At 37.5% G+C, this 72,089-nt stretch overlaps 1 protein-coding gene across 1 annotated transcript; it reads right to left on the bottom strand.

Annotated features, from left to right (window-relative positions):
- Positions 1-30,431: 30,431 nt before the first annotated feature.
- VGLL3 (vestigial like family member 3) lies at positions 30,432-53,768 on the bottom strand. Its single transcript, XM_047100458.1, has 3 exons — positions 53,643-53,768; positions 39,810-40,095; positions 30,432-31,045 (listed from the first exon to the last, which is right to left on the bottom strand). The coding sequence occupies exons 1-3, from the start codon at positions 53,766-53,768 to the stop codon at positions 30,432-30,434; spliced, it is 1,026 nt and encodes a 341-aa protein (XP_046956414.1).
- Positions 53,769-72,089: the final 18,321 nt, after the last annotated feature.

Below are 72,089 nucleotides of genomic sequence, written 5' to 3'. Positions count from 1 at the left end.
TCAGAATAGCCTGATCCTGGCTCACTCCAGAAGATAAAATTCAGTGGGGCTAGGGCAGGAGAGATCTATTATAAGCAACCAAAGAAGTCAAAACAGGTAAAAACTTCTGGGAAGTGCAATAAAGATCAACATCAGAGAATTTGAATTCTATTGACAAATCTAAGGGGATCATCATGGAGCCAGGAAACATAGACAAGTTCAGAAGCCTCACAGGCCTAGACATACAGCAGAGAGTAAGCAGCAGTGGTTGCATCTAAGAATGTGTCCACGAAAAAGCTGGTTTTAAAACTAGTTTTTTCTTTTAATATTTATTTATTTTGAGAGAGAGTGAGCAAGTGGGCGAGGGTCAGAGGGAGAGGGAGAGAGGGAATCCCAAGCAGGCTCCATGTTGTCAGTGCAGAGCCTGATGTGAGGCTCGATCCCATGAACCATGAGATCATGTCCCCAGCCAAAACCAAGAGTCAGACACTTAATTGACTGAGGCACTCAGGTGCCCCAAGACTTGTTTTTATGAATGGGCACTGCCTAATAGGAAGGTAATTGGCCTATTTCAAATAGTCAATACAGACACTATATCTACTATCAACTATCTAGGTTAAGAGATTTAACATCCATATGACTTCAGACAAGGGCTCCCAGGAATTGAAATCATTACTTCACTTTACTTGTATGAATATTATTAGCATATTTAGTTGACCCTGTAGAAAAAGTAAATGAAGAAAAAAATATGTTACATACACATACACATACACATACACACATTAAGTTCTAGGGTTCCAGGAGTGGAAAGATTTCTACTACTCCATTTTCATAGGATTTCATAGGATTTGTAGAAAGAAGTTGGCTAAGAAATTATTAAAATATGCTCACAGCAAATGCATTCATAGATGTGACAATAGCAAAAACCTTAGAAGGTAGTGTGATGGTGTAAGATTCTTTTTTTCTTTTTTGGTTAAATCTGAGTTTGAGGGGCACCTGGGTGGCTCAGTCGGTTAAGCATCTGACTTCACCTCAGGTCATGATCTCATGGTTTGTGGATTCAAGCCCCATGTTGGGGTCTGTGCTGACAGCTCAGAGCTCGGAGCTGTTTGGATTCTGTCTCTCCCTCTGTCTCATAAGTAAATAAACATTACAAAAAAAAAAAATTAATCCAGGTTTGAATCCTCACTCTGTCACTTGAAGTCAAGTGCTCTTGGGCTGTCTTAACTGATTTCCTAAATTCCTAAGTTTAGGAATTACTAAAAAATTACTAAATTTACTAAATTACTAAAAAATAAGCTTAATAAAAAGAAAAGCCATAGTATTTACTTAGTGGTAAATGATTTATAGACTTTATTTAATTCCTTTAACAATTCTATGAAGTAGTTACTTTGCATATCTTCATTTTACAGACGAATACACTCAGACTTAAAGGGGTTAAGGAAATTGTCCAAGGACATCAGCTTCTGAGTTGCATCACTAAACATTAAATCCTGTTTTTTTATATTGCAAACTTCCTCTCAAATAATACTCTCTACATACTGCTATTTGTGATATTTCCTTAACATAAATTCATGTAATGTTCATGGTATATGGAAGAGTTTTAATAAATATCAGTTCCTCTTTGTATCTGTGCAGTACTTTTACTTTTCTCAAAGCAGTTTACATTTATTTCATCTGATCTTTACATTACTGGTAAGGAAACTGACCAAATGCTATCAACAAATTACCAGTAGAACTGCTCCGAGGACCCAGGGTTTCTCATTTCATATTTGTCATCTTCTCATCTCCATCCTGTTAAAATGATGTATTACGAGAAGAGACCTTCATTTTTAACTTTTCTTGGGTCCTCCCTTCCACTTTTAGGCTGAGGCAGAAAGCCGTATGTGCTTATTTTCATAAATGAATGAGTGCCTTGATTTTACGGAAACTGATAGCACACATTTAAAATGATTACTCTGTGTTCTTTAGGATCATCATAGGAAGGCCAGTCTCAACCAGACATTCCCTCTCCTTGCAAGGACAAGCCTTAATGGAATCTGGTCTGCAGAGTGTCTGGGCTGTGTGCAAGGCTGGTGTCAGAGCAAGTGCAAGCAAGTTCATGGAGCTCAGCCTTTACAACATCCTGTAACTCAAACAGTCCTTCAAGGCACCACCCACCTTTTCCAGGGGGAATCTGTTGAAATGATTCTCTTGGAAGCAGCATGGAAATGGGGGTGGGGGGTGGTGTTAAGTATGTGTTTTTGTACGTGGATGGGTGAGTGGGTGGAGACAGGGGTAGGACGGTGAGGGAGATGAGAAGCTAAGATGGAAAAAACAACCATCACTGCCACCAAAATATTCTGCTCAAGGATGAGGGAGTACATACACCCTACAGCTGTTAGCACTGTTCAGCATATTTTGCATATTTACATATACCAAGTATTTCCAAACAGCCTTGTGTTTGTTTTAAAATCCCACACGAAGATGTCTGGTAAAGCTGTCACTGGAAAGCTTATTTTCTTGGTGATGTTTGCAAAACTGTTTTTAAAATTCTGTATATACATCATAAACCAAGCAGAAGAGTTAACTGTCATTACCAACATTATAATCTAGACTAGTCAGACGACATTCGGAGCAAAACACCCATGTTCTAAGGCCTTTAAAGAAAGCACCTGTTGGTTGAAGCCGATTTAAAAAAGAATTTTTTTTTGGTTCAATGCAAAATGAAACACAGAACATCACCCAGTGATACATAGTTAGTATTGAAACTAGCAAAGTGTGATTTTCTTAATTGCTGTTGACTCTCTTCTTTGATTTAGAAACATTTTCGGTTTTGTTTGTTTGTTTGTTTGTTTTGGCAAGGAACATGATTAATACTGGATGGATTTCGCATACAGCCATTTTCTTTAGGAAACATAAAACACAAAACCACACATAGCCCATTTGAAAAAATGTAGGAAACTTTCAGCAGAAGGAATGGGGTAGTTTAGAGCTATATTTTCCTTTTAGCAAGATCCACAAGAAAAGGATAGAGTATCGTGTTTAAAGGGGAACAGATTTTGTATTTTTTGGCAAGATAATAAATCCTCTGTTGCTATATTTGGCTCCCTGCAAATAGTCTCTTTTACAAGTGAGAAGCAAAGATCAATGCTGGTGTTCTTCATTCAGCCACAGCCAAACTTGGTGTGGAAAGTAAAACAGTTGTGTTTGAGCGTTGTTTCTAAGACAGTCTAGCTCATTTATTGATCAACAGCATTCCAAAGCACAGGAACCTACTTTACACATTAAATGTATCAAAATATGTTTGCTTTCCATAACAGTTTTTCCACTGCTTAACTGATAACAGATGTAATGATTCAATCTGGACAAAAATGTAAAAGCTTTACCATGTCAATGTGGTCATATATAGATATTTTGTCAAATGTGTATAAGCAGGTCAAATGAGATGCTTGGAGACTTAGGACACCACAGGATGATCATGTTCCCAAAAAAAGGAAGCAAAACAATTAAATGGTAGTTGATTGTCCCCAGAGAAAACACACTTCAGCTAGGAAGAATCTGCACCAGATGTCCTTCTCTCCACCCCCCCCACCCCCTGAGTGTTTGTCTGACATAAATACCACATAGCCCTTTAGATTCCAAGGCACTATAATAACCACGTGAAATGTTTGAAATAAGAACAGAAATTCCCTTTGTATGCAATTATTTAAGTGAATGAAGACGAATCCTACACAAACGACCATTGCGAACATGGAACAAGCCTTGCTAGTTTCAGTGATGTATTAAATACTCCCAGATTATAAGGCTGGTAAAAAAAAATAAATAAATAAACTTAAATCTAATAATAATTGTGGTAGTAGAATAGTGCCCCCCCCCAAAATACTCACATCCTAATCCTTAGAACCTGTGAATATGTTACCTTATATTTAAGGACTTTACAGATGTTAATTAAATTAAGAACTCTGAGTTGAGGAGATTATCATGGTAGAGCCAATGTAACTACAAATGTCTTTAAACATGTAAGAGAGAGGTGAAAGAGAGGGTCAGAATGATGCCTTGTGAGAAGGACTTGATGGCTAATGGCTTACAAGATGAAGAAGGGGGCCTTTAGTCAAGGACTCTAGAAACTTGGAACAGCAAAGAGATTCTCCCTTAGGGCATCCAGAAGGAATGCAGCTGACACTGATTTTAGCCTGAGAGCAGTGCCAAATGTCTGACCTACCAAGTGGTTAAGATAATAAATTTGTTTGAAGATGTTAAGATTGTGGTAATTTTTACAGCAGCCATAGAAAACTCATAACACTAGTCTAGTCTAAATATAGCAACAATTAAGAATGCCAAATTATTTCACCTATAATGTTGGAGGGTCTACTGATTTAAACACTCATTTCTAGACTTTTGCACTTCCACATTAAAAATTCATTTAATAAGAAAGTAGACGCCATTGTAGGAAAACTCTAACTTCCTTCAAAAATACAGTCTCGTAATTTTCCTTTCTAGGTGTAGTTCTTCACTGTCAATGAATTGTAAGTTTTTGGTCGTGTGTGTGTGTGTGTGTGTGTGTGTGTGTGTGTGATTTTCCATACTACTTACAGCAAGTTCTGTATCAATAAGAGTAAAAACAAAACAACAAAATGTACTTTGTGTAAAGAGTCAATTGATAGCTTTAGAAGCATTGTATTAAAAAATTCACGGTGTGCCTGGGTGGCTCAGTTGGTTGTGTCCAAATCTTGATCCTGGCGCAGGTCATGATTTCACGGTTGGTTTGGTTGGTTCATGGGATCAAGCCCTGCCTTGGGTTCCAGGCTAGCAGCGTAGAGCCTGCTTGGCATTCTCTCTCTCTCCCTCTCTCTCTTTCTCTCCCAAATAAACAAACATTGAAAAAACTTCAGAAGCTTCCTGTTGTTATGTAATTTAATACATTTCACTTGTTTTTCCATTATGAACACTTGTTTTATAACCCACTCTTCACTATTAACAACTTGGCCTTAGAAATTAACTTGGCCTTAGAAATTAACTTCATAAAAAAGACTCACTAATATTTAGCTTTAGTTTTCAAAGATATTTATAAACTCCTTAACTGGAGAAGAAGAAAACAGTGAGCTTGAGTTCATTTTCAAGAAAGGCAGACCAAACGAAAATGCTACATTAAAATATAAACATTAAATTCACATTAAATTATTTATTGAACAAATTGAAGGTGACAGTTTTTACTACAAAGTCCTCCATCATCTTATATCACTGACACATAGTTATGTGACCTGCATTTGAAGAGTGAATAGAAATATGAAAATGTCTCTTTCCACAATCCCAAGAAAAACAAACAAAAATTATGATTTCATAATGCGCTTGTAAACCCAAAAGTTTTATGAATTAAAGACTGACAACTAGGTAAGTTTAGTTAATTTGTCTTTCTGGAAATGTAAAATTAAGATAGCATAAAATTGCTCATAAAACTCACAAGTCTGGAATTTCATTGTATTTCAATGTTGTAAGATAATATTTCTATTATTATTTTCAGTTTACCTAACCAAGTGACAAATATAGTTTCTACACTATTTTTTTATAAAAGTATTTCACCTTACCTAGATGTATATGATAAAAACAAATTAATCCACGTTTTCTCTTTCAATATATGCACTTTAAAATGAACAAAGAATTCACATGAAAACTCTTCCCTATATTGTACATCCAGAAAAATGAATGGAATAGTATTTTAAAATCATATATAATATCCAAGATTGTAAATATCCTAAGAAATTAAATCATGTGTGTAAATAATTATTCATTTTTGCCCTAGCCACAGCATAGAAAAAAAAAATGTACATCTCTACTAGTATAAAGAGATATCATTAGAAAAGTTCACATCTTATGCATACACCAAAAAAAAAAAAACCCTAAAGAATCTTATATTCTAAAAGAGTTATTCTTAAGTCAAAATTTAGTAGTCCAGAAATTGTTAAAAAGGAAGCTACTTGATGGTGACTGTCCCTTTTCTAGAAGGTATCATTGTTTACTTACATAATTACACTTAATTCAATAGTATGCCTTGGACCTTTAAAAGGACATTTACATATTATCGGATCAAGTTAATTTGCAATTTTGACTGAACATTAGTTTGATTAATTATTTGAAACTATAAAAATTTTTCAAACAAAAAAGCATAATGGACAATAAAGGAAATAAGAAAATCAAGATATTTTAATAATAATGGCTATTTCCATACTTTGGGAAAGTATATAGGAGTAAATTCCAAGAGAGCACTAAAGAGAAAAGCCTGAAAGTCTGTTCTGTGACCAATGTCCATGACCAAGTTACTAAGGTAATTAAAGCTATTGAGACCAAGGTTTCCTGGAAGGGCCCACCCATACCCCAATCTTCAATCATCCATTTTTGTGTAGTTTATGTATTTATTTTCAACATACATCACTGAACTAAAACTATAACCTGATTTTTCTAAAATGACTTTAATAATACTTTTCGTACTTTAAAAATAAGAGATTTAAAGGGCTCTTAGGCCATGTTTTTAGAGAATAAAAGTAAATTTCTCAAAGAAGCCTTAAATTTTCTGAAAGATGTGTCTTTCATCCTGGAGGAAGGAAAAAACAAAACAAAACAAAACAAAATGAAACTGGATCCTTAGGATCCTGTACGTTAAAATCAGCAGGCTGATTTCAGTGGTCTCATACAGTTTCTGCTTTTCTGCTGTCCTTATGTCTGCTGTGAAGGTGATCCATCACAGGGATTCTAACTGCCATCAATACCCCTTTGTAACTGCAATGGCTCAAGCGAACTCTTTCCATCTTCAATAACTGACACAGTGTCAACATCTGCTTCCAATAAAATTGTTTCTTTTTTTCTCAAGCAGAGTAAATCTGCTGAGATCGTAAAGGGTTTTCTTTTCCCTCCCCTTTTCATGCAAACGATCTTTTTCCACCATATTCTGCAATTTTTCCTCCAAGGCAAGTAAAAGAGAAAAAAATGGATAACTTCAAAAGAGATGTTTTTATTCCAGGTGCTAAGGAAGCCCAAAATATAATTGAAAAATATAAACTTTGGTGATTTAATAAAGATGTTGCCTCGATTTGGGATCCTGGATGAATAAAACTTTGGAATATGTAAGAAAACTCACAGCTGGGGCTACATACCACTAAAAGGTTATTTTCTTTCATAAATGACACACTAAAGTAACAGAAATAATTAAGAAATTTACATTTTATCTTCAACAAATAGTAGTGGGCAAAGATTCTCTTGCAACAATTTGTCATGAAAAAGTAGTCATATATCTATTGGATTGCTGCAGAAATAGATATGGAAAGTATAGAGAAGGGACATTTGGGAGCTCAGTTTTATGACCTACTTACAAAATTGATAGACATTTGTGGTGCCTGTCATTTATTAAATAGCTATAATGAGACAGATATGATTGATCATATATATATATATATATATATATGTATATATATATATATATATCATATAGATATGATTTCCACACTTCACAGCCTGCCAGTTAGGTATTATTATCTCACTTTCTTCATAAGATAAACCCCAAATCACACATATCTAACTGTGGCCAAGGCAGAATTCAGAGAATGACCTAATATACAAACCAATGATCTTTTCCATTAATTCATTCTACTTCTCTATTCATCCCCCAGTCAAAACTCCAGCATGTATACTTTCCTTTACCACCACTTAATGCCTCATTGACTTAATTTGGCAAATACAGTGTAACAAAGGGAGGGACACCCAGTAAGAAATAGAATTTAGTTTCTTAAAATATAGTTTCTGACTGCAACTTTAAATGACACATGTAACACTAAACCACAGAACGAATGCAAAAACTAGATAGATCCAGTCCTATTCTGCAAGACTTAGAACAGGAATAGGAAATATGGTTTGCAAAATGAATAATGAGCTCTTCAAGGGCATGTTTTACACCAGTGCCTAGAATTTGTTTTTTTTGTTTTGTTTTGTTTTTTTTAGGTTTGTTATAAAGTTCAAAGAACTAATTCCTCAATTATTTGCAAACCACTGGTTCTTATTTGCAACATTTGGAGCAACCCATTTTTGCTTAAATGACAATGTAAATAATTTTAAGAAGAAAGAGAAAGAAGAAAAATTACAGATGAAAGTTAGGAAGGGGATGATTAACCTTCTTAAGAAACATTGATTTTTAAAATATTTAGAGGCTTGGGGCGCCTGGGTGGTGCAGTCGGTTAAGCGTCCGACTTCAGCCAGGTCACGATCTCGCGGTCCGTGAGTTCGAGCCCCGCGTCAGGCTCTGGGCTGATGGCTCAGAGCCTGGAGCCTGTTTCCGATTCTGTGTCTCCCTCTCTCTCTGCCCCTCCCCCGTTCATGCTCTGTCTCTCTCTGTCCCAAAAAATAAATAAATGTTGAAAAAAAAATTTTTTAAATATTTAGAGGCTCTTTCAAATAAACGATGAGGGACAAAGTAGCCTGTTGAGATCCAACTCATGAGTTGTTCATTAACTTATGATAGTGTAGTGGCCAAAGCCTGGACTAGACGTCAAATAAATGAGATGATTTTATATGGTTTAGCTCACATCTTCCAAAACCTTGAATAAAGTCTAATTTTTAAAATAGTCAAAGGTGGAGTGGTTTCAAATGATTTAGGGAGGAAGCTGGTAGCCTCTTTAAAGCAGGTTAGAAGCCTATAAGTTCAACAGCATCGTTTGATGTGAGGAAAGCAGAACCAGAGAGTGATAGCATTTTAAACTTAAGGTCAGAATATCATGCTAAATTACAACCCATTCTCTTTTATAACTTCCGGTGGTAAAGGTAAAATGATCATAACAAGGGGATGCCAGGCAATTATAGAGACATGCACTCTCTTTTTATTTAGACTTTGATCTATTCCTTATCTTGCAAGGATCTAATCCTTGCAATATGTCAATGATGTCTTTTCTCAACAAGAGACCTCACTTGCAAATCTTTCCTAGATACAGCAGAATTCAGGTCCCCAACTTTTCTTGGGCCCCAGAGCCAAGGAATGTTTCATCCTACATTCTACTGTGCACAATGTACCATCCTACAGTGGCACAGAACACAGTCCAAATTCAGGGTGAAGCTATCCAATTGTCTGCTCTTCTTTTGAATTCAATTCAATGGAGAAGAAGGAACGGAGCAGAGAGTTAATACTTTTCTTCTCCCTTAATTGGGAAAATCCAATTGCATGATCTGAATGAGTTGGAGTACAACACTGTTCTAAGAGAAACTGCAAAGGAAGTTAATAGGTTCCAAAGGAAGAGGAAGGAAATAAATAAACCCCAATGAGTCATCCCATGGGAACTGCTGAATACTTGTCTTTGAAAACTCAGGAGGACACAAGAGGAAACCAATTTTATAGATTCAATCAACTTCATGCTCCACAGATTGGACAAAGTACATACAACCATAACAAATCAAATTATAGATCAAAATATAGATAATTTAACCAAGCCACTCCCTAGAACTCAAAGTTCATGTCATTAGTAAGTGAAAAATTCCTTAAGTTTCAACCTCACATTAGGTAAAAATATGCATATTGTGTTGAGAGTCTAGGTAAGAAGAAGCAATTTATGGAGTGATAAGAATACAAGAGAGTGTATAGATTTATAACTCACAGGAGTCACCAGGAAAGACAACCAATGTAAAAAACAGAGATAAGGGAACTACTTTAAAATTATCTGTAAGAACCCTGCCTAGCTGAGCAAAGGTTGTGTTGTTCTTATAGCTAAAATCTTTACACACAAGATATACACAATTGAAAATGGAAAGTGGTATTTCACTAAACACTGTATTTCATATTGGTGAAGACAAGGATGGGGGACATTTGAGAAACTTTTACCAAACTAAAACTTCTATATAGCCCTAACTCTTTAATGTGACCCATCTCTGGAAGCAGCTTTGAGAGAATGGACTTGAATCAAAAATCCTTAAAATATTACTAACTGCTACTTTTATAACCCTAATCTTTTCCCAATAGGGTCTTAATGATAATTCCAACTTCACCTTATTTAGGTCCTGAGGGCCACGTCAAGTTGAATCCTGAGTTTTCATGAATAAATTTCAAATAATAAGTGGCTAATTTATTACCCCAATTTAAGTAATTGTGGCATATTCTAATTTAAATTTCATTTTACCCTAAATCATTTTCTTAAAAAGAGTTCAATCAACTAAGACCAGATTTAAACAACCAAAAAAAAGACTTGAAAAAAACCTATGTTTAAAATCACATATACAATATATTATTTTTCAATACATAATGATGAGTAACGTCAGAAATAGCCACTGAATTAAAGGCTTGTGCTGTGTCTAGTAGCCTCCCAAATATTTTCCATTCAAAATATCTCGGAAAATAAAAACGAAAACAAACAAACAAACAAAAACATCCACTTAAAATATGACCTTAAAAATTGCCATGATTGAATAATTAGAAACAAGGAAACTAAGTCACTGGCAATCAAAGGTAGCATGGGTTAATGTATTTTTTTTTCCAGTGGTTGGATACAAACCGGTTCCATTTATCAAAGTTGCATGGGCTAGAAAGACAATTATATACTCCAGGCAGTCACTCCCTCTGACTGAAAGTTGATGCAAACTTTCTTCTTAGTCAAACTCCAAGTACTCTTTGGGACAAATCGAAGTAATGAAATATCCTTTCTTTAGTATCGTCATTAAAAAACTTCCTTTTCAATCTATACATATAACTCAAAGCTAAGTGAGCTAACATGGAATTAAATCTTCGCCGAGATTTAATGTAAAACAATACTATCTTGGCTTGGCTATGCTGCTACTTTTGTAAAAAGGAGGAACTATCAAACACTTGAGGTAACCTAGAAAGCACAGAGCATATCACAGACATTTTAAAGACAAGCATTTTTAACATTTTTGCCAGTGCTTCTCTGAGAGCAAGTTCTTTAAACAGAACTTACCAATTTTTACAATATTAAAAAAAATACATCCCTCAAAAATAGCCCATCAATGCTAAATCAAACTTTCTGTATTCTACAAAAATAGATACACATAGAGCTACAAAATTGTATTCCTGAAAGGATGAGCATTTTCATGTCTGGTTCATCTTTTCCTGACAAGATGGTTGGTTCAAAAAGGAAAGAGAAAAAAAATCAGAATGAAACAAAAATTAAATCATGTATTGATAAAAGCGAGACAAAAAAAAAAAAAAGATTTGCACAGTTGACAAAGGCTCAGATGAGGGAAAAAAAAAAAAAACAAATAAAAATGCTTTTCTTCAATGTCTAGGACCCACTCTGCTTTCTCAAGAAAAGGCTCCAAACCAAAGTTAGCTGGCTGACATTTCCTCTTCTTCTTCCATGTCTATTGTGTCCCACTGCAGAATGGGAAATCCTGGCAGCCTCTTTCCCAGTGGGCCCATGGATTCACACTTCAACCTGACTTGCTAATACTGTGTTTCAGTACCAGGGTGATTCCTTGCTCTTGTCTTGATGCTGTAGACCTAGAAAAGGTGACAGTGAGAAAAACGAAAAGCATTAGAACAGGAATCACTCAAAACTGGGCCTAATCTGCTAGACCAGAGCAGTGCTATTTGTGCAGTATAAATTCCTTACTGTGGTTTTCATTCTCTTGGAGTATAAATGAATAATCAATAAGATAAAATAATGTAAATGAAACCTTTTTACTTCTAATGTCAAAAGGAGCTGAAATTTGGAAAAAACAATGTAACTAATCTTTGGGGAATTTAGGTAGCATCTCAGTTAATACTTTTCAGGAATAATAATGATACTTTTGAACTAAAATAGTAAATTCTGGTGCTATTTTGAAATGTACTCCACATATTTTGTATTGCTACAAAATATGGTGAGCAATTAGACATGGTTAAAAGCTGGATCTAATATTGCCAGTAAAATAGACATAGTTGGTTCCCAGCTAATAGCACACACCTATATTGTTTTATAAGTTTACTTATATTTTTCTCCAGGAAATATTTAACATGGCTTATAAAAATCTATACTTCATAGCAAGAAAATATGATTTACAGATAAGTTTCTAAAAGTAATAACAAAAGGAAAATAAGCGAACATGTATAGCTTCCAACTGAAAACTAAAATGAGTAGGAAGAAGTCTATCAAACAAGAAACAGAAAACGTGACTGATTTCGTTCTAATGGAGTCAGTTGACTAATTTCTGATATGCAATTAGCATAGTACCTTCAGCTTATACTCATTTGAAGTCACTTACCTCCGTTTCCTTTATTTTTAGCATAATCATTTGGAAGAATAAGACAGGGAACTGATTGCTCTTAAGTTGTTTAAAACCAAATACTAAAACTTAAAGGAAGGCTATGGACTAAGTGGGTGGAAATGCAACAGCACTGCCGCTGGGAGAGTGCTCAGATCACAGGATTTTTTCTTGATCCTTGATCTAAAATTGTGTTAAGTCTGGGCTGGTTGTCATACATTGAATGGTTAAGTGAGCCAGTATGGTTCTAAATTGTGATTGTTACTAAAACAGCTGCAGTGATTTCATTTCTTGTCCCTCCAATTTGTCAAAGAATTTCACAAAACAATGAGTGCCATTACAAAACAGTCAGTGATGGCAGACATTAAGACAATCTACAAAAATACTACATAAAGGGAGAACAAACAGAAAAAGTCAAAGAAGCACCTCACAGAACCACAAGTCACTAAATTCTACAGCACTTGCATACTGGGGAAAAAGCAACACTGGCTGAAAAAAGGTTAGTTCCATCTTAATTTTTTTTCTCATGTGACTAGTATTATGTTTAGATAGAGAGTCAATAGTTTTCCTTTCAAAAAAAAAAAGAGGAGAAAGAGAAGACGGGAGAAAAAGGGGGGAAGAAAGAAAAGGACTTTGGAGTATACCAATTCACTCTAAATTTGCTTTACTTGTTTTCAAATGATCTTGTGGTCGGAATAATTTGCAACCTGACACAGTCTCTGTTTGGTGACTCTTATAATCTAAACCACCTTAACTGACAATCTGCTGACTGCATAAATATTTTTTTCATTATTGAAACGTCTCATCTTCTGTATGACTCAGTATTTCCACACTTGAAGACTCCATCAATCTATAGAATGTCAGCACGGCAAGTCATGAATAGTGTTAGAATCATCAAGCGGTTTCAGTGTCTTTTTTTGTCTTAAACAAAGGCAATCCCTAGTTTGCTTTGCAAAGACATATGAGTCCTTCAAAATCATGTTTGTCTTTTTCTGTGGACAAGTATTGCATTACTTAACATAGCTCTGCATTTTCCAACCAGAATAACAGAGGATTATTTTCTCATATTAAAACTTCATCTCTTCAATTCTTTTGTTTCCAAATCTTTGTATTACTCTAATGCAAACCTTAAAAAAGTCAATTCATCTGTGACCTAAAATTTATTAAATATCTGATGTGGTCCCTATGGTTTAGCCTCTTCTTGGTGATGGTACATTAACTCAGACCTTTGTTTTAATTACCAGGTATTTTGAAAATATCCATAACATTCAACAATAAGCATAAGTAAAACACAAGAAAGTGAACAACCACAAACAAAAGACCCTATTACTAATAAGTTGCAACAGACAGAGAAGTGGTGCTATGATTTTTCTTCTTAGACAATTGATGAAGATAGATCAGGATATTTAAGAGTCAGCTAGTACATTTAGTTTTCTCAACAAGAGTTAAAGGGGACAAAATTATTAACCTATTATCTTTACATGGTCTCCAGAACCCTTATGTGATCTACATACATTTGGGGTTTCCCCAACTTCTTACCAGAACACGAAATCTACTCTGCTGTAATTTTGCTTCTATTCAGGCTTGTTTTGCCTCTCACTTTCCTAACTCAAATCTATGGGATATTGGTTCATAACATATCCTGAAATCTCCCCACTGGCTGCCTGAAATCACCCATGTTTTTCTTCTTGATACCAGTAACTCAGTTTTAATTTTATTGTTTAGTCTGTAACATTTTTAGTAGGAGGGAAAATAAACATAATAAAAATGTCAGTGAACATCTTCTTCGGGCTGAATATGACAGGCACTGTGTGAAGTACTTTACATGAAATATCTCATTTAATGCTCTCAACTATGCTACAATATTTATTTAATGAATGAGAAAATTGAGATTAGGAGAAATTATGAAACTATTAAATGGTAGAGCTAGGATTTAAAACAAGGTGGTCTGATGTCAAGAGTCTAAGGTCTTTCTTAGTCACAATGTATATGTCTCCCCCCATATGGATTATATTTGTCATAGACTATGTCACTAGCCTATACCACAACTCTGCAAGTCAAAATACTTTCTTTAAAGCAATATGAGGAAAAACTAATAAAGTTTTATACTTCTTTTTGCACTGTTTAAAAATACTCTGATTTAATAGAATCAATATCAGTTAACAATATAGCTCTGTAAGTAATCTTTTTAAACTATAAATCTTCAATGTTTTTCCTAAGATGCAGTAACTGATTACACAGTTTACTATACACGTCAGATCAAGACTACTTCAATTGTGTAACAGGATATTCCACATTAACTGATATGATTTTTTTGATATATAACCTCCTCCCCCTCCCCTCCCCCCATAACTAAAAGAAACCTTCCCCAGTGTGAACACTGAAAACACAGGGTGGTCATTCGGTGGTTTTCAGAAATGGGACCAGAGAACAAATACATTCGATTGTTGGTTTCAGAGTTTGAGAATCTGGGATTCAGTTAGGAAAAAAGCCTGAATGGAAATGCAAGCCCACAGACCCAACTCCTCAATTCAGTTCCAACACCACTAACACCTGACCACCAAAAGAAAAGGAAAAAAGGAAAAAAAATCCAGACTTAAGACAGCAAAGGAAATATGAACACAGAAAAGAAGTGTAGAATAATTAGAAGCAGGAGAGAAGTCTTGGTCAAGGAAGAAAGACTGTAATAGAATCTCCCTTTAAAATCTGAAGTATTTGATTATATAACAAGGCATCATAACTCATTTTCTCACTTTCTAGCTGAGGTTTTTGGGAGGCAACAGCTTCAGAGGCTCACGTCTTACAACAGACTCCAGGAATAAGAAAGTATGGATAGCAACAAGGTGTGTCTAAGGGCGAAAGCCTGGAGACTTCCCCTTCTCTAGTTTCCCTCAACTCCTGCGTGTCTTGTGAAAAGATCCTAAAGTTTCCATGTGACGCCAGTATATCTGATAGCTATGATATGGGTACCCTGCAGCAGAAGACATGGTCCAAGCAACCCCAACTGAGAATCTTGGAAGAATCACAATGACTAGGAGATGAACTGGACTTAAATAGGTCATTACTTAGTTGGGCGGGGGGCGGGGGGGGCTGTACAGAGAATGCCCTGAGAAACAGAGTAGGGGGAGGGAATATGTTTGGAAACACAGGCCAGGATAGGAAGGAAATGACAAAACCAAGCAGCAATCAGCAACCTCTTAATTGACAGTTTTTGTGAAACAACTGATTCTAGGAATATAGAGGCAAACTCAGGGAGAGGGTGAGGAAAGAATCTGAGAGGAGATGTCAACTCTAAATTGGACATTGCAATAAACTGAGAGCAGCAGAGATATCATTAGACTAAGAATACTCAGAATTAATTAGGTTAGGTTTTCTGCTATTGTGTAGAAATGAATAATCAATTAAGTTACTGAAAAGCTACACTCCAGCACACCTGAGTTTTAGGGAATGTTTGATTGTCAGAGTCACATCCACTATGAAAGCATGTCCTACTTCTAAGAAAGCACAATCACTTGCCAACACCATTTACTATAGCTCTTAAGTAAGTTGAACATGCTTCCAATTAATTTTATTGCTATAGATAAGATGTAATGTGGTAACCATATACTGGGGAACATGATCCTGACAAAAAGAGAAGATGAAAAATAGGAATGTAAAACCTGGAAGTGTGGGCAGAATGTTTTATGACCTGAAAGTCAAGAAATGCTTAGATGCATAAAAATAAACTTTTCATTTCACAGGTACTAAGAGTCTAGACACTCTTTTGGATCAGAATTCTTGCCATTAGACTAAAAGAAGCTGGTAGCTTATTCCTACATTAAAAAAAATGAATCCCCTGCTTTATCCCTGCTTTAATAAAGATAAGTCATATTTATTATAAATACAAATATAAATATATCTTGTGTTGGACACTGTATCAAAATATCCAACCTTTACCAACAACTTGACATGTAACACTGACACAGTGACAAATGATCACAAACTGATGCGAGAGACAGTCCTACTATCTTCTCCTACTTTATAACATTATCACTGGTAATGATCATACAACTGCATTTGTTTGTCTGAGCCCCAGGGCAATCATTTTAAATGCTAGTTAAGAATTTCTAAGTAAGATCTACGTGGAGATAGCACCTCAACACTAAGTACGGGAAACACAAAGTAGAGGAAACACAAAGTGGGGGGAAAAATAAGAGTTGGAGCCATCCAACTCAGGAACTGTAATTTCATTTCAGGTAAATATTTAGATCATGTTTAACCACATAAAAACCTCCCTTCTTTCTTTTCAAAAACCTCCTCTTTTCAAATTTCAAAACATCACAGATTTCTTGTTTAATGTTAAGTTGCAGAATATTTAGAAAGTGTAAGTTCTACATAATATCCCTTGTAACCAAAAAAATTCACTAAGTACTCTTTGGATGTATATACATACTCACATCACTATTTATACTGTGCTAAAACATGCTTATTTCACTAGCAATGTTATCTTGGAAAACCATTCCATGTCAGTATATGTAGATTAACCCCTCTGGAGGGATTTATAATATTCATTCTACCTTCTAATATAAATTACCCAATTCTCTATAGATGTACAACATTTGGATACACAGACATGTGTACAAATATACTTGTTACTTACATGATCATTTTGTAGATAAGATAAATTCCTAAAAATATGTTTAGATAATTTGTTGAACCTAAGCATATATATACACTTACATATTTCATTGTGGGTGCTAAATATTTCAGCAAGTTTGTACCAATATTCACATTATTTTTTACTACTAATTATCATTATTACAGATTAAAAGTATCTATTTAATTTGCATTTCTTTTCATATTAGTGAAGGTAAACATTATGCAAATATAGCATTCTTTACTCTGTGTTTTGTCTTTGGCCAACTTTCTACGCATTTAAGAAAGCAGTGTATTTATTTCTAAATAAATTTTGTATTGTATGTATATAAGAATTATTTTTCTCATATTTTACAAATATTTTTGCCAGTTTGATAAGCACTAAATATCTTCATAGTTAGTACTTCAATGTTGGACAATAATTCTTTTTAAAGTCATCACAAGCAAAATGTATTCTTGAACCAGACCAAAGATTAAATTTATTATGACACGTGAATTACAATTATCTTCTTATTATTACAACCCTTGCACATGAAAACAATGGTAAAAGATACTTAACTATGGTAGTGAAATAATTTATTAGCAGAGGGATGTTTTTCTGTGCATAAAGATGTTTTCTCAAGACACATTTAGAACTGACTTAAAAATTTCCATGTAGTAGTACTGTCAGAAACAATGAGGTGAAAACTGTCTAAACTTGCCAAAATATCTTTAAGTTCAGATTCAAAAGAGGAGTAGAAACATAAAACCCACGGAACCTCGCAGACCATAATTTACTGCGTTTTTGTAAGAAACACAGCACCTGCACACCGGAGGCAATCATTGCAGGTTGACAAGCAGTTCAGTGCCCAGGTGTTTCCCACCACCCTGTTTTCCCAGACCCAGACTGCAAGCCCCGCTAGCCTGGCTGCCCTCTCAGAACCTCCCTCCCTCCAAAAACCACCAACTCTTCTGTGCACAGAATCTCCAGCCTTTGCCTTTAGTGACATCCACTTCCTCAGACTTGTGTAGGCTAAAATGTCCAGCTGGAAGGAAACTTGGCAAGTACTGAAACCATCAGGATATGGTCTTTCGTGTCTGAACCAGTCATTTTAAAATTGACCTTGTGGACAAATATAAAATATAAATTACAGAGTTAGGCAGTTTTCTATCACGGTGGCAATTTACTATGTGCCAAATTTGAATATGAATTTGGTAACCTCTTAGGTGAGAGAAACCAGGTGAGAGAAACTTAGGCGAGAAACCAACTAGGAGATGCAATATGTAATAGACACAGCTCACCAATTCCAAAAGCAGATATTAAAACACACACACACACACACACACACACACACACACACACAAACTTTGAAGACAAGAGACAAAGAATAAAGGAAAACCAGAGTGGGGAATAGTGAAATGGAATACCCTTTGTAATTTCTTCTACAGATTTTCTCCCAGAACTAGAGAGGAGCAAGACCAAAAATGCTTGGATCACTTATTGTAACTGAAACCACAAGTTATAATACTCTAGAGATTCTAACTATCCAGACATCTGTTGGATAACAAATGCAGCCAAACATGCATCTTTAAAGAGGTTTCTAGGTTATGCAGTGACAGCTTTATGATCCAGAAAATAGATAATCCAACCAGAGGAAGAGCTAATCTGGATCCATTGCTTACCCATAAAAACATAATTAGGGACACAACACCAACACAGAAAACCCTGTACCTAGGATTAGGAGTTATTTAAAGACTGCAAAAATTAAAAAATTACTTGAGAATTACAGAAATACTAATGTATTTTTATGCCCATTTGATTTACATAATCAATCTCTCCATTGAAGCAAAACATATTGGAAAATATTTGGTAAGAATAAGATATGTTGCATATCAATCAATTCTACATTGACATCAATAATTTTTCATCTCACTTATATGTGATATAAACACAAGCTTGTTCTGACATTTTCCAGAAAAGACTGTCCAATCCAAGCAAACATAAATAGGCCTTCAAAGATTATGAAGATAATAAACACTGCCTGATATTGCTCATGCAAAGCAAACATGAAAATAAGCATTGTAACACATGCTTTATACTTGACAAAAATTATGAAGGTAAATAACGTAATATATCAGGCTATTTCTAAACAGCACATTTTGCCTCTTAAGTGCAGTCTCTCCTAAGACTTTCCTTGGTCATATCTTTGCCAAGGAATTCACAACATGTTGGCTACAGACAAATGTTTGTGAAACCTTATACTGTTGATAAATAGAACAATAAGAAAAGAGTTAGACAGCCTGGAAGGGAATAAAAAGAATCTGTAAATTCCATAGGCCATATAGAATTTTTGTATACAGTCTTTGCAGCCTATTTGAAAACTGATGTGAAACTCTGAGAACAAGTTCTGAAACAGATTTCTTCATTCGAGCTGTTTCTTTTATATGTACCCCTATATGTGATATGAGAAACAGTAAAGCATTAGTGAAAAGATAACTCACAATACAAATACACTGACCCTGAAACAGAACTTTTAATGCTTTGAGTGATTCTCCATCTTCTCCATTCAGAGTCACACTAGATTATCCTGGGAGTTTTTTCAACCTCTATAGCTCCCCTGTCAGATGAGCACCTAAGTTTCCCAAGGGAAGATATGGTGTAGATTGAAAAAGTATCCAACTCCTAATTATAGCTAGTTGATGAAGGCTCCTTTAAGACAACAGTCAAAAAATGATGTCATTGCCTAATTTTGCTTTCAGTTTTTAGGAAAATATTTCAGAAAGCAAGAGATGCTACCCAATTTATACAGCAATACATAGAAACTTGCTGACAAAATTAATACTGGAATGGAAAATGAATCAATTTTTAGCACACAGCTTTTAAAGATTAGCATGTATTAATGGAGTTTTGGTGAATCTAATTATACTTGGTCTGTCTCATTCTACACATAAAATTTCCTTTTCATCTATATGAGTGATGAGGATAAATATCTCAACAGTACTTAAACCCAAAGGGATAGGATCTATTTTTTGGTGTCCTCTCATCCTACATGGCAGAGTGTTTTAAACAGAAAAAAGAAAAAAAAAACTATGTTTAAAACTGTCTTGGAGATGCACATCCTGATACTCTTTCAAGTTCTTTCTTCTTGATTCTTTTTTTTAATTTATTTTTATTTTTTACATTTATTTATTTTTGAGAGACAGAGAGAGACAGAGCACAAGTTGGGGGAGGGCCAGAGAGAGAAGGAGACACAGATTCCGAAGCAGGCTCCAGGCTCTGAGCCATCAGCACAGAGCCTGATGCGGGGCTCGAACTCACAAACCGTGAGATCAGGACCTGAGCTGAAGTCGGACACTTAAACGACTGAGCCACCCAGGTGCCCCTCTTCTTGATTCTTTATCACATCTCTCCAATTATCTGCCCAACCAATACAAAAGCACCCAGTTTTCATCATATGGCAAATAGCAGCGAACAACAGTATTAGGAAATTTAGCTCCAGCAAATACCACAGCTATTCTTCAAGAACAGAAACAAATTAAGGCAGATAAAGTCAGGAAGTGACAGAAGCATTCAAGGCTTGCATCTCAATTATTCATGATGTCTCACATCTCCAGTGTGATTTTCTTTTTCTGTTTTACACGCATGTATGTATTTAATAAGAATAATGAGAGCTTTAGTTCTCCCTCAAGTGTACCAACTAGAAAACACAACCATGTGCAATAGTTCATTGGAATCTCCCAGGGACAGCACAGTAGGAAGTATTATCTCCATTTTCAATCTAAGGGAGAGGAGGAACATACAGGTTATGAAACTTGTTCAACATAATACAGCTAAGTGGTGACATGTGTCTTGGAATTTCTTTTTTGGTCCTCTGCTTTTCTCATACACATCTCTACATCTCTGTGAAGATTAAAGTTCTCGTTCTCTGTACTGACCATTATTGTTATGATCCCCTAAGTGATTAGGGGTGCAAGTAAATTATTAATAAGATCAATATCTCTCATCTACCCTTGACTCTTTCTCTTTCACACACACACACACACACACACACACACACACACACACACACACCATTATTTGTATTATTATGTAAATGATCCTGAAACATTTGGAATCTTCTCAGAAGGCTCCTGCACTTGTTCTGTAAAGTAGGAGGAAGATCCATGAGACAAAATCCCCATGCTTTGGGCATTGTGACATTATGGAACCATTCTATGGATGAAGGCCCAGAAGACAGCATGGGCAAGATCTAGATGGCTCTGGGAGAGCAGGGGAAATTCATTAAGGCTCTACAGAATCCAGCCATGCATACTTGAAACTGACAGCAGTGTTCTGGAATGCATTTCTCCCTCTGATTCACCATCCAGTTACTTTTCATGCAGATCTCACTCTCTGGCTAGGATCTCCTGGCATTTTGCATGCATCTCAAAGATGGTTTCCATTACCCTTCTGGTCACGAAATTGTCATTCTGGACATGTGCCCTATACAACTAACACCATTCAAGAGTGCGTAAATATTTTAACATACCTTTGATGGTTTTTTTTTTTCTCTCAGTGGAAAATAGGATTATGACTTATGCCAAAGAAAAAAGTTTGCAGAAAGCGTTAAGCAGTTGGTTGTTAAGTACTAGAGTCTTTATTATTACCAAATCATAATAAACTTTTAAAAGTCCAGAGAAAAGTATTAGTTCAAAAAACATCCCCACATATTTTTTTTAATCTGCAACTATTGCTTTGTGACATCTTAACTATCCTAATTGAGATAATGCCTTCAAGATAAGTATCCAGAAATCTATAAATCTTTATTGAATAGCACAATTGCCAATGACAAATCACATAATCCTATGGGCTGGCTTCTATATAATATTCCATTTAATATGTCTACCTGCTGAAATCATATGATTAGAAGTAAGGTTCTGTGCCTATTCTATTTTAAAACACCATTGGGGCGCCTGGGTGGCGCAGTCGGTTAAGCGACCGACTTCAGCCAGGTCACGATCTCGCGCTCCGTGAGTTCGAGCCCCGCGTCAGGCTCTGGGCTCATGGCTCAGAGCCTGGAGCCTGTTTCCGATTCTGTGTCTCCCTCTCTCTCTGCCCCTCCCCCGTTCATGCACTGTCTCTCTCTGTCCCAAAAATAAATAAACGTTGAAAAAAAAATTAAAAAAAAAAACCATTAAAGTTGGGGTGCCTGGGTGGCTCAGTTGGTTGAGCGTCTGACTTCAGCTCAGGTCATGATCTCACGGTCTGTGAGTTCGAGCCCTGCGTTGGTCTCTGTGCTGACAGCTCAGAGTCTGGAGCCTGCTTTGGATTCTGTGTCTCCCTCTCTCTGCCCCTCCCCCACTCATGCTCTGTCTCCCTCTCTCTCTCTCTGTCAAAAATAAATAAAACATTAAAAAAATATTTAAAAAATAAAACACCATTAAAGCAAATTTCCTAATTTCTTCATCACTTATAAAAATTACTAATAATGTCAGGAAAGGCTGCAATGAATCACTAACCCCATAGCTTTCATAATTTAGCATATATATGCTCCATGAGAAGACATGAAGAGGAAAAGAAGGAAACTGTTTTTAGTTGAGCACCACCATATATGTATATGTTACTTTGATGCCCCCTCTTCTCTAGAATAAAAATTACTTTAGTGATTTAATATTTTATATAAATCATACTATCCTGTCAATTATTACTGAAGCTTCCTGTTGATTTCTGCCCAAGCTTACCACATTTCTGTCTTATTGTAAAGCCTGGAATTGGAGCATTATGATATCAAGTAAATATCCAAATGCACAGAGTTGGTAACTACTGGTTTCCTATAGTCTTTTTTTTTAATTGTCTATTTTTAGATAAATAATTTCCAAAAGGGCAATGGATATAAAGTTCCATGATGTTAACCCTTTGATATCCCCAGTGAAATTCAAAATTTGGCAACATTTTACAAGGGGATGTTAAAATAGTTTAGCATGGTTATTTTGAGGACTTTCATGCAATCACAATCTTATTTGCCCAGGCTTCTCAGCACCAGACCACTTACAAGAAAGCACAGGTCTTGAGATGGGATCTAGAGAGGTGGCAAACTCACAGGTTGAAGAGCAAAGCAAGTGGTAACTTGATGTCCATCTCTCTTTCATGGAGATAAACTGCCTCTCCATTTGCTGCTCTAGTTCTCTAGCTACTTTTCATCTTGCCTTTTATTTCCTGTATTTGATAAAACAAAGATATGTAGGCTTCTACTAATGGATTTCAATGTAAAGCATCCACACAGTATTGAACAAGACTGACCATCATTGTCTTAACAACCAGTCATTTGACTAGTCTATTTCAAAGGGATCACTGTATAACAATCTTGAGCAATAATAACTTAAATTGCTTTAAGACATAATTTTTGCCATTTGTGAATGAGGTCCTTTCACAAAATATTCAGATTAGAAGATTCAAATTAAACCTAATTTTTAAAAAACTGTAGTACACAGAACTTATACAATGAAAAAAATAAAAAAATATGCTGATTCTTTTATAATATTATCAGACACCAAGTGTCCATAGAAAGAAAAAAAATAGATAAAAAGGAAATTTGTATATTCCTAACTTTCCCATTGGTACCCATTGCTCCCTATCTGTTATCAAAATTTAAGTTCTCAAAGAATTTTTTCCAGAGTCCTTGACAGAGTCACTTTCCTTACAGGTTTATCAAAGCCATTATTATTAAATTTTTTTTTCAACGTTTATTTATTTTTGGGACAGAGAGAGACAGAGCATGAACGGGGGAGGGGCAGAGAGAGGGAGACACAGAATCGGAAACAGGCTCCAGGCTCTGAGCCATCAGCCCAGAGCCTGACGCGGGGCTCGAACTCACGGAGCGCGAGATCGTGACCTGGCTGAAGTCGGACGCTTAACCGACTGCGCCACCCAGGCACCCCAAAGCCATTATTATTAAAGTATTTTCAGAAATAATTCAGTTTCTCTAACATCTGAGAGAATACCAGAAATATAGCTTCTTGTGCTTATGGAAAATATCACAGCCTGTAACCAGAAACTTGTTTTTAGAATTAGTAGCCTTTGTAGTTTGTTTTTCTGTCTTGCAAGAGCCAATGTCCCATCCTATAATACATAATCTTGATTTCACTTGATATCTGAAGATATGCTCATTAGTAAGAGATAAACCAGACACTGTTAAATATCTGGCCATAATTATAGTTTGGGGCAGAATAGTATCATGATCTCCTCATCACATCTATTACTTGCGCAAATGTATGGCTAATGCTTTACATGACACATTTTTTAAGAAGCCAGAAGACACATCAACACATATTAATTCCCTTTTAGAGCCAGATTTCCCAAATCTGTGTTACAGCACAGAATTGTTGTTTTATTTTGTTAGGCTACTTAAATGTATTTTAGCAAAACGCTGTTTATGTATATTTTATATTGAGTTATTATGGCATTCCTCAAAGTAAAAAAATAAATTTGTAACAAAATTGTAGCTAAAATAACATGAGGGATCCTAAGAAAAATAAATCTGTGGATCTGCAGATGAAAACAATCTCAAGCCATGAGCAGCTTGTGTTTATAGAGAAGAAGTCATACCACAAACATGACACTTGCTCCTTTTGGTAAATTTAAATCTAGTGGATGAAGTGGAATGTATAAATAAAGTCAACTTTGTATTTCAGTAAAAAGGCTGCATGAGCAAAACTTTACTTGAAAAATTAATTCAAATTGGCTGGAATGTCTTACATTGTATATTTTACATTAAGTCAATTATTGGCAATAACAGGAAATGCGAATGACACCACTTCAGTGAAATGAATTGTATGGCTCTGGCTACTGGAAGGTGAATACTAGAACAGAATTTACTTAATATCATCATAAAACAATCTGAGCATGGTTATATATCCATCTGAGCATAGAGATATATCCTTTTATTTATATGTACATACCAAATAACATGTTGTATCACAATAAGATAAAACCAAGAAATACAGAAGTATGTAAAATAAAAAGTGAAGTTCTCTCAACCCCATAATTTCACCCCTCGGTACATACCTAAGAGAACTGAGACTATCCGTTCACACAAAAACTGGTAGGTGAGTGTTCGTAGCAGCATGAGTCATATTATTCAAAAAGTAGAAACAAACCAACGAGCGAAGAATAAACCAAATGTGCTATATCTATACAATGGAATAACATCTACTCCTAAAAAGGAAATGAACTTCTGATTTGTGCTACACAAATGAATCTAGAAAACACAGGTTAAGTGAAAGAAGGCAGACACAAAAGGCCACATACCATATTATTCCATTTATATGAAATGTCCAAACTAGAAAAATCCATGGAGGCAGAAAGTAGATTAGTAGTTGCCCAGGCATAAGGGGAAGAAAGGATGTATGTTGGGGATATATTTTATATCCCTGAGATCTACAGATTTTTTGTTGAGGTGATGGAAATGTTCTGGATTTAGATACTGGGGATGGCTTCACAACATCATGAACATACTAAAACCATTAAATTGTACTTTCAAATGGTAAAGTGTATGATATGTGAAATACAGCTCAATAATATGTTTTTTTTAAGATTTTACTTTTTAAGTAGTCTCTACACCCAAATGGGGCTCAAACTCAACCCTGAGACCAAGAGTCACACGCTCCACTGGCTGAGCCAGCCAGGCAACCCCGTCAATAATTTTTTTTAAAGCTACAAAATGTGAGTCTCTGATCACCTTCTCTTGTATAGCTAAAATGTATATAGTACCTATTATCAGAGCACATTTGTAAATGTTTTAGTTCATTAATTCATTTAATCCTCAAAACAGCCCAATGAAGCAATTTTTAAAGATAAGTTGAGGCACCAAGGAGGTTCAGTACTTTGCATAAAGTCCTGTAGCTAATTAAGTGATGGAGCTCTGCTTATAAAACCAGGCAGTCTGGCTTCAAAGCTCAGGCCACACACTAATTACCAGGACCAATGACCATTAAAAGTTGTGATATATACTTCCAGATAATTTTTATTTAGGGAATGGAGGTACACATATGCATACGTGTGGGTGCAGACGGATAAAAACTATACACATGGAACTATACTAGAGGTCAGCAAACTATAGCCCATGGGCCAAATCAGTCTCACTGTGTGTTACCTATGTAGCCCATGAGCTAAGAATGGAAAATGGGATTTATACGTTTACATTTTGGAGAAAGAAGGGAATTAAAAAAAAGAAGAGTAGCATTTCATCATACATGAAAAGCATTTCATGACACATAAAATTCAAATTTCAGTGCCCATCAATGAAGTTTTATTGGGACACAGCCATCTTCCTTTATCTAAGTAAGTCTGTGGCTGCTTCTACACTATCAAGACAGAGTTGAGTAGTAACAGACATAGTATGACCCTGCAAAGCATTGAATATTTGTATCAGGCCTTCTATAGAAAACTTTTGCAGACTCTTGGATTATACCATACATGATACTCTAATATTTGTCTCTAAACATTACGTCATTTTCAACATTCCAGATTTCCTTAATTTCTTTAAATGGCTGCAAAATAAAAATGCACCTGAAATTATCAAACCTTTCCCCTGATGAAAATGTCATGTCCTTCACCAAATTGCTCTCAAAATAGTGGTATTAATTTATTTCCCTCCTAACAGAATGTGAAAATGACCTCCATTTTGGTGGCCTGGGTACCAGCATTTCAAGAAGTTTCATACCTGTCTCACCTGAATACAAGTTCTTCCCCCAACTTCTTAGTAGCCACACAGCATTGATGCTGAGTTCTGAGCTAAGCCACTCCTTTGGGCTACCTGGTCCAATCAACTTTAGAGGGACCCACTTTGCATTCTTTTCAATTGTCTTATCTTCTTAGCTTGGACCTATCACATGGAAACATTTGTTCTTTTTAAGTGTTAGAAAAGTGGAAAGGTAGCTACCTCCTGTACTTGTCCCCCTGCACTGGATACTGTTGTGGGCCATCAGATCCCTCCCCATTCCATGTTGAGACTGGGGAACTGCCTTCAGTAGTACAAAGCCACCTTGCCTAAAGTCATGTCCCCTTTTCAGAGACAAACACATCCAATAACTGGTCAATGTAGTTTTATAAAAGCCCATTCACTTCAACTTAAGGTAGTGCAATTAAAAAGTATCACCCCAACTCCAGAGCTCCTTACACAATCCACTAAGTCTCGCTGAATTTAATCACAGTGAGATTTCTCTTGCCCAACTCGCTCATTGCACAGAGATGCATTCCTAAGAACACTACCACACAAATTGTCTCCAATCAAATCTGCATCTTAGAGTCTGTTTCTCGGGGAAACTGACCTAAAACACTCCTCTATAACTCTTCCCAAAGGAAGACAGATGTGATATTTGATATGACTCCTGAGTTAGGAGAATACAGTGAGTACACATAGCTCAGCCCCTCCCACCGTCTCATTTTCTGGGCCAACATCCATGCAGACAGGTGGGTGCCCTTCCTGCCACTGTCCTTTGCAGGGCAATCACCCAGCTTCATGCCACAGACTATGCTTTTCAAAGCAAATCCAAGCAGCTACCATTCTCTTTTCAAAAGAGTAATGAGGCTTAAAACTATGTGACAATGAAGAGGTAGGTCTAAGGGAAAATTCTCTGAAGTCTACTTTTCCTAGGATTCTACCTCCCAGAATCTAAACTTTGGACTAGAAGTCCAATTGTGGAAATAAACCTAACTGAGGATCTCCAATTTGTCAATAATTATATCAATGATGTGATCTTTATCGGCTTTATTCCTTTGCCTTTGTTTTCAAAACTATGGGACAGATATGAATCATGAGCATTATCCTAAACCACACTGAAAAGAATAGCACCATGTACTTCCAATAGGTAAATCTTCATTTCTCACTAGTAACTATTAACAGTCTGACTTAACAGTCTTACTTAGTAATCTAATTTACCTATATTTACAGAGATGCTACTGCAGCAACTCCTTAGATTTGGGGAAGGTTTTAGTTTAAATCTAGGTTGAACATTTTAGACTTAAAAAGCAGTTTTCAAATAGGAAAACTAAGCCTTGTTTCCTCATTATTAATGAATATGGGAACTACCAACTAAGATTTAGTTTAAGAATTAAAAGCAACAACACAAATAAAGTGCCTCTGACAAGACCTTATAAAGTAGGTATTCAATAAATGTTAATTCACAACCCAGTAAGTACTAAGAACTATTATATATTATACCCAAATGGGTCTGCTGTAGGTTTTTCAGAAAAAAATAAAAATACTCTCTCCTTCACTTCCAAAAGATAGCATGACTTTTCATCCCAAGGAGACTGTTTCAAGTCAAAATTCTGTACAATGAGTAGGTGAATAAAGCTCATACCAAAAATAAGCAAAAGTAGGTAACAGGTGACAGAGAATTAGAAACAGAGCAACAGGCAATCACGTCCATTTTCCCCTTTATGTTATGGAATGCACAGAGAGGATGGTATATAGCCTGAATGTTTGTGACCCTCCCAAAGTTCGTATGTCACATCCTAACCCCCAAGTGATGGTATGAGGAGGCGGACATTTTTAGGGAAGTGATTATGTCATGAAGGCAGAGCCTTCTTTAATGGGATTAGTGTCCTTATAAATGAGATCTCAGAGAATTCCCTTGTCTCTTCTACCGTGTGAGGACACACTGAGAAGATAGTGTCTATGAACCAGGATACAGGCCCTCACCAGACACTGAATGAGTTGACACCTTGATCTCAGACTTATCAGCCTTCAGAACTATGAGAAGTAAATGTTTGCTGTTTGAGCCACCCAGTATATGGTATTCTGTTACAGCAGCCCAGACTTACTAAGATTCTATGCCTTTGAAGAGCACTGTTAGCTTTGGCCACACAGTATCCCATAAATGAGATAGAGAAGAGCCTCCACAGACTGGCTGACCGTGATGGCAGTTACCAGACTGGGACTCTAATCAGACCTGGCCCCATGCATCAAGTCACTTAAGAGCTGCCTTCATTCTGTTAGTATGTGGCAAAGAAAGAAAGTATGTGGTGATTAGCCCCACCATATTCTCTTCTCCTAGAGAGAGAGAATCAAGTCTCCTGATACTTTTTTAGAAAAGCAACTTGAGGGGTGCCTGGGTGGCTCAGGTGGTTGACTGTCTGACTCTTGGTTTCAGTTCAGGTCATGATCCCAGGGTTGTGGGATCAGATTGAGCTCTGCATGGGGCTCCATGCTCAGCGCAGGGCCTACTTAAGATTCTCATTCTCTCTCTCTCTCTCTATCTCTCTCTCTCTCTCTCTCCGTCTCCCTCTCTCCCTGTCTCTCTCAGGGTGCCTGGGTGGCTCAGTAGGTTAAGCATCCCACTTTGGCTCAGGTTATGATCTTACCACTGGTGAGTTTGAGCCCTGCACCAGACTCTGTACTGACAGCCCAGCACGGAGCCTGGAGCCTGCTTCCGATTCTGTGTCTCCCTCTCTCTCTGCCCCTCCCCCGCTCATGCTCATCTGTCTCTTCAAAAGTAAATAAACATTAAAAAAATTAAACAAAAAAAGATTCTTTCTCTCTCCCTCTGCCCCCTTCCCCACTTGCACACACTCTCTCTTTCTCTACAATAAAAAAAAAGAAAAGAAAAGCAGCTTGAACCCAGGGACTTAATAAGAAGCTGAACTGGGTGTGTTTAAGCAATGACCAACACTTGAAAGCTCACCAGAGAGAACCACTTAACCAAGATAAGAATGTTCACTTATGTCAGAGTGAATGCAACTTGATGGTAAGCATTTATTACTCTGGGGACTTCTCTGCTGGGAACCAGCATTCAGGTGAAAGATCTTGCACACTAAGAATAAGAAGAAAAACTAGAAAAACTAAGAAAAGAGTGAGTTCCTTTAAATGTCTGGACAGTCTAGGACAAGCACCTGGCACTGGAGGTGGAGGTGGGTGACTTTGGGATGTAAACTCTGGGGATGCAATCAATGACTTGGTTTGTATTTTTAGCCTCTGATACCTGTGATTTTTGTGAACTCAGAACTATTAATACTATTAATATGAGTCATCTGGTCTAAAAACTAAGACCAAACTTCACACACTTCCTTAAGAACTAGTGAATTCCAGAGAGGAGCTAAATGTTCCTTAGCAATTTTATTGAAATCTGTTGAATATAAACTTTATAGCAGTCTTTTAAGTCCCGTGTTATTTAAAACAGAGAGAGAGAAAGAGAGGGAGGAGGAAGAGGAGAAGGCAAAGGAAGGAAGGGAAATCCATTCCTTTAAAATATGTTCCCTAACTCTTTTCAAAAGACCATGATTATATTCCATGGGTTATAATCCAGAAGGCAGTTTGTTCTACAAATCATAAGGCCTGACAAAAAGGACAGAAGGAAAAGTCACCAAAGCACACTCTCTCTGAATTCTATTAGGCATTCCACATGGTATGGAGCACAGAGACAGGGGAGACTTACAGAATGTGCTCAACTCTTTGTAAACATAGGGTATGAGAGATTCCAGTTCAAAGGAAGATCACTAGTTTAAGAAATGGGAGAAAAGTTCGGAGACCTCTCTCAGGCCAGTCATACTGGTTCCTGCAAGAGTGGAGAGATTACTGCAAAGTAGTTAGCTCCATAAACATATTGGCAAAGCTTAACATTATACAGAAGAGAAAAATACTGCACAGCATTCACAAAACATCCTCCATATTTTTATACTTGTTTCCTTGCTTTCCCTTCTTTTTTTTAGACAGGAAGAGATTCTCCAGCTCACCTGTTTCAAACCCCACACTTGGCACTAAGTCCATGGTTCCATGAAAGGCTCCGGCCCACGCTGAGGTAGCAGTGGTGACTGTAGTCGGGTCTGTCTTTGTGATGTCACACTGGGGAGCAGGAATCCTGGCTGCACGCACTGATGGCATCAGCAGGGGCCCATAGGACGGATCCAGGGCAGAGCCAGCAGAAGGGTGGTGGTGGTGGTGGTGGTGGTGGCGGTGGTGCATGTGGGCGTGGGGGTGGTGGTGCCGCATGTACACATCATGCATGTGGCTGTAGGATGGGCTCACCTGAGATGCCAAAGGATAGTGCCAGGACTCGGATGCGGGCGGGGGAGGGGCTGGGCCAGTCTGATGCAGGCCGTGTCCTGGCCAGGGGCTGGGGTCAGCCGCAGTAAAGGTGCCAGGGGGTGCAGTGACCTGGAAGTCAGGATGAACACCCCCCAAGCAGGGTGCAGGTGGGGGCTGGTAAGAGCTGGTCCAAAAGGAAGTCGGGAAACTATTCCGCTGGCTTGAGAGAGCTGAGCTGTCTGAGAAGACAGAAAAATTATTTACATAAGATTCAGTTCTAGGATAGACTTGCCTCTACTTGTCCAACATTTTACAGGCAGGCTAATTACCATGCACTCTTTTCTCCGCACACAGAGGTAAATTGATACCAGGTAAGCCTCTGAGCTCCCATACCAAGTCAGTGCACACGGTTCAAGGTGCTGAATGAGTGCCCCGCACCCCTTGTTTGCTTAGCTTATGCAGTCACAGCCTATGCTGAAGTTTGCAAGTGTGAGATTCGAAAGCTTCATTTCCTACTGGGCAGATCGCTGCCACCAGGTCTGAGCAGAGGTTGCAGGTACATGTGTCGCAGGTAAAGAAAGCTTATGCCACAGGTGTGATTCAGGTGGTTGGAAATGATGATGTTTACCAAACTTCTTACAAATGCAAATATAATTTTCACTCGAACTGAACATTTTAAGGCTGAAAGTAATAAATGGAAGATCACACTTAATTATGCTCACCAACACTCATCTGCCTTCAAGAAGATAACAGTTGCTAATATTTAATGACAGTGACCAAAAGCCCAATCCTAGTCCAGGGCTTTTCATGGATGATCTTATTGGAGCCTCACTCCAACCCTATGAGTTACCGTTATTATCCCCATTTTAGAGATATGGAAATTGAGGCAGGGAAGAAGCCTAAGACTTCACAGCTAGCAAGTAGGAGACTGGGCTTTGAAGACAGGTAGCCTGCCCCAGTGGCTGGCACTCTTCATAACTGTGCCACAAGAGGGCACAATTGCAACCATAACATAAACATCTAGAATTTGGTCATCATTCTGTGGAAATCATGATTGGAGGAGATTCAAGCGGGGACAATAGATTTGAGGAAGGGTTTGGGGGCGGGGGGGGGATATAAAAAATAGCACTTAGAGATAAATAAAGAGGGAAAACTCTCCCCAACTGTTGCCTTCAGTTAAATTTCTCCAATCAATCATCCTAACTTATTTATAGATGACCTACTATGTACCAAATAGAGAGAGGTCAGGGATGAGCAAAGAGACATCATTCTTAATCACAATCGAGCAGGGGACATATAAATAAATAAACACATGCAATGTGTGACCTGGTAGGGCTCTCATAAGGGGAAGCACAGAGAGAGGGCACAGAAGCAGCCTAAGAAAAGATCAATTGGAAAGGTGGGGAGGGCTAGCTTTGTGAAAAGGTAGGGAAGAGTGGTTTAGGCAAAAAAAAGGCCTAAAATTGCACAGAAAAGAAGGCCAAAAATTGCACAGACCCGAACACACACACACACACACACACACACACACACACACAAAATAGCATATGGGGAACAAGAATTCTGTGGGTAGAAGGTGGCAAAAAAATTAGACTAAAAAGTCAGACTGGGTCCAAGAAAGACCCAGATGGGTATGGCCTTGCAAGCTACGTAATGAATGTGGGTGCTGTCCTGAGAAGGTGCCAGTGAGCTTTGGAGGATTTTAATCTAGGGAATGATACAGTCAGATCTGTGACTGTAAACATCCCTACCTCCAGCCATAGCCTGCTCTGTACTGTGTGGTGTAAAAGAGCAAACACCAGACAGGGAGTCTAGAGAGCTCAGCCAGAGAGCTAGCACCTAGCAATTACCTTATCTGATTTTATGACCTCACATGGATCTGTTGATCTCTCTGTGGCTCACTTTCTTCCATATGAGGTATTTGAATGAAAATGCCAAGTATCTTCTGGCTCTATACTTCTATCATTCTGTGAAGTGGCCTACGATGTCTATCTATAGATGAAGATAAGGTTGCCTAGCACATTAGTCATGCATGTGTAATACTATTTTCATACAGGGTTCTAGAGAAAAGAGCCTGGCTAGATCTTTTCATTGAATGAAGAATATCCTGAGAAGTACTCTGAAATAAAAGTATTCACAACTCTGACATAGCCATGTTCTCACTTCATAAATGTCCAGGACATAACTTCCTTACCTCAGAGGAAAGCTTCTGTAACTTGAACCAACCATAGTATATGTAACTTGAACACAATTAGGGTATCAACATGGTGTTCAAATGTTTCCTTTCCCTAACTCCCCTAAGGACGGTGCCACTAGCATTGCAAACGTCGCTTCTCTGTCCATCAGCCCTACAGCAGGGCTATCATCATTCACCCCATCCATTCTATGGACAGATAGCCATTCGGTATCTCGCATTCAAGTCTGTCCCCACAGAATCTCCAAGGATCTCAAAGCCCTTGGGGAAATAAAACAAATAATCATATTCTCCTAACGGGAAAGGATGGAAGCACACATTGTTCTTCGAGTCTTCAAACAGTCCAGGCGAACTTTTAATTGAATGACTTTGTTTTGTCACTATCACATCTATCAGAAAATAGCACTTAAAGTCAAACCTGCTGGCATCGGGGCAAATATATTTTATTTCAGAACTGTCTTCCTTTGACATATGAAGAGTGGGTGCTAATGACCAACAAAGAAAGTTGTGTAAGCTGTGAGAAGAAAATTCAATTTGCCTTAAATGATGGCCATTTGTAGAATATTCTGTCAACACTCACAGTGCTAGCTGTCAATGTTTAAAATTAAAACCCATACAAAAAGTGTATAGAGGCTCCTTATATTATACAGTGCAGCTTTGCCACCTCAGGGTGCCACTTTTCTGCCACTTTGCTGTCATAGACTCAATCTTTGGTAGCAAACCCTTCATTCTGCTCATAACTTTCATCTCCTGGTGGGGCCACAAACCCATTATGAAAATTGCTAAATCCAACCCAGAGGTGTGTGTCAGAGAAACTGAGTTCCCTAATGAAAATCCCCCGTTAAAATATCAAAACTATGTCATTTTCCTGCGTGCTTTTCTTTTATTTCCTTTCATTTATATACATTTGGACCCAATTTTATAGATGTTTAAGCATTTTGCATATGCATGCACAAATGTGGACAATGAACAAATTCCTTACCCAAAATACTACCCTATTTATGAATTATTGTATTATAATTAGTGAGCACATTATCAATGAAAGTGGAAACTTATTTTTAAAAACGTGCTCTAAACATGCTGAACAAAGCTTTAAAATACCTCAGGGAAAAATAAAATTAGAAGCAACTTAATATTTTCCTAGTCCTGCTATGTCTCCTGAGATTAATATAAAGTTTGCAGAGATCTATGCAGCCTTTTTCAAAGACAATGTTGCATTTTACAAGTAAATGAAACAATATTGAAGAGAAAATATGTTTATGGACAAGTCCACACTTCAAAACCACTATTTGCTATCTTGTTAAAAAATAATCTTAATACAAAGAAACAGATGATATGCTTTGTTTCATGCATGGGAATCAATGTGCTTATTTCATATGTATGTAAATTTTTTTTTCATTACATGACTCTTTGCCTAAGAGTACTTAATCACAGCCACATTTGTTTGATGAAAAAACATATGAAAAACTTGTGCACAAACTATTCCCATGCCATATTACTTTTCAGGTTAGTAGAGGCAATTCACAATTGTCAAATGTTAACACTCCATGGTGATGTTGGGCTTAATGTTACTCAGTATTTGGATGATGTTAACACTGACATTCTGGCACATAAAAAAATCTGAATATACTTTGGTTCAATTTGCATTTGGAATTTAAAAATATCACACACACACACACACACACACACACACACCCCTTATTTCTAAATGATAAAAATGACAAAATTGATATGCTGTCTGACACAACCCACCCAAGGCATACCCAGTAATCTCACTGTGTGAATGATACAGAAATATATCTTAAGGACACAGAAGAGTTAGCATGGAACATGAAGTTGTTCTTTCAATTTCATAATAGCCGGGATATCTTTTGTATTAACTGTAAATATTTCTGAAAAAAAAAATCTAAGGGCGGGGCGCCTGGGTGGCGCAGTCGGTTAAGCGTCCGACTTCAGCCAGGTCACGATCTCGAGGTCCGTGAGTTCGAGCCCCGCGTCAGGCTCTGGGCTGATGGCTCGGAGCCTGGAGCCTGTTTCCGATTCTGTGTCTCCCTCTCTCTCTGCCCCTCCCCCGTTCATGCTGTGTGTCTCTCTCTGTCCCAAAAAAAATAAATAAACGTTGAAAAAAAAAAAATTAAAAAAAAAAAAATCTAAGGGCAAACAACTTAAGCCAGAGAAAATTCAACATTTAATTTCAACCTTTAATATTTTACTACTTAATTAAAAAAAAATAAAAACTATATTAAAAGGAAAATGGGACAGTAAAATGTTGTAAAACCTCTATCTTAAGTCATCTTAAAAGTCTCCAGAAAACACATTCTTAGAGTAGTGATTCAAAACATTAATGTTAAAAGGTAACATTTACCTTTTTATTAACTTCAGTGAAAAAAAAAATGCCACTCAATTCTTAACCCAAAGTGTCCTTGCTGTAATTTAATTCCCATCCTCTTATTCTGCTTCCCATGAAAACAAAGTGTTGGGTCAGAGGTGAAAGGCTACATTTTCCAATGTTTTCTGTCACTCAGGAATTAGTCATTTCCATCATGTCCAAAGATTGTCCTCTACTTTGCTCTAGAGTCGCTCAAAATGGACATTGTGACTCTACAATGAGTTTCAAGGAGGCAGGATGATGGAAGTCAGACCACTCTTTCCTTCCATGTGTTTGTCCGAAACTTGCTATCAGCAATAACCTCCAGTGCCTCCTGGAGGTGGAGCCCAGCTGTCTTTTCTAGTCTCACCCAGCTTAAGAGACCCACCCTCTTTCCCATACTCCTCTTTTGTTATTTTAGGCTAGTACTCATTCTGAGAGGTCTTTCCTATGGGAATGAGTTGCTCTAAGCAGACACTATGTAAATCAATTAGCAATAAGTATTTACTTTGCAACAACAACAACAACAAAATATCAAGTTCTCACCATTTAGCATGGTTTTTAAGTTAATGACATATTTTGCTAAGCGTCAACTACTACTCGGCTTTCCTACATAGACACAGACAGACACACACACACACACACACACACACACACACACACACACACTTTCTGTAATAACACTTGGGCACTGAGATCAATACACAGACATATTCGAAGCCAGTGTTTCTATTTAGATGGGGATAACAGGGCCATTAGATTCATTAGGTTTTCTCAACTGAGAAGCCCTATTAGTAAGAATGTATACTGGGATAAGAGGTCATCGATGTGATGTTGTGTCAAATAGAGTACAAATATTTCCTATCAATTGTTTGCCTAAAAGCTGCAAAACACCTAAAGAGGACTTTCCTAACTCCATCAAGACACACACTCAAAGTATGACCATTATTCCATTATTAGCTGACACTCTATCCTTGTCTAAAGATTTACTGTGGAAATATATTCTGCAACCAAACATAACTCAGTTTTAAATTCCTTCGTAGCACTATACCACTTGTGTAGCACTGTAAAAACTTCATGCCACAAATTAGACCCGTTAATTTAGTACAGCTGGCTAGTGCTCCTGCATAAACTATCACTGCTATGGCCATCAACATTGTCAATAGTGTTGAGTAGCTACTTTGTCCAAGACATTGTGTTTTTGCCAGAAATTCAAAGAATATTTCTGGGTAAAAACCCAAGGTTGGTTTTCTATATGCCAAATGAGTGGAAACTTACTTAAGGAAGAGAGAAAAGGCATCACTGTTTAGCACCTTGCATAAAGCCGTGTGTCACAAATCATTCACATGCATTATCATAGAATCCTTACAATAACCCAAGGAAACATATATCAATAAACACATACTGTAATTTAAATTGAGTTCAGAGCAATGTTAACTAATAAATCCAAGATCATGTTGCCATCAGACATTGTAAGGCCCACACTAGAACCCCAAAACAAGGAGAATCCAATGACCGCATTATCCAAACCTGTGTTACTTTGGCAATTAACACAAAATTACTGGTAACTCTCTTCACTAAACATGGGAATCTCAATTTATTACACCTCTCTTAAAGATATTATTTTTGAAATCTTTATTTATATTTTTGTGGATCTCCTTTAAATCACATCCAAGTTATTTCCGTTTATTAAAAATCGACTAATTCACAACTAAACAACTATGGAAAAGTTGTACCACAAATGGAAAGTAAAAAATACATTTGAAATCACAGAAGCTTGCAGAGACAAGATTTTAGCAATCATTTCATTCATCTCCCTTATTTTACACGCAAAGAAACTATAACCAAAAATTTCATACTCAATGCTAATAAATTCTACATTGACAACTTTTTTATTTTCTAATCTGGGATAAATGGTATGAACTTGATTCATCTAATTCAGTCATAATCATTCAATTCATATTTATTCTTTATTTTCCAGGTAGAAATGCATTATGTTGAGGGAAAATGAGGTGAGAAAACTAGATACGATATACCTAGTCTTAGTGGGAGAGGAAGAGATGGAAATTAAAGTATCGGCTGCATTTGCCTGCACTACCCTGATACACTAAACTGACACACAAAGCCCTAAAAATTCTAGTCTCTGCCTGTCACTCTGCTTCTCATTCCACTCATGGCAGCACTATTGCTTCTCATCGGACACTCTAAGCTCAGTCCTTCCATAGGGCTTTTGTACCGGCTGTTCCCGCTGCCTCAAATAACTTCCCCATAGATATTCACATGATGAAGACCACTCTTATCACATGTAACGGTCTCAGAGACAGCATCTATTGTCACCCTAAGTAAATCCACACCTAGCATTTCATTCTATACTTCGTACCTTTCTCTTTCACTAAAAAGCTCCATGAACACAGAGGCTTAGGCTCTCCTGTTCACTGATATATTTCCACTACATAGCAGTACCTTTAACATTTGCTGTGTATGTCAAGGAATGAAACAGGAGGCAGGTTTGAAGACCAAATATAAAATAATCCCAAGAAAATTGTAATAATAGTTGCTGAAACATTACCATTCTCTATCCTTTCTATATGGAAATTTGAAATCAGTCCAAAGATTTCTATTTAGTCACATGGATAATGGGAAAACACTGGATTATTATAGTTTTTGCATATATACTATACCTCACTTAAAACTATCCTGATATTAATACTTACTAATCACTCACATCTAACTATAATTTGGGACTCTTGTTTCTATATTCCAGATTAAATTATTCCTAGGCTGTGTATACCACTACGTTTAAAAAAAAAAGAAAAAAAAAGAAAAAAAAGTAGGCATTGTACTTAATACTCTCCAATGACAGATTATCCTGACATGATTTATTATTGAGATACAGACTATTTATGAAAGTCAGCCAATTTACTGAAGTTTTCCTGTTTTTACCTTCCACACATATTAAAAGTATTTACCACATGCTACCAAACAGGATATTGGTTGTTTCCACAAACATCTTAGGCCTCCAAGAAGGACTCAGTTCTCAATTTTGTGGGAAATCTGTAACATTTACTAATCAAATAAAGCAATTATGCTTCCCGAATCATTTCTATCGCGGTCTACCATTTATTGAATGTGCATTCCACCTTCCTCTCTACAGTCACTACGATCTTAGTGTTCTTCATATGTACTAAAAGGAAGAAAGGAGGAAGGAAGGAAGGCAAGCCAGCAAATAGGTCAGGCCTGGCAATTTCATCCAGCCACGACCTCCCCTACAGTGGAGCAGAACCATTCCTCTGATGCTGACAGGAAATGACCATGTAGCACCTGCCCTCCTCCCTGCCCTCTACCACAGGTGGCCAGCCTTTCCTCACCATAGGATCACTTGGGGCACTTGTTAAGATGTGATTCCCAGAGTCTCCCTCTGAAGACTCTGATTTAATAGGTCTGAGTTAGGGGCCTGCAATCTTTGTTTTTAACAGCACTAGATTAAGGATTTTCAAACTTGAGCCTGTATTAGAATCACCAGGAGGGCTGGCTAAAACACAGTTTGTTCTGATTCAGTAGGTCTGAGATTCTCGGGTGCGGCCTGAAAATCCCGCATTTCTAACAAGCTCCCATGTGATGCTCATGTTCCTGGTACAGGAAACCACACTTTGAGAATGATTTTACTAGAGGCTTCTTATAAGCAGATGAGTTCAAAAGAAACATCCATAACGCATTTCTCTACAACTAGCATTAAATGATGTGTAATTTTCCCCTAATCTTGTCATTGCCCAATTAGATGTCATCCAATGATCTTCTGTGAGCCAGTAATCAGTTCAAACACACCTCTGTGACCTCTACAGAGAAGGAAATAGAGAAGAGGATGCCCCATGTACTGCTTTACCTTGACCAAGGCAAGAACAACAGCCTAAGCCATGTAGACACAGTCAATAATGTCTGGACTGTAAACTGAAAGAGTTCATACCACAACAAAGCAGGACAGAGAAAACTATCAAGAAAACACTGAAGGCTTTTAAAGTTTGTACTCCTGGGTCAGACTCAGATTTCTGCTATGTCACCACGTAGCACCTAGTGGAATGAGCAAGAGCTAATTTCTAAAAGCTGATCCAGGCACGCCTATTATTTAGAGATCCAAATTGGGCCACTGGGGCTTAAGGAATGGTGCTTCACAGCTCCATCCTGCCACTATAAACTCAGGCTGGTTGCATCACTACTTTCCATGAGGAATTTAAGGGGTGTGACTGCATCCTTTCCGACCCTGCATTCCACATGTGACAAAACTGATCCAGCTGTTTGTCTGAAAGAAATTCCTTGCTGTCCTTAAAAATTAAAAAGCAAGTGGATATCCGTCCTCCAGGGGCAAGTCTCCAGCTGGAACCTGGTACAGGCAGTTGCGAAACAGAGACAGTGCCCTGGAGAGCATCTGCTTTTGAATTCTTACCTCGCCATAGTGGGGTTAGCCCCATCTTGCTTTTTGAAATGGCAGATTCTGGATGGAGGGTGCTGGCTTGGCCCAAAGCTCTTGAGAAGTGTTCATCCACTACTGACCCAATGTCTCCCTGGAAATAAGTGAAAAGGACACAGCGAGAGTTAAGGTACTCCATCTCGGCAGGCTGGTCTTTCTCCTCCTCCTCCTCCTCCTCCTCCTCCTCCTCCTCCTCCTCTTGTTTGCTGGGAAGGGTGACTTCCAGAGAGTCCTGCATCTTGCTGTATACCGCTAACTTCTTCTGGGATGGAATAAACAAAACACGGTATCAAAGACAGTTTGTAAAAAAGCATTAACTACTTAACTTTTCACTTAAAAAAATCTAAATATTAACACATGTTTGCAAACTGATTCTTCGTCTCTTTTCCTCCATTCTTTCCCCTCCCCAAACCAGTCTTCTCCTTCCCACCCTGAAAGAAAGGTCACTTATTATCAGACAGTACATTTTCACAGTGTAAAAGACAGGTTTGGTTTTTTGGTTTTATGTTTTTGTTTTTTGGTTTTGGTTTTGTTTTTTGGTAATCTAAATATATCAAAAGGAGAATGACTTTTAAAAAGTGACAGATTCCTTCCAGTTTCTGATCCTTTTTTTTTATTTTATTTTAAAGTTTTAAATGTACATCAACATTATAGGTTGGGACAGAGAGGAATGGGGGCTAAGAGGGGGTGCCTGTGGGAGGAGTGGAGAAGAAAAGAACTTTCCATAAATGAAATAAACTAAAATAAAAACAGGAATGTAGCATCTTATGAAAGGATTTGGCAGATGTGCCAAACTCATTTCTCAAAAATCAAACTAAAATGACAACATAAGTCTGTGTGAAGATCCATTTTTCATGGAACATATTTTGCAGATGTCCCACTTGCCACCATTATCATGGAGGGGGGAAAAAGATAATATTATGGCTTACTGAAAATAATACAATATGCTACCAATGACTGGGGTGGCTTTCAAATAAAAATGAGAAATTTTTGATGATTTTAAAGTATTTTTAAAACATATGATCATAGCTATAATAATAGTTAATACATACTATGCCAGGCACTCTTATAAAACTTTGAATTTATTACATCACTTAATTTTTATAATTCTGTATCATGGTTACTACCGCTATCCATATTTTAAAGATGAAGGAACAAAGGCACAGAGAATTGAGGTAACTTGCTGAAGGTCACAGAGCATGAGAATGGTAGAGCCTGAATGCACAATAAACACATGCAGGTATATTTATGCGTGTTGTAGAAAGGCAGGGGAGGCGTATTTGGTGTGGGGGGGAAAAATCACCAACATGATATGTTATTGTTTTCCGGTTAGTAAGTTTTGTATTTGTTAGTCCTGCTTTTCAATATTTCCAAATGTTTTCCACTGAGCACATATTATTTTTATAAGCAGCAACTTCATTGTGAATCATATATAAGAAAACACTGCTAAAGATTATAAAATTTATTACCCTAATCATTGTATATCTCTAAAATCTGATTCTTTGTTATACCATTTTTATTTCAGAAAAAAATATATATGCTGGACAATAAATGTGAGTAGAAAAAAAAATCATTCTAGAATACTCACTAAGCACACAGTTTTAAAAATGTTATCAAAACACATAACCTAGACTCATGTTTCTAATGTAATTACTAGCTTCAAAAACCTATAGCCCCAAATTATAAATGCATCATTCAATAAATTGAACCCTTTCCCCGAGCAATGAATATGCTGTTCTTGTGTGAAGTGGGCCCTGAAATGTATATTATGAGCTGTTGGTTATTATTTAGGAGCTGTTATTTATAAATATATGTATTACTTTTTATTTAAAATCTGTGTCAATAGGGTTATCGCTGGTTGATGAATAAATAATTCATTCCTGTGAGTGAATATGCCTTGCTGATGAATAGGCGATTGTAATGACTGTGTGGTGATATTTCTTCCAATCTGTTTTGCACAGGTTTGAACATGTTTAAACTTAACTTCAATAGTAAAAACACCACAGTAACAAAGGTTATGTATAAAATAAGGGGATTGAACTAAATGGCCTTGAAAGTTACTCCTGACTTTAAATTCCATTATAAAATAAACAAATATTACAATTTATTAGTCAAATCACAGTGCTATGTCTCTGTGTGCATGTGTATTTATCTGAAGTTATACCATTAAAGCATACACACACCCTCTCTGCTGAGTACTCCAGCATATTAAGAAGCACTGTTTTTATAAAGGAAAGGAGTTTAAAACTCATCTAGAGAGTGACTTCACTGTCCGCTGGTGTTCATTATTATCTATGGAACTGGTTTTTTATTCCTGCCAATGTCCAGTTCAGCATCAGTGTGTGAGAGTAAGATTTTTCATCTAATTGTTTCATTTGTTTAAATTTACATTTATTCTTTAAGTGAAAGAGCCCTGGGCTGGGCTAATGATCCAAAGAAAGGCAGTGTTTTATTCTATCCCAAGGAGCAAATATTTCTTAGAAGAAATAAAATTAATTAGAGCCTTATATATATGTAAAAGATTGTCAAGTGCAAATCCTGATAGAAAGGTAGCATATTATTATAACCAATAATAGCAATAATAAAATGTCTTAATTTATTAATTGATGGCAGTGGAATTTAATCTATAGATATTTAGTTTATTTAAGACTATCCAATTTTCTAAATGTTACATAATTTCATGTTATTCTTTTTTGACCAATTGTTGAATGGTTGTATACAAATGAATTAACTTGAAATTTACATATGAAAAATTTAATATGGAATGGGGAAAATGTGAACAAAATCTGCCACTGGATCAAAATACCTTTCATTAGCTTATTTTCTAAAAATCATTTCTCTGTTTATGGATGCATATATCCCCTATCATTAATATTTCATACACATGTAACATATGTCTGTATTTACACATGTGCATTTATATAAATACACACTTATATATTATTCCTCTTAATAGGCAAACACCTGTGATTTTATAAAAATATATGTAGAGACTCTACTTAAATACAATTTTTTGGAATGAATTTAAAATACACTTTTTGTTTTTCTCTCCCAGCTCTTTAAGACAGGTTTTCTATGAAGTAGAAATAAATTTAAGTAAATAAATTAAAAAAAAAACACATCAAAAACATAAAATGGAAAGGGGGCCTATGATCCAGTTCCCAATAGGCAGGACATAAATCACATCTATCATTCTCGCTTTTCAGATAAAGTTGAGTCAACTTTCACAAATATAGTGAACCAACTTAAATATTTACATTTACCACACAAACACTCTCTCTCTCTCTCTCTCTCTCTCTCTCTCTCTCTCTTTTAGCTTCACCATCAATACCACTAGATATTAAAGAATTCTAAAGTATCCAAATGACCTGAAAACTTCCTAAGATGCTAACAGTGAATTTGCATACTTTTTAAATATTTATTGAGGAATGGTATGAACAGGAAAGGCTACATATCACAAATGTATAGTTCGCAAACTTCATAAACTGAGCATACCAATGAAACTAACTAGAGATCAAGGACTAGAACATCATCAGGACCCAGGAGGCACTTACTTCCTTCAAGCCACTACCTCCTCAACAGCAACCACTATCCAGACTCCATCAATGTAGATGAGCCATAACTGTCTTTTGTACTTTATATAAATGAAATCATACAGCACGTACCCTTTTGTGTCTGGCCTCTTTCACCCCACATCATGTTCATGAGATTCATGCATATCGTTGCATGCAGTTTTAAACGTTCAGCCCTAGCAGATAGGGCTGATTTTAACCAATTTGCACATCCAATGCCAGTTTATGAGAGTTCCTGTTGTTCCATATCCCTGTCAACACTTGGTACTGTATATCTTTTTTTTTCCAGTTTTGCTCTCCTGATAGATATCCCAATTTTCTTAAACTTTTTTTTTCATTGAGGTGAAATTCACATATAAATTAACCTCTTAAATTTTTTTTTAACGTTTATTTTTGAGAGACAGAGACAGAGCACGAGCGGGGGAGAGGCAGAGAGAGAGAGGGGGAGGGACAGAATCTGAAGCAGGCTCCAGGCTCTCAGCTATCAGCACAGAGCCCGATGCAAGGCTTGAACTCACAAACTGTGAGATCATGACCTGAGCTGAAGTCGGATGCTTAACTGACTGAACCACCCAGGCGCCCCTAAAATTAACCTTTTAAAAGTGAATGATTCTGGGGCATTTAGTACATTGAGAATTTTGTGCAGTCACCATCTCTATCTAGTCCAAAACATTTCGTCACCCCAAAAGGAAATTCTGTACCTGTTAAGTATTAACTCCACATTCTTTGACTCCTCTCCATCAGTCCATGATAGCCACCAATGTGCATTCTGTCTCTATGAGTTTATCTATTCTGGATATTTCATATAAATGAAATCATTCATATGTGACTTGTTTGCTTCTAGCTTTTTTTCTCTTAGCATAATGTTTTTAAGGTTCATTCACATTGTACCAGTACTTCATTCTTTTTATAGCCAAATAATATTTCATTATATGTATATACCACGATCTGTTTATCCTTGTATCCACGGATGGACATTTGAGTCATATCCACCTTCTGGCTATTGCAGATAGTGCTGTTACGAATATGTGTGTACATGTATTCGGTTGCATTCCTCTTTTCAGTTCTTTTAGATAGGTATATATGATAGCTGGGTCATATGATAACATGATGCTTAACTTATTAGGGAACTGCCAAACTATTTCCACAGCAGCTGAACCATTTTAGATTCCCACCAGCAATGTACTATGGGTCCAATTTGTCTACTTCTTTGGCAGAAAAATAACACTTGTTATTTTCTGGATTCTTAAAAGAATCATTATTACAGTTATAACCATCCTAGTGGGTATGAAGTGGTACCTCATTGTGGTTTTGATTTACATTTCCCTAATGACTAATGATGTTGAGCAATTTGCATACATTTAAAAAATATGAAGTGTGAACACAAAGAAAACAGGGACAGAATTTAAACAGCAATTGACTCATATGCTGACAATCACACCATCTTAATATTCTTCTCTACAGGCTCTTAAGCCTTAACTACTTTCTGGTATCTGTGCTTTGGTGACTGTAAATCAATTCTTTGCCTATTTTTAACTAAGTAAATTATTCATGTACACTTTTGCCATATTCTGTATTCGCTTGGTGTTTGCTCCTTGGAACGAAACTTGCCTGGTGTCACATTCTTTCTTGAGAATAATATATAACATTCAAAACGGTAAGAATAAATCTCAAGTCATCAGAACCTAGATTTCCTGAATGGAGGTCTAAAGGCAATCTAGTTGATATTTTTCTCAAGAGGCACAATCACTTCCTAAAAATATTCAAATCTCAGAAATGTTGAGGCTTTTCTTCGGAGACCGAAGAATCAGAATCCTTAACTAAATAAAGACGTCATCAAAAGGGACTTCAACACCTACAAGCTGGTTTACTTAGAGCACATTAACTGGCTCATCTCCATTTCAGAGTCATGCCGAATTTCCCCCAGGCGAAATGACCCTCAGGTTACGTGCAACAACGGCTAAGTGAGCAGCCACGAAGTTAAAACTAACTCACAAAAAGAGGTTAAAGCCACAGTATGAAGGAGTAGGCCCAGGCAGTGTAAGCCATACCCAACCACTTTACAGCCTGCCATAAGGCACAGCAGGAACAAACTCTCACAGGAATGTGCAGGGGAAAGGATTTGTCTGACAAGAGAGACTTCCATGTCAGGAGCCAAATACCACTAACTCCCCAAGGCTTAAGCTTACAAAATGCCAAATGATTACTGTGCATATGTGGAAACTTCTTTTCCTAAAAAAACAAAAGTATTTTAATGAATCATTGGATATTTGGAAACAGCTTTTATTTTTTTTTTCATTCTTTTTTCTTTTTCTTTTCTTTTTTCAATTTCTACTGGCTCTCTTCTCCAAAGGCAATGCTTCTTTTATGTTCAAAAACAAGGTTTGAGCCTATAAGAAAGGACCACGAGCCTGGAGTGAATGTTTCAAAATGTTTGCATGTCTGAAAGGGTAAAGTGCCATAAAAGCAGGTAATTGCTCCTTGATCATATTTTTTTCTGAATTCACTTGGCAACAGATTTTTAAAAATATCTCAGAGAGATTTGAAATTTTGGTCCTTAGCCTGTTTGGAAAAGGAGGAGGAATCAGGTTAAGGGAGGGTGGGTTAGGATAAAGAAGCTATGCCACAGACCTTTTATATATATTATTTCGCGCACCTCTCTCAAACATTCACATACAAATATTGTCCAAATAATTATTTCCAATTTACATATGCAGAAACTGATTTGCTTGGCTAGGATCATCTAACTAGTAAATGGCGGAGATAGGATTAGAACTCATTTCTGTCTGATTCCAAAGCATGTGCCAAGACCGTGGACTGAAGGAAAAGGGTCTCTATATACTTATTCTAATTGAATAAGTAAACAGAAGCCCCAGACCAGCAAGGCATCACATGGCATCACATAACGAAGGAGAGTCAAAGTTACTTGTAGTATTAAAAAAAAACAACAACTGAAATGTGGGAGCACCTGGGTGGCTCAGTCAGTTAGGCATCAGACTCTTGATTTCTGCTGAGGTCATGATCTCACAGTTTGTGAGTTCAAGCCCCATGTTGGACTCTATGCTGACGGTGCAGAGCCTGCTTCAGATTCTCTCTCTCCCTCTCTTTCTGCCCCTCCCACACACACATGCACGCATTCTCTCTCTGTCTCTCTCAAAATAAATAAACTTAAAAAAATAGAAATGTAAACATCTATCAGAGTTTTGGCTACTAAAACATGCAGCACTCTTCAAAATATATGTGCATCTAGATAAAACTGAATTCTGTATCTAAAAATGTACTGTCCCCTTGGCAAATCAGATACATAATACAATTGCCTACCATTTTTCTGGAAATCCTATTTTGAAAATGTGAGCAGAGCCCATTTTGTGAGATACAGTCACAACTCAAGATTCTGTGTTTGTTTTGTCTTGTTTTTATTTTTCTTAACAGTAGGGAGGAGCAAACCAAAAATAATATTAACTTGACCAGCTATTTTTGAGCATACTTGCCTCTCAATGATTCTGGTCATTATCAAAAATCAAAACCTTCTCCTCCAAGGATGAAAATTTTCCAGTTTTGAGGATTTTCAAAAAGAAAAAAAATGTACCACATGCTTACAGAGAATTTCAAAATTTGCATTCCCAAAATACTTTAAGCAATGATCACATCTTAGAGGTATGTGTTCTCTCTCAAACTGACTACTTTGAATGAAACAAGTTTTCAGTGTGTGAATTTCTGATATGTTTTTATAAGCCTATTTACTAGACATAGGGTAGGACTTCATTTTTAAAAATGTATCTGTTATTTATCAAATTGTCAATTAACTTCTGCTTCCTCTCAGTAATTGTGCAAAGACATGGAGCCACTAGGTGAAAGTCATAGCCTATCCCTAAACTCAGGCTGCTTATAGTTAGTTGGCAGAGCATGGGAAGGGCAATGGTAAATAAAGAGAACCTCACAGTTTATCCATAAGGCTAATTGTCTAATTTCTCCAAGGAGCTAATATTTTAAAATTTTTAAATAAGAAAAGTAAGAAGGTAAGAGGCAAATTACTAATTGTTTTCTTGTGCCAATGAAGTCAAGACGGGAAGAGCACATAATAGAAAGAGAACTGGAATAGGAAGGAGGATTTGACTAAAATCAGTCCATGAATCTAGGTAAGTCACCGAGCCCTCTAGCCCTTAGCTTCCTCTTTTGAAAATGAGGAATTTTGAGACTTGATTATCTCAGAGGTCTTGTCCTATTCTGTATCCTAATAAGCAACATGCTGGAGCTCTAGACAAATTCACACTTCATTTTGTTTCTTACATTGGCCGCCTCTTCTGATTTTTCAGGACACTAGCCAAAAAAACCCTACAGACCATGGAAGACTAACTCATTTCTAGACACGGGTCATCTAGCCCAATTCCTAGGAATTAGTTTTGGTATCTCCTTTATGTAACTTCATAGTAACAAGAAAGGATGCATCCTTCCACATCCCCGCACCGCGCCGCACCCCCCCCCCCACTTCATCCCGCAAGGACAAGTGTTTTGGCATACCAAAACCATACAGTTTTAAGAGGAAAGGACACCTGTTCACTTTAGGTCATTCTTCCTTTCTGTTCTTTCTTTTTCATCCCCTCTACTAAAGCATAAGACAAGTGAAAAATAGTTCAGCTACCCCAGTTCAAACCACACTTGTAAATTACTGGCATAAATCTGGTGTCCACTGAAATATCTATAAATATGGCATATATGACTCATTTTTAGAAGCAGATGTTTGGATCTAATGGTTCAAGGCATTGTTGGGTCTTCCTAAATGAATAAAGCAGAAAATCAGCTGCTTAAAGAGGTGCTTTTTGAAAGATTCAGGGCAGAGTTTTGCCCAAAATTATTTCCTTCACTGTCTCTCCCAGAGCTTGAAATTCAAATGTAAGACTGCTTTTGTTTCTTGAATAAAAACATTTCTCTGGAGATAATACCTTAAGTTATTATCTATTACTGGATGAATTAGTTTGGGTTTTTTTTTTTTTAAGCTAGCTGGAAACAGGGCCTATGGGAATTGGATTCAAGTTCAGTGCCCAGGTTTTAGAATGACAGACAAAAAGTATGATGTACAAGTTTGCTCTCAGATTTGCCCTAAGCATCCTGAGCGTAAAATTTACAGTCTTGTTGAACATTCCCTTTGCACAGAAAGATACAAGACAGAAACATATATACTACCCAAAGGGGTCAGCTCAGCATCTTTGCTGTAATAGACCAAAGAGTGACACTGAGGATAGCAAGGTTTTACCTTGTGAACACCCTCATTTACTTTGGCATGGCACATGTCCCTGCCATCCCGAGCTTTGTGAGATGGGGGACGTTAAGTGTTAGGTGAAGCAGGACTTCCTTGCATCTATCCAAAATACCCTTTCCTTTCCAAAGAATGTCATCTCATCCTGGCATTTGGTTTCCTGGTGAACATATCTTCACCACACGCGATTTTACGGATTCCAAGCCTTCCTTTACTATCGTTATTGTAATCTCTATTCTGGTTGACTGCCAGAGACAACAGTTAAGTTTGGTTATTTTAAAGTTTAATTTTTTTTCTCTAGCTTTGAATTTTCTGGCGGAAAGTTATTGGGAGCATAAAACCATGGGGCACTTTAAGCTTCTAAGTCTCTGCAGGCAAGTTAATTTGTGTAGGGTGGAATTATAGGGACTGTTCTTTCTCAAATAAGTCCTGTATGAATTCTTATAAATCCACTTAAGTCCTTGCTTACAGTTGCAAGAAAATTGGATCCTCCACCTTAAATAAGTTGGCTGTGTATTGAAACTATTTAGGATATAATTGTATTCTTTCCTTTTAATGAATCTAAACTTATGTTGGAATAACAGTAATATATGAGGCACTTAAAGCTGACTGCTAATACCACTTCCTGAAGATTATTTTAAAATAAATAAATGTTCATTTACTAAGTGGATATTCTGCCCCATCAACAAAGGATGCAGAATGGATAGCAAAAGTCATTAGCATAATACAAATGCTTTCAAAAGGACTCTGGAATGCCTAAACTAAAAAAGTACACTACACCAAGGACTTGGAAAGAATTTCAAGTTCCAAGGCCAAAGAATCTACTGCATATTAATCTTCTTTATCAAAAAGTTGATTTGGAGCAGTAAAGACAAAAATAAGCCTATTGTGCAATGGCAAAAAAAAAAAAAAAAGAATGAAAAGAAGAGCCTAGGAGACGGGGATGGCGTGGTGGAAAGATGCTACTTTGGGGAGCAGGGCATCTGGTGGTCTTAATTTTGTCACTGAACGGTTTTGAATTTTTAGCTAGGCATTTCAACCCTATTAACATACATTTTCCCATTTGCAAAAGGACGGGTTGAAGTATGGTTTTTCAGGGTGTCTTCTGACAAAAAGAATCTTTGAGGGGTTTTATGACCTAAGCAAGGTAGCAAAGTCCAGAGAAATAGTTTGAAAAAAAAAAAAAAAACTCCTCATAAACTTATAACTGGACTTCTGCCTCCTAAGAGCATTTAATTCTTTTAAGTGAAAGCATGCATGCAGATTCCCTCAGCTGTCACCCTTGAAGAGGACGGAGTAAATATGCTCGAACTTATATGAAGCTCAAAGTGTAATTGTTAAAAACTCCTACACACAATTAAGAAAATGGCGACGACTTTTTTCTGCTTTCATCACCTCGTCTATAAACTACACATTTCTGAAAGCTTTAAGTATCTTTCTAATGTACACATTATAAATAAACGGGGTAGGGGGCAGATTTAGACAGTAACAGACTGTCTACATTTAAGATGCGACATCCACTGGGTATGAAGGGAATCTATGATTTCATATCACTTCCCTCAATTTTTCCTGACACATATTTGGAAATTTTTTGTCTTAGTTCCTACTGTCACTGTTAGAATACAAGCACATTCCTTTCTGTACATGTTCTGCAGCATCATCATGCCTTTGGAGTATGTGCTGAGAGACTGAGTCAAGAGTTCCCTTGAGGAGATGTTAAAGAGGTGGTGGGCATGAGGACCAGGGAGCTTAGCATCTCTCAGCAATTCCTGGCTGGATAAAGCACACTACGAGATTTACTAACAGCCATGCAATTTCTAGTAATTTATGTCAGGCACTACAAAATTTACTCTGCACACATATTTACAAATTATTTTAATTCATGTAGCCTACTGTATGCCTAAGTAACATATCATAGTGCAGCCTGATGTGAATGCAGGCAACTATGTTTTTAAGACATTAACCTATTACCCACCTACAATGCATGACATGCTTGACAAAAAATCTGAACTTAAAATTTCAGGTGCATGTTTGTGCTTTTATGAGAAAAGCAGAGTATACATGCCTGTAGTATGATATCCTGTTACTTCAAAACTAATTTTCAGCTACATGATCATACACTAAGAGGAAAAAATATACCTATGTATGAAATCCATCATAATAAACCATTATGATATATTAATTTACAAGGACTTCTGAGCTACACAGTTTTGAGAAAAAATAAATTCAACGTTACACTATTACAATCAATTACAGAAGTAATACAAAATTTAAATGCTTTCTCTTCTAACATTTTATAAATGACCATTCAACTTTCTTTATAACTCTATCACTTTTTCGGCTTTTCTTTTTTCTGCTTAACAAATCAATTTTTCAAATGCAGTAGGAGTTGTAGCCCTTATTTTTGTCTCTAAGGCAAGATGCTATTAGGGGTCACTTCCCATGTACGGAGAAAACAATCTTCATGGATAATAATGATAAAACCTTATGGAATGCAAAAACAACGAAAATATGTATTCTCGGATGACTGCATTAGGGCCAAGTCAATATTAGTCCCACTTCACCCACGCACCACATAGTCTAAAAATGCTGTCAGCCTGATAAGAATTTCCTGATTTGCTCTTTTTTCCAATAGAAAATATAGGTCATCAAAATAAACTCCTGACAGTAAAAGAACAGTAGTTAGACTATCAAGTCTCTTCATTTCGCTAGTCAGTTATAGTCAAATAGTTTCTTTACTTAACAACAACAACAAAAAGTAACCTCAAACAAGTCATTTTACTAAGAGTGACATGAAAATTTCCAAGCACACCTCTCAACTTAGTTCTTAAAGTCAACTTAGCCTAATTATCTACTTGAATGATAGCCACAGAACCCTAATGTATAGTAAAGTTGATACTTAATAATATGTGCCACTAATCAATGTGGACTACTCAGGCAAAAAAGAAAGCTCATTCTTCATTTTGTTGATGGTCTTAGCAAAAGAATGAAATTTGGGGATTGAGTTGTAGCGCTATTGCAAAAGTGAGAGTACTCGAGTTACTTCTTACCAAAAACTGTATTTTATGATGAGTAACTTAGAATTTTTCTGATGCTGAATTTTATTTTCTAGTTCAAGAGTCTCACAATCCTAAGCTCCACCACATATTCATATATTAATGAAATTATTTTCATAATTCTATAAAACAAAACCCTATTCATAACTGCTATAGCTCAAGTTATTTTTTAAGGGGAAAATACATTTTTTGTATGGTTAGTAATTTTGAGTCTGTTGCTTGTCCACATTCCAACTGACAATTGAAAGGTTCTACAGTCTCCAAGATGGAAGAAAGGAGAGGAAGAAATAGGTTGGTTTAGCTTGGACTGAGTGTTTATAAAACACATAAAACATATCCAGCATCTCTGTGCCTCGCTTGCCTAATGTGTACCTAAGTGGTTACCTATGTCTTTTCTATTTAAACCCAAAGAAAAGCAAACAGCATAGCCAAAATGTTTTCAACCCATCACCCTTGACCATAAATTACAAAATGCTTTCCCATCTCCTCTTTATATCTTGCTTTCAATGCTGAAGCTGCTGAATATTAAAAAAAAAAAAAAAAAAAGACAGCAAGAAAGTGGGGCTCCTTCCTCTCTTGCCCTACTTGGCCCTGTTAACCTTATATTGCTTACTAGGTAAATATTGTTTAGCACGTACCCTGTTCCAGAATCAGCTGAATTTTACAGCCCCTAAATTCTAAGCAGAAATTATGATTTCTTTCCAAAGAGTAGCACTACAAGTACAGCAAAGAAACAGACGTAAAGGGAATACAGAAATTAAAATTAAAATATTACCTAACTATATCAATAATAATAAATTAAAGAGCCAAACCCTTAAGACCATAATAAAACATACGGTTCCAAAGAAATTTTAAAAACCCAATCAATAAATTCTGCGGATGGTAATCTCCAAACCATATCTAGTTCCCTGATAAGTGTCTCCACCTCAGAGTGTGTAAATTGTATTTTTTTAAATCTCACCAAATCAACCCCCCCTAATTCCCAAAGTCTGAGGACTCTACTTTGGTACAAGCTAGTGCCACATACTCACATATGTGTTCTCTGTAGCACTAAGTCTTGACACACACTCTGTTGGTGTCCAGAGAGGAATGTCCAGGGGTACCTAGTGCCAAATTCTCCACACCCTATCCTCCCTTCTAAAGGAACTATATCATCTCCCTGGTTCTAGAACCCTTTTTAGCCACAGCATTCTCAGTCACTCTCACCAGCATGGTGAAGATCCAACATCCAGAGATCCAAAGTTACTTCTTGAAGACCGACACACTCCCAGCGGACTGAACTATAACACCTCTGCACTTTGATAGAATTAAAAATGAATGAGGAACTTTGGGATCAATTCCTGCCCTCTAAGTCACAGTCATGAGAAGACAGACTCTACAGAGAAATTCTAGTAACATTTGACAGGCGTTACACGAGATCGATATTCCACCATAAAAGTTCCAGAAAGGTCATTCCATGAGCTCACTGTCCAGGTAGCCTCCCCTATGTCAGTGACACATTTCATCCTCTTAATCCACAAAACCCTGAAACACTCCACCTTTCCAAAGGAAACAAGATATTTGATTTAAAGGAAGTTTACTCACATACTCCTAAGACAGATGCCCTTGGTGAGTTTCAGAAAACTGAGCCCAAAGAGCTAAGGTGCCTATGAGGACCAGCCTCTGAGCTCCGGCGACAACAGCCAATGAAGCCCCCAGCCAGGTAATGAATCCCCACCCGTCCACCAGGCTGCTGTGCTCGTCCCTTCCCGAAGCCTCTCCTCTTCCCTACTAATGGCTTTCGGCTCAAGGGCGCTCCCGCAGGTCCCAGAGCATCCTCCGCGCCACCCGTCCCGGCGGGACGTCGCCCCAGTCCCAGACAGATACTCTCGGTGCCCCTCGCCCCCGCCCCCGCCCCCGGCGGGCTGCCCGGTCGGTGACTCACCTGCTGGCCAGGTTGGGGCGCCGGGTGGTAGTAGGCTGTGGGGCAGGTTGCAGCTGCCACAGGGTTGGGCAGATACTGGGGCGCTCCATACGGCTGGGGGTGATACATCACCTCCGCACAACTCATGGCAGCCGGGGCAGCGGCGGCCCCCGAGCTGCCGCCGCCGATCTACGCGCTCCGGCGACGGGCGCCGCCGCCACCGCCGTAGCTGCCTCCTCTGTCGCTGCTCCAGCTGCTACTGCGGCGAAGGCGGGTCCTGGGCGGCCGCGGGCTCCGCGCTGGGCGCGGGCTCGGGAGGGGTTGGCAATCAGTGGGGGCCCATGCGCGGGCACCTTCATCTTCAGCCCCTCCGAATGTCCCCTTGCCTGCGCTTATATAGCGGCTCCGGGACTCAGCGGCCCGCCGCGCGGCGGGGGCATGACAGCGCCGGGCTCCGGCGAAGACAGCAGCACCCACCGCAGCTCCAGCCGCAGCCTCAGCCCCGGCCGGGTAGGGCAGCCCCGGGGAGCCGGGACTCTGGTTTGCATATACACAATGCACGCCCGGAGCTCGTCCTATCACCGGAGCTCGAGCCTGGGCGAGGACCGGGAGGCGGGGGCAGAGGGAGGGGGCCGCTGGGGAGGAGGGGGAGCACTTCGCCGCTCCAGGCTCTGACGCCGAGCTCCGCAAAGTTCTTCCAACTGGGTCCGCTGCGGGCGGGTCGCCCAGCAGGGGACCCCGGGGAAGGCCGGCTGCGGATTGGAGCTAAGTTTGAAGCCCTCTCCGCCTCCCAGCAGCGGGATGATGGTGGGAGGGGAACGGTATGCGTGAGGCTCCGCGCCCTCAGAGCTCGGGCTTCCCACCCTGTCTCTGTCACCTGCCTGTCAGGGCGGGGTCTTCCCACCCCCGGGGGAGCATTTAGGGGGAGCAGCAACACGGGGCCAGAGCTAAACGAAGGCCAAGTGTGCAAAGAGGTAAAACAGAACAGGCGCAAAATAAACTGGCATTAGCCCCTCCATTAAATCTAACAGTAAGTGAAAGTTAACTTTATTGCCAAATGCACACATGCCAAGAATGCAACACAGTTTTCTACAAGTGATCTCCGCTTTAAGTTTACACCTTCATGGTATGACATTCTTGTGGGACGTCAACCTTTTCTGGCTTTTCCTGCCTGGTTTCCATAGAGCAATAGGCAATAACAACCAATTAAACCCATTCAGCTATGACAGGTTTATCTACTTGCAAGTAGCTTATAATCCTCTCCAAAATGAAAAAGAAAAAAAAATCTGTAGGAATATGATTGTATTTTGATATAACCAAGTAAAGTGGAAAATAATTATAATTATTTACAAATCAGTAAACTCTTTGACCTTTACCAAGCATATCTCTCCCTTTAAATATAGGTATCCTCTTTTATGACACAGAACAGTTTCTTTGTTTTCCCAGAGACTACCCTTTCTCTGAGAAAAAAAATTGATGTGGACGTCAAATGCACTGATGTTGTTATGGACTGAATCGTGTCCCCCCAAAATTCAATGAAGTCTAACGCTCATTGTGACTATGTTTGGAGACAGGGCCTATCAGGAGGTAATTAAGATTACTAACTGGTGTCTTTATAAGAAAAGGAAGGGACACCAGGGATTGCTTTCTGCACTGGCACAGAGGAAAGGACTTGTGAAACCCAGTGCGAAGGTGCAGTCTACAAGCCAGGAGGAGAGGGCTCACCAAAAACTCACCTTGAGGGCAGCTTGATCTTGGACTTTCAGACTTCAAAACTGTGAGAAAGTAAATTTCTGTTGCTTAAGGCAACCAGTCCTTTTTGTTATGGCAGCCCTAGCTGACTAATACAGATGCACAGTATTAATTTATTGCTAATCTTGATATGAATGTGTATGTGTGCATACATAACTACATAGATATACATACATCAATACATATATATTCACACGTGCACACACTATACACCCAAATACACAAACTATAATAATTTGACAGGAACTCTTTGCTATTATAACAACTCTTATTCACTCATTCATTCTTTCATCTACTAAATATTAAAAATATATTTATGACAGGCTTTCACAGCTTGGATTTTGTGCTTTTTGTCATGAAGAAGTATTCCTATCAATAAGACATATGCAAACTTATTTGAAATGTTTATCACTGTCTTTTTAAAAATTGACATCCTCTGGCCATACTCCTTTCCTGTGTTCCAGGTTCATCTATCTGGCTTCTGTCTAGATGTTGCCACATAGATGTTCCATAGGAACCTCAGTCATAATAGCACTAATATTTCCCCATAGCCCCAACCTGATCCTCCTCTTTTAACTTCCAGCTCAGGTATTGAAACTCCCACCTACCAGTTGCTGAGTTAGAAATCTGAGAATCATCAGACACTTCTTTCTTCTTCTTACGGTCCCTGCTTCTGGTCTAAGTCCACTTGATCCCAACTTTTACACTTCTGACTCTGTGCCTTCATCTTTTATCTCTGTGGCTATAATCCTTAGTTCACTTGGCATCTTTCACCCAGACTCCTGCAGGAGGCTTCTACCTGATTTCTAGGCCCCAACCTTAACCCTCTTCTGATCCATTCTTCACACAATTTATCCTCTTACTGTTTTCTGTTCCAGCCACTGCAGATCCAAGAGAGTAATAATGTTTAGTCCCTCTTTAAAAAATATTTTATAATAGCTCCCTACAATGTATAGTCCCAACTCTTTAATCTTCAAATTCTGGTCCCTATGTCACCATCTCCTATAACTGTCCATTCAGCCACCTGAGTTTAGACCTCCCTTTCCAGGAAAGAGCTTGCTAACTCCTATGACCTTGTCTTATTATATATTACCAGAACATCTGCACCAACACCCTTTACCTTCTTCACTTGCTACGTCCTTTTTGTTCTTTAGGGAACCATCTTCCAGAACATCCACTGAAGACCAGCTTTGATGCCTCTACTCTTGGCAACTCCAGCACCCTATGAACACTGCTCTCACCATACCAACTACTTGATTTGAAATTTCCCATTTGCTTTTTTCCCCAGTATGACCATGGCCACTTAAGAGCAGGGACTGTGGTTTTTTTATCTGTAATCTAAATCATATAATGCCTGGCTTAATAAACATTTATTGTATAAAGTATTCTAAAAAGGGGAAAAGAAAACTCTTCCAGGAACTTACAAACTCGTAGGGGATCCAAGCATATCTGAAATCAGTTCAGGTCAGAACATGGAACATGGTTTTAGATTCTGTGTCAGGATCTCCACTGTATGTTAGAATGAGAAGTTCCTTGTTATGTGAGGAACTTTGGACCTAGACTGTAAAGTGATGAATTAGACCACAAAGCTAGTTTGCAAGGGCCCCCTTTCCTCTACAGCAAGCCCCCTGTTTGAAGCCCTGTATCTTCCAACTGTATCTTCAAATAACTTAATGTATATGTAGCTCATTATTATTGGTATAATTACATGTTCAATATATCTCCTCTACTAGACTTGCAGAGAGCACTTATATCTTGTTATTTAACATTTAGAAGATGTTTAGTATATATTTGTTGACTTAGAAAAAAAATCCAGAACTAAATCCAGAATGTCCATACTCCCAATTTCTGCATCTTCCTTATTCCCCCATATGGCCTCTACTATGGTGCAAATATTTATTATATGACAAAGATGTAGTTCTTGGATACCAGTAAGTCATGGACTCAAAAGTCTGGAGTTATTTGGCAAAATCTTTCTATACTGCAGTATTTTTGGTTTTCTGTTTGTTTATTTGTTTTTTTTTTTTTTTTTTTTTTTTTTTTTTGAGAGAGAGTGAGAGCATGCAAGTGGTAGAGAGGAACACAGGGAGAGAGAGAGAATCCCAATCAGGCTCTGAGCTCAGCATGGAGCCCAATGTGGGGCTCGATCCCACAACCCCGGGAACATGACCTGAGCCAAAATCAAGAGTTGTATGCTCAACCGACTGAGCCACCCAGGCACCCCTGCAGTATCTTTGTTTTGATACCTTCCTTCATTTCTGTATTGTACTGATAGGGGGGAAAAAATGAAAGACTAAAGATAAATTCTGTCCAGAATTAGAATCTAGAAGAAACAATTCCTGTTAAGGAAAGCTAAGTTGGAGCTCTGACTTCCCAGGTAGATATTTAGAGTTTTAGGGTGAAAAAGAATCAAAAAAGATCATCTAGTCTAACATCTTTCAACATCTTTCAACAATAAGCAAACACATGATCTGGTTAATGTCTCCTACAGAATTAATGTCTCCTTTTGGCACACTCTAACCAAAATCCCAAATCTTTTTCACTCTTGGCTCAGTTCTCTATCACCCCATGATAAGGATATACAAACAAGCATATATATATATATATATATATATATATATATATATATATATATATAGTATCTATTTATGCCTATATAGTATCTATTTATGCCTATACACACATGTATGCATGCATATATATTCACAGATATCCATTTAAGCATATACGTATACAAAAGAAGAGGTTTTAGATTAGATCATCCTTTGGTTACCTTGATGTTTTAGAAAAGAGGAGGCATAGAAATGTAGGCCAACTGCATTTAACAGTTGTGAGTCACACAGATCAGAGAATGTGATCTGATCACTGGTGTACTCACTGTCATGTTAATTATGTGGAGGTGTCACAATTATTTGGAATAATTGAGATGAAATAAATGAGATGAAACTTGATTATTTGCACTTCTGAGCTAAAGTTCCTGAAATTTACCCTTTTATCTTTTCTCTTCCTTCTCTGAAACCATCCCACCTCCCTTCTGGCTCAGATGTGGAACCAGATCCTACCCATTGGTGTTGATCCTCTTACTCTTTTCTACCCAGCCACTATAATTCCAACAGAATATTAAAATTACCTTAAATGTTCCCAACTCTTCTGAGCCAGGGGTTTACAGTCCCTATATTTTTGCCTCACTCACCAAATTTCCCAGAATGTTCCCGATTTTACGGCTGGAATTTGGTGTGGTGAAGTCCCCAAACCAGTTTTAATTAGAGAGGGTAACATGAAGTAGGTTTCCCAATATCTCTTGGGATAAGACAGGGCAAAAAAGAAAGCAGTTTTTTTGTTTTGTTTTGTTTTGTTTTGTTTTGTTTTTCTGAGTGATGACAGCCAGGCTTGTCTTTAATTGGGGTGCCAGTGTAAGAAACATGGAACCTTCTGTACACACACATGGATTTCTCAACCTGTGTATCTAGCTACTCCCCTCCCAATTCACCAAACAGCAGATCCTTGACCAGCTGTCTGGCCTAAGCTGAGTCCCTGATAATGCAGCCCACTCTACAATCATGGCTCTGAGGAAGCAGGTTTGGGTCATCTGCACAGGAATTTCCTAGGTCTTAAGAAACGTGGTTGTTCTAGGCAGAATGATGCCTGTCCAACCCTCAAAAATGTTGTACTCTAATCCCTAGAATTTATGAACATGCCTATCTCACATAGCAAAAGGGAGCGAGACTGCTGATGGAATTAAGTTTATTTATTTTTTTTATTTTATTTTTTTTATATATATATATGAAATTTATTGACAAATTGGTTTCCATACAACACCCAGTGCTCATCCCAAAAGGTGCCCTCCTCAATACCCATCACCCACCCACCCCTCCCTCCCACCCCCCATCAACCCTCAGTTTGTTCTCAGTTTTTAACAGTCTCTTATGCTTAACAGGAACCCATGGGAGAGGGGAAGGAAAAAAAAAAAAAAGAGGTTAGAGTGGGAATTAAGTTTATTAACGAGTAGATTTTAAGACAGGAAAATTATCCTGGATTATCTGACTGGGCCCAGTGTAATCACAAGGGTCCTTTTAAGAAGGAGTCAGGAGGCAGAAGAGTCAGTGTCACATTGATGTGAAGTGAGAAGGACTCTACAGACCATAGATAACTGTGATGATGAAAGGGAGCAATGAGCTAAGGAACAGAGGGAACCTCTAGAAGACAAAAAAGGCAAGAAACTTGAGTGTCGTAGAGCCACCAGAAGGAACACAGCCTTGCCAACATCGTTTTGGACTTCTGACCTCCATAACTGTAAGATAATCAATCTACATAGTTTTAAGCCACTGAGTTTGTGGCAATTTGTTACAGCAGCAATAGGAAACTAATGCAATAGTTTAATGGGGAAAGGGGTACAAGAAGGAAGTTTTGGGTAAGCATGTCCCCTTTGCCCTACAGAGAGACACAACAGGAAGAGGGCCAGTGAGGACTACTCTAAAACTCAGAGGCCAGGGAGGGGCTCTGCCTGGATCTAGGGCTGGTGCCAGTAATACCAGTAGAATAGTTGTAAGAACAGAAGGTCAAATCTCACATGTTAAGCAATAAGCCACTTTATTCAGTTGTCCTCTAGGATCACCTGCCTTAAATGGGCCTTCTTCAATGCTCAGCAACTTTACTGTATTTCTCTAGCACATTTATCCATGTTCTCTTGTAACTATTGCCTCCTATCTTCTCTATCATTCTCAAAGCCCTCAAATTCACTTTCTCCTTATTCTCCCTTTCCATTCTCTATTTAGTCCACTTACAGTCAGATTTCTAGCCCATTACCCCACTAAAATTTATTAAAATCACCAATAATGATCATGATAGCAAGTTCAAAGTTCATTTTCAAAATGCATCCTAATTGATGCTTCATTAATTTTGACATTAAGGATTAATCACTCCTTAAAATTCTCTTTTCTCTTGACATCCTTCCATGACACCCCCTCCCCCCGTCTTAAACTTTCTCCTTACACTTTGGCTATTCTCAGTTTCCTCTGCCAAGTCCTCCTCTACTTAAACTCTAAATATTGAGTTTATTGGTTGCTTTGTCCTAGACCTTTTAGTTATCTTACTCTAGCCTCTCATCCTAAAAGATCTCATCCATCTTCAAATCACCTATACTGAATATAGGAATAACTCACAAAAATTAACCTCCAACCCAGAGCACTCCTCAGAACCCAAGACTTACAGAGTGGAGATACATCTTACATGGAGTTCTAAAGTCAATAAATAAAGCAAATGAAACCATATGCAGCTCAAATTATTACTGAAAATTTCTTCAATATGTACTGAGTCTTAATAAGTTCAACACAATTTGACCTTTAGCATTGAAAAGACTACCTTTTTTTGGATTGAACACCAGATGAAGTATGGTCAATGTTTAAGGAATCATGTCTTTTAAGAATTATGCTAATTTTTAAATGCTAAAATCTTATTCAAATTGGCAAGATACACACATAATGGGAGAGAAGCATTGGGAATTTAGACCAACTCAAGAAATGAAAGATTCATGCATCCCATCTTACTCTTACTCTGGGCTAGGTCAATGTCCACTGAGTTGGATGGTGAATATAGTGCCTCTTTATTATAAATTATCTTTCCATCTCTCTCTCTCTCTGTGTCTCTCTGTCTCTTTCTCTGTCTCTTTCTCATTTCTTCTATCTTCCTCTGCCAACTTACCTCCATAGCCTCCTATCCATTTCCTCCTGCCCACTATGAGACTTTGCAATAACACATGCCATCCATTCATTTGTTCCAGCACAATGAACTCTCTCTTTTATTTAGTCTTTGCATGCATTATTTACTTGGATAATTCTTCCCCCCACACTTGGTCTAGTTGCCATGTAGTTTGTAGCTTCAATGTGCTTTCTCAAAGACACTTCCTAATCTAAAGTACACCCATCCCATCTCCACTATTCTCTCCAATAACTGCCTTCTCAACACCCCTCTTCCTTTTGAAATACATGCTTTTTCTCAACCTTTTTTTCCCCTTGTCTCTTCATTATGATTCATATAGGCATAAAACATATATATTTCATTCACTATTATGGTACCTTATAAACATTCATTAAATATTTATTGAATGAGATAATGATATTATGCTTTATTAAGGGATAATATCCTTTGGGGTTCAACATAGTCACAGTTGTAGGGACAGGCTTAACTTAAAAGTAGATTTTCACCACTTGAAATGTAGGTTATAGACTAGATGATTTAATGCATGTGCTCTTGTAAGAGAATGATGAAAAATGGAGGGAGTTTATATAGATCAGGTATTTATGATTTTTGTACTTTCATGAAGAAAATGGTGATAAAGGGAACTCACACTTTATGAGGATCTGCAATGGACCAGGCATTTGTGTTCAAAATGCTTTCATCTCCCTCATGTGATTCTTACAATAATCCTATGCAGTAGTTGCTATCACCATTTCAGATATGGAAGAACTAAAGATCAGAAAAATTAAATACTTTAAAATCACCTAGCTCATGAGTGACTGAACCAGGATCTGACCACAGTGTTTGATTCCAAAACACTTCCAAAAAACCGTATCACTTAATAATAAATGGGCACTAGGTCTAATTAACTGCATACACATCTAACTTCACATATATGTATGGAGGAGGCAAGAGGTTAGATTTACCAAAGAATTGACAAGCCTCAAGAGAAAACTTCATAGATCAATTATTTGTCTAATGGGTCAATTGAATTAAAATTTCTGCTAAGCCCGGGTTTCTTTTCTTTTTTTAAAATATAATTTATTGTCAAATTGTGTGTACAGTGTGCTCTTGGTTTTGGAGGCAGATTCCCATGGCTCATCACTTACATACAACACCCAGGGCTCATCCCAACAAGTGCCCTCTTCCATGCCCATCACCCACTTTCCCCTCTCCCCCAACCTCCACCAACCCTCAGTTTGTTCTCTGTATTTAAGAGTCTCTTATGGTTTGCCTCCCTCCCTCTCTGTTTGTAACTTTTTTTATCCCCTTCCCTTCCCCCATGGTCTCCTGCTAAGTTTCTGAAGATCCATATATGAGTGAAAACATATGGTATCTGTCTTTCTCTGACTGACTTATTTCATGTAACATAATACCCTCCAGTTCCATCCGCGTTGCTGTCAATGGCAGGATTTCATTCTTTCTCATTGCCAAGTAGTATTCCATTGTATATATAAACCATATCTTCTTTATCCATTCATCAATTGATGGACATTTAAGTTCTTTCCATAATTTCTGGGTTTCTAGCTTTAAGAATTGGTTTGGAAATAACTAAACAAGGAACTCCTGAAAATTCCCAAGTTCAACAGGAAAAATAACTGCAAGGGATTATAGGAGCAGCTTAAAATTTTTCTTTTTGGGTTGAATTGTGAGTTTTTATCTCAAAAGTACTTTTCTGGTTAATTTTTCTTTGTTTCCTTCATAATCTGTTAAAAATTGAATAGCATATGATACCACCAGAAACATGGCCTTGGTTTTAGGAAACAAGAACTTTAAATGGAGTAAAGAAGAGTGGCCAGAGTAGGCAGGTGGCCAGGACAGCAAGCTGCATAGGAGAGGGTGATTAGAGAAGTCCCTGGTAACAGACCTCCTTACAAGGAGGGCAGAGCTGGCCAGGCTGTGGGGTGACAATAAAATGCAGGGTCACCATCGGGCTCTCAGATATTCACATGAAGAATTAAAAGAGCATAAACACTGCCTTCAGAAAAAAATGTCAGTTTTCTCATATCTAGTAAAGATAATCAGATATATAGGACTTCTATGAGGATAAATAATGTACATAAATCTCATAAGGCACCACCTGACCCATGCTGAACTTCAAAATGTTAATGCATTTCCCTGTTACAAACCTACCTTGGCAAGTTGTGGAACAGACAAAAATCAAGAACAAGATTTATCATAGAACAATCAAAAATTAAAAAAAAAAAAACAACCATGGGGCGCTCAGTCAGTTAAGTGGTTGGACTCTTGATTTGGGCTCAGGTCATGACCTCACAGGTTCATTTGGTGAGATGGAGCCCCACGTCATGCTCCGCACTGACAGTAGGGATCCTGCCTGGGATTCTCTCTCTCCCTCTCCCTTTCCCTCTGCCCCTCCCCCACTTCCTCTCTCTCTCTCTCTCTCTCTTAAATATAAATAAATAAACTTATTTAAAAACCCACATAATTTGAAGGTCTTTTTATGAGTTCTGACCTAAAAACACACAAAGCAAGCATCCATCCAGTCCCATGAATTCAAGGACAATCTAGGGTGTAACACATGTGAGAGTTATGCATGGCACATGCCTGTTATGTTTTGCATTATTTTATTCACTTTCAACCTGTAACATTTAATGGGTAAGCTCATAATAGCATGTTCTCTCTGTCGAGTATTTTAAAAACACCCATACACCCATGCAAGAATTTCTTAGGGCTTCTTACAGAGGTTTTTTTTTGTACTCTGATTCAAGGTGGCACTTTTTTTCTAATGGTTTTCAACATCTAGTAAAGTGGTCCCTTCTGTGACATATTTACTCCTTTTATAACATCTTTAGGTTAGCGTACACAGTGCAAGTTACAAGTTGAAGACCTCACTTAAAGACTCAGAGGATAAAGTTTCACCTATCTACAATTAATAATGAGGCTACTTCTAATCCTCATAGTTTGGTTTGCTTAATATATAGTGAGGTTTTAAATATCTCCCACTGATCCAGAAGAGACACATAGCAAACTGGCAGCACCTGCTTCCCTAGTTCTGACTTGTGGAAAGTTGGCCATGACCCTCTCTTAGTACCTCTATTTACCACCTAGAATGTATTCCTAAAACAGTCCACTTGTTCTCTCTATAGAGGTCTGTTTTCAAGAATTAATTTTGGCTGGTATTGTAGGATTTCATAGTATTCCTGATATAGTGTATTTTATAGAGATTTAATAATAAAAGTCTCTAAGTTGGGAAACAATGAGATGAGATGAAGAGATGTCAGGACACTCCTTAGCCTGAATTAAAACATCACCAAAGAATATGTACTTAACCATGAGATAGAATCATTTGTCTTCATGGAAGATAATGACAGACCATTAGTTCATTATGTACCTTGAGTTCCTTGTCTGTTTCTTCGCTGGTTTTCCTGGTAGTAATGGTAGACCTGGGCCAATTTAAGTCCATTGTCTTTGTCAGCCTTTGACAAATGGAATACAATCACATGAAGTCTGGTCTGGGTGGGGGTATGGTTCTATCCATGAAATGGAACAAAGCTAAGTAGGCCAGGGAGGATTAAACTCTTGATCTTGGCATCATTAACACTCTGTTCTAACCCACCGGGCTAACTAGCCACAGACAAAGACCAATTGGAGTAATAAATCACAGCAGCCAGAACAATGTGGTTTGAATTTATTTCTCATTTTTAATACATTAGTTTTATAATTTGATTTAAATATTTTAGGATTAATGAAGCCAAAGGCCCATGTTGCTGTCATTCAGAAGAGAGAAAGCAGAGAGGAAAAGCTATGCCACATAACTTCCTATGATCACCAGGCACAAAATGGTATTAAGGGCTGTGATGTCACTTTGTACAAGAGGTGTAAACCTAGAACATTGAGAGTAAATAACAATTTTTGAAAGTAATTTATGTTTAATAAACACAAAAGAGGTTTTGCATTTAAGGAAACCTTTCTGGACAACTTTGAATGCCAATAACTTATGAAACAAACAAAAAAATTACTCCATTGTCTGTTGTTTGTTTGGTTTTGCCAAATTTTCATGCACTGTGTTTGATCCAAAAATGAGGTATGCATGTATCTTCAAATCCTGAAAGTGATTTATTTGCCTCCCAACTGCCTATTTCATTCTTATTATATAAATAGATTACTGGAGAGGATGTCTTAACATTATTATCCCTGTGGCTTTAGATGCCTGGAATATATTCAAAATCCCACTTACTTCCAAGGCCCATTATAAGTGGCACCTCTTCTAGGAAGCAGATCTTAACATTTTAAAATTGATTTCTTTTATACCATTATCATTTGTACTGCCTGCACCTTATATTTTGTGACTTGATTGTATGCAATTATTATTATTGTTGTTCATTACTTTGCCTTGATCATTTCAATTATCATAACTGCCTCCCTTATGAAACAATAAAACAATAAATTCCATGGGGGAAAAGGCAGAGTTAGATATTTCTTTGGTGACTCACACAGTACCAAATGTAAGTACAGTGTAAACCTGCTGAAGTTAATTTGAATCGAACGACTCTGTCTGTGATCTGTAAATGTTGTGGAATTGTTAATCTATAATGTTTTTGTTTTGGTCTCTTTCAACACCAAATAGGAAGAACACAGATGCTAAGAATATTTTATGTGAACTTTATCCAGAAAATATACTTTAATTACTTTTTAGCCTAATTTTCATTCCCTTTTTGGCGAGTAAATTGTCTTCAAACACGTCTCTTCTCATATTGTCTATAGAATAATGATAAAACGTTAGATGTGGTGAGTATTTTCAATACCTTTGAAAATACTTTTTCTTTCATTTTCTAAGGTTTTTAATCAGTACTTTCGTTAATATAGTACGACTGTAGCACAACTGAAAAATATATAATCCATCGCAATTTCAGCAGATTCATCATCTCCCATGACAATAAATTATCGCCATTCATCCTTCATATGTTAGTGTCCAAAAAGATTAAGAAAATCATGTCCACCCTGGCAGTATAGGTAGAGACATACCGCCTGAAGTTATCTAACCACAACAGAAACTTGATCAGGATAAGGAAATGAAGTAACAGTAATAATGGTGATAAAGATAATAATAATGATAATAGTCAACTTTTATATAGTACCTGCTATGTGCCTGGCACTTTACATATATTAACTCATTTAATCCTCAAAAAAGCTTCATGAGCTAAATACAATAATTATCTCCATTATACAGATGGGAAATCAAGGTACCAAGTGATTAAGTGATTTCCTCAACATTATCCACTCAGGTAATCTGTTTCCACAGTCCAGTTCTTAGCCAGTGTGCATACCATATCTAAAAAGGGATGGTGAGAGAAGTTGATGTGTAAATTTGGCAATTCTGGATGCTTCTACCCATTCTATCCTAGAAGCAAGCCACAGTCTCTTGTGTACAACGTTTTCTTAGCAGCTGAATAAATGACATCATTTCTAATGTCTGCCATGATGTTCTGTACCCTAGACAGCAGTGGTGCCCACCAGAGGGACAGAAGCATGAGTGACAACAACCTGTTCCACCACAGACACCACCTTCCTGGAATCTCAAAAAGACAGAGACAGTAAAAACAAACAAAATAAAACAGTACCTCTATCGCCTTAATACTTGTTTCACTTTCTTACTTATAATATCCAAATATAAATTTTGTTCATTTCTTAAAAGTGAATAACTGAAATAACGGTATGTCTGCTGCCAAATTGTGGGATTAAATCTCATAAATTCTCAAGGACTGAACTGTTTGTTTATACTTTCCCTGGAAGCACACCATGTTCTTTATGGATAATAACAAATATAAAAAAAACCTCTAAAAGTAATTTCAGAGCATTTGATAATCAGGTCATGACATCATCCATATCAGATATGCTGAGAATATGAAGAACTTGATATGAACAGATGGGAGAGATAAAGAAATGTGGGAGCTATTGCTGAGGCAATGTGAGGTGCAATATTAAATTTTAATTGTTACTTCAAGCTCAGGAAATGTACAAAAACTAGTTGTTAACTACAGCACTGTTCCTCCAAGTGTGGTCTATAGTCCAGCACAATTATTATCTACAAAGTAGATAATAGAAAGTAGAAAATCTACTTAGAAGTAGAAAGTAGAAAATTAGAAGTAGAAAATCTCAGGTCCCGGGCCAAACCTGCTGAATCTGAATTTACATTTTGATAAGATCTTCCAGGTGATTCCTATGCACATTAAAATCTGAAAAGCAGCAAACTAGAGTGTCTCCTTATACTCAATATCAAAATGTAATATCAAATTACTTATATTCAACCTAGCATAATTTTAAGACCACAACTACCTGGTAGAAATAGAGTAATGGTAATATATTTTTGGCAATTTAAATATTACAAAACTATTTTGCAGGAATTTAGCTCACCTAATATCTCATTCCGCTATGAGAAAGTCAGAATATGTGTTTTTCCTGATGAAACTATTGCTAAAAGAGAAACTATACATGTGGCCAAATATGTAGAGGTGGTAATTTAGACTTAGATCTTCTAAATCCAAATCCAATACCTTTTTCATTCACAAGCAAACCAGCTGTAGCTGTCAGAATATTTTTAAGTTGTGTCCTTGGAAGTGCTAAAAAGTTGACAGTATTTTTCTAAAACATAACTTATTCCCTGTTACAGCATATAGCATTCAGTGCTCCTAAAGGCAGAAGAGGTAATCTTAGTCAAGTACAAGTAAACTCAGTCACTGATGGATTTTCTCAACTTTTTCTGGGTACATTCATGATTTCAGGTTAAACTGGACATTTCAGATTTTTCCCTTCTCCTGAAATGGCATTTGGCTAATTGTGGGGCTAGGGTGGGGGGTGGGGAGGGAGAACATGGTTGCTTCAGTTCTTAGTTCTGACTCCCCACAAAGCCACCTCTACTCATTTCTCATGCTATGGTAACATTCTCGGCAGGCTGCTGCCTCTCAGCATGCTAAACAAAAGGCAGAGACACAGGTATCGTATCCTTTCAAATTTTAGTTCTGACTGACTTTTATTGCTCCTTTTCAGGACCAACTCCAAAGGTGATGGTGGAAGTGGACAGGACAGGGCACAGAAAACTGCTCTCCTATGCCTTCCTCAGTGTCTAACTCTCTAGCTTCCTCTGTAATTCTTCCCTACTTCTTCTAGCCCAGAGAATTATTATCTCTTCAAAGGCAGGAAAAACTTGATCTTCAAGTATTCTTGTGTGGCTTTTTTTTTCTTTTTAAGCTTAAAAGCCAGGAATTTCCATAGTTGCCACTCCTCCTTGAGGCAATGCCTGTGTAAAGTCTAGTGACCTAAATGGAGGAGAGGTGACAGGCTAAAATGGAATGAAGTATGGCGAGCATCAGTCAATACTTAAAAATACTGTCCTTCCTGGTGTTCCATAATTCTCACAAGATAATATGTAAGGCTAGAGGTGTTGGACTCTCTAGAATTTAAATCATGGGAAATTAGGCTCACTTCATCTATGTTTGTCTGACAACACCTGAGGTACTATATTCAGTTTTTAGTGGTTCTCTTGAAATGTTATTGACAATGCAAGGGATGCCCAAAGGAAAATAATCAAAGTGGTGAGGTACCTGAGAATGATATAATGCGTGACCTGATTATAGGAATTATGATTATTTAGCCTAGGAAAAATAAAGACTAAAGGGAAATAAGTATTTGATTGTCTACAATATCATGCTGAAAAGAGTAAACACGCTGTTGTTGTTGTTGTTGTTGTTGTTGTTGTTGTTGGGTTTTGCTCTAATGGAAGACTTAGAATCAATGAATTAAGTTCAAAAACTCAAATTTTAGTTCAGTTAAGTACACCAGAGATAATTCTGCCATTTTTATTTTACTCCTGCATAGAGCAACAGTACAGAAGAGCCCCAATTCCTGACATATCACTTAAAAGAGAAAGTCACTAGAAAGGCAAGCTTGCTGACCCATATTGAATGACGATGTGAGAAAGAAATAAACTTTTTATTATTTAATGCCATTCCCTAATATTTTGTGGTTTTTACATTCTCACAGCACAGTCTCTTCTAGCTTGATTAATACAGTAAGGAAGAACTTCCAAAGAAAAGAGTTCAGCAAAGGACCGAATTTCCCACGCAGAAGTGCCTACCCTATTATGGAGATTGTCAGGCAGTAAGGAATATACATTCTTTTAACAAATGTATTCATAAATTACTTACACATTTTTTTAAATTTTTTTTTCCACGTTTATTTATTTTTGGGACAGAGAGAGACAGAGCATGAACGGGGGAGGGGCAGAGAGAGAGGGAGACACAGAATTGGAAACAGGCTCCAGGCTCTGAGCCATCAGCCCAGAGCCCGACGCGGGGCTCGAACTCACGGACCGTGAGATCGTGACCTGGCTGAAGTCGGACGCTTAACCGACTGCGCCACCCAGGCGCCCCACTTACACATTTATTAAGCAATATATTCAGTGAGTGGATACTGTGCCCCAGTTATTCTGTCGTGCACTGGAGAAAAAGTGGTAGGTAACATCAGTATCACCTATAAGTATTGGCTAGTAGTTTTGATTAGGTGATTCCCACGTTTGTTTCCCATTCTAAGGTTTTTAGTGTCAGTTTATAATAGAATACTGCTACCGCCACATCCTACTCCTTAATGTTCCTATAATATCTAGCCATTCTCATTTTTTCTATATACACGAGAAGAACATGTTTGTATGTGTATATGTACTTTTTGTGTTTATGCAGATGTGCTTTACATTTCTGATCATTTACCTAACGACTGTTAGGAATTGTGAAGAATTTGAGATTTTATCTGAATTGCACATTAAGTCAGCTTGGATGCTAGCAGAAGGCAAAACACTCCTGGATCAGAAACAAAGGACAGTTTATTATTCACAGCAATAGCTGCAGCCAAAATATCAACATTTGCCTGAATCTCAGTTCCTTCAAGGAAGAATGATGAGGTCCAGGTGACATATGGGCATGCAATGGGTTACATTAGAGAAAAGGAATCCCAAATTTAGAAAATGTCAGTCTTTCAGAATTGGCTCTAAGCAACCCTGCCCACACTTTGTCCCAGAGAGACATTATTATTTTTTTTATATAATGGACAATAAACAAACCTGCTCTCTGCTCTGGAAGGAGACATACCTCTCTCTTCTAAGGTTGTTCTCTACAAAAACATATTTGAAAATATAATCAGAACAAAAGTCTGTCAATACTTCTGTTCACAAGACATGCAGAAACATTAGATGTCCATATAGAATTGTCTTGCAGTAATGATGCACACGAAATTATAAACTGTCATGAACCAGAACAAAGTCTAATTTTTCATCACCATACCTTCAATTTATTTTTTTTAATTTTTTATATTTATTTATTTTTGAGAGAGATAGAATGTGTGTGTAAGTGGCGCAGGGGCAGAAAGAGAGAGGGAGACACAGAATCTGAAACAGGCTCCAGGTTCTGAGCAGTAAAAGGAGCTAATATTTATTGAGGTCTTATCATATGCCAGGTCTTTTCAAACATTGCATGTGTCAACTCAATCCCAGAAACTACCAAGATATTTACAAATATTATATGCACTTTATATATGAGGAAGCTGATGCCAAAACATTTAGCAACTCATTTAAGATGTTCGATTAAATAATAGTTACCCCAACTAATAAGCAACTCATCTAATAAGTGGTGGGACTTAAATATGCATTTCTTGAAGAAGTGAATTGAATGAATAGATGGATAAATAAGTCTGGAACAGAAATGAAGCATCTGCAATTTATATGCGTTGAACTATGTACCAGATTTCAGTTTTGAGTTTGAATACAGTGCAGTTCTGTCCCAGACCTCACATATTACTAAAACCAGAGTAAAATCAGAGGCTAATGCATATTGTTATAGTATCTGTTGATTTCTGGAACTATAATCTACTCAGAGACTCTTCATGTAAGTCTGTGCTGTAGCATGTCTAATTGAAGCTTTGTTGTCTAGGTTTAATTTGCCTGGCTTGGCCAAATTTCATGGTAAAAGACTAATTCTCTCTGAAAAAAAATATGAGAATTTATTTCATACTTATTGTTCCTAGCAGTATGTTCACTGGCAGAACATTAAAAACAAGCAGAATTGCTCTGTTTTATTAGCTGTGGAATAGTACAATGGAAAAACTAGCTCATGACTGAAACAGAGAGAAGTCATTTCTGTGCTATGTCACTATCTCTGGATGTAGACAAAACTGTAGCTACACAAAGTATATACACACTATGTCTTGACTTTTGTTTTTCAAAAAATGCAATCTGTTTATTTCTAATCTTTCTCTTTACAGAATTATCTCTTTTGTCCATCTGTAAACAAATTAGCATGTACTGGGGTAGAAGGAGATTGAAAATATGTATTACTGCATATCAACAGGATATATATGTGGACAGCAAGGTAGGAGAAGGGAGGGAAAAGTTCAGAAAATTAGGAAAAATGTACCCATAATTCAACACTGCAACATGAAATCATTACCACACTAATCTGTATATTCTTCCAATGTTTACTTTAAATAATTAATCAATAAATTCACACAATATTTTTTGAGCACCTGCTATGTGCCAGATACAGTTTAAGACACCAGAGATACAGAGATATACAAAATGATACAGACAAATATTCCTCCTGCACATTCTAGAGACGGCTTTTCAGACAGTATACAGCAAATTTTGAAAACTACTTTTTAAACATATGAACATTTACTCAAGTTACTCTTTGGTACCTGAATAGCTAATGACAAACTATTTTTCTGTGGTTGTTGTATGTTCTTGGTGTCTTTTCTTTTTATTTCCCTGTTTTTAGCAAATAACATAATAAACATCTTGACAGATCAATTTTTCCTCTATATTTTGCACAAGTCTATTCTTTCAGTGATATTTCCCCTGGACTTCTGCATGCTGCCTTTGGACCCTGTTCTGCTCTTGTTTCGTGCAAGAGTCACATTTAATACACTGACATTTCTGCCAGCAGAATTATCATTAAATGACTTCAGAGGTAGTAT

Source organism: Lynx rufus, unplaced genomic scaffold (assembly GCF_022079265.1).
Source record: "Lynx rufus isolate CCGP_SWC_20201006 ecotype Redwood Valley unplaced genomic scaffold, mLynRuf1.p SCAF_5, whole genome shotgun sequence".
In the NCBI taxonomy this organism is placed as follows: Eukaryota; Metazoa; Chordata; class Mammalia; order Carnivora; family Felidae; genus Lynx; species Lynx rufus.
This window is presented reverse-complemented; position numbering and strand designations above follow the sequence as displayed.

What these genes read in the sequence shown, in the direction of transcription:
- VGLL3 (XM_047100458.1), bottom strand. Translation starts at nt 53,768, where the DNA reads ATGAGTTGTGCGGAGGTGATGTATCACCCCCAGCCGTATGGAGCGCCC. An exon ending in CGCCCCAACCTGGCCAGCAG is followed by an intron (nt 40,096 to 53,642) that starts GTGAGTCACCGA and finishes ATTCCATCCCAG; the next exon opens with AAGAAGTTAGCGGTATACAG. An exon ending in GCTAACCCCACTATGGCGAG is followed by an intron (nt 31,046 to 39,809) that starts GTAAGAATTCAA and finishes CTGTCTTCTCAG; the next exon opens with ACAGCTCAGCTCTCTCAAGC.